This window comes from Dasypus novemcinctus, chromosome 17 (genome assembly GCF_030445035.2).
Source record: "Dasypus novemcinctus isolate mDasNov1 chromosome 17, mDasNov1.1.hap2, whole genome shotgun sequence".
Lineage (NCBI taxonomy): Eukaryota > Metazoa > Chordata > Mammalia > Cingulata > Dasypodidae > Dasypus > Dasypus novemcinctus.
In genome coordinates, this window is record NC_080689.1 from 57,898,669 (window position 1) to 57,957,318 (window position 58,650).

Here is a 58,650-nt window from a genome sequence, read left to right on the forward strand (position 1 = left end):
TGACGATTGCTTGGTGGAGACTCCTAGAGAGGCCCCAAACTCCCAGCCCTGGCGAATGTTCTGCTGTCTCTGAGAACACTCGGACACACAGGATTGGGCCCTGGGCCAGTCGCTGCCACAAGGTCTCATCTCTCTGAACTCGGCAGAGTGATCCAGGGTGGGCCTGGACTGAGCCAGGCCAATCCGGTGCTCTTTCCAGGGAATTTGTACTGGATAAAGGCAGAAACACGGAGCCAGAGCTGGGGCACCCTGAGCTGCAGCCCTCGAGAGCAGGCCCCCAAGCCTTCGCTGCTGAGCCTTTGGCCCGGCCCCTTGGCTGGTGAGCCCTTCCCACTTTGGCAAGAACTACACTAGGATCTTTTCTTTTTTTTTTTCCACTTATTTATTATTATTTGAGAAGTTGTGGGTTAACAGAACAATCATGTGTGCTACACAAGATTCCCATCCATCACGCCACCATCACCTTGCATTGCTGTTGCTCATTTGTTACAAATGATGAAGGGGCATCATCATAATATTGCCGCTCTCTGTAATCCCTAGCTTATATGTGGTGTGCTTTTCCCATGAGCCACCCTATTATTAACACCATGTATAGTACTGTTATAGTATTGTTATAGTTCATGAGAGAACATTCTCACTTTTCTAGCACAGTCCACAGCATTTGCTGTGACATATGATCCCCTGCCTTGTTCAGTCTATCCAAAGTGTATGCTCATTGGCTCTCAGGTTCATCACAGAGTTGTGCTGTCATCAGTTCAGCCCATTTCAGAACGTTTTCATTAATCCAAAAGGAAAAATTCATTCCCCCTTCACACCCCTATTATGGGCCCTTCGCATTGATATGGTACCTTCTTTGCCATTGCGGTAAAAATATTATCACTGTCAACTATAGGCTATTTGTCACATTAGCTGTGTTTTCCCATGGATCTCCATATTCTTAGCACCTTGTAATAGAGGAACATTCTTGAATTTGTAATATTAGCCACAATCATCTGCCACTGAAATCTCTGTTACATAGTCTGGGATCTTTTATTTCCCCTAAGCTAGCAAAAATTGATTTCTGTTGCATGGAGTCAACAATGACAGCAAAATTTAAAAAAACATTAATTATTACATGAAACATAAATTGTAATTAGGCTATGTTTTCAGTTAATTAAGAAAATTTTAGGCCCTAATTGTTACCATCTTCCTTTTCCTGATCTTTCTCCAACAGTCAGTTACTGAGGGGGTTTGATTGAGGCAGAAATTTTAAAGTTAAATTTTTTGTCTTTTAAACACTCTCATGTACCACTGTGACATGAAATTCTGCCATTTTGCCAAGTGGATCTCAGTTTATTTTTATTATATCGGTGCTATTTCAATGCCTCTCCAAAGTTCTTGCAGATCTTCAAACTCCAGTTTGAGAAATGCCCCATCAGCATGTATTTAGCTTATTACCTGAGATTTAAGCCTAGCTTTTAGAGACAGCAGTTAGAAATGAAGTCTTAGGTAAAACGCCCACTGTAGGAAAATAATGAATCTACTCAGAAGCAGAGTCTCTATCACCTGGCAGCCTGAGAAGCTCCTTGGCCTTCCCTAGGGTTGCTCTTGACAGTTTCTAAAGGCAGGATTGAGTCAGGCTGAGGCAGAGCAGCCCCAGACCCCGGAGGCAAGCCCTGCCTTGGGGACCGGAGGCAGGCGCTGCACCTGCCCATCACACTCCACACCGTCTGCATGCAGGTGAAATGGAGCTCAGGACAACATCAGGGGTCACCTTGTGGAACAGACGTCACCAACACAATCCCAGGGCAGGGGAAGGAAGCAGAGAGGGCCGGTTCAAACCCTGAGCTGGTGCGGGTCGGGGAGGGGGTCATGAACAGTAGACTTAGCCGCCTGGTGTTCTGGTACCTGCTGGGAGACCCAGGAGCAATCCCTTCTCATAAGCCATCTCCCAAATCTAACTGGCTCCCAGTGCTGGAAAGAAAGGCCAAAGCCCTGGCGTCTGGGAACTCTGGACCTCAGGGGACAACTCAGCCTGAGCTTACTGGATTTCCTGACTCATTTTCAGTACAGGAAGTGATCTGCGACCATCACATACCAGTGCAATAAAGTTGTGCTGGCCTGTGTCCCTACTGTTCATTCGGTCAGTCAGTCATGCGACAAATATTTATTGAGCTCCCACTAAGTGCCAGGCTCTGTCTGAGACACTGGTACAAATCCCAGCCTGCCTGGAGCGCCCCCTTCTAGGGTACGGATTTACTCCACAACATCCACGACTGTATTTGTTCTAAACCTGGTCCTAAACTCGTGCTTGTGTTTGCCGGCAGGGATGGGGAGGTGTGGAGGGAGAGAGGGAGCTGTCTTTCTGCTGTCTGGCAACTTCTGTTTTCAACCCTGCTGCACACGCGCAGGTATTCACTGGCCCCTTGGGCAAGGAGTCCAGACTCAGAATCTTGCCTGGCTTTCTTGCAGCATGCAGCAGCTCGAAGGGAAGGCAGAAATGAGGTTCCCAGGCAGCAGAAAAGAAAGACTAGAGAAAGCAAGGTCCATGGTCTCTGTGAGCAGGTGCCTGCCCTAATCATCTCCATCTTACTTCATCTGCCACCGCCTGATACCTGGGGCTGAACCTGAGTGTCGGCTGTGGGACCACATCAGGCAGAAAAGACAACATTACTTCCTGCTTCCTTGAAATGTGTTTCTTTTAAATAGCAAGCTGTAAGTAGCTAACGCTCATTTTCTGTCTCTTCTTTTCCTCTGTCCGCAACTTTAAAGTTCAGGGTAAGAGCTGGATTCCTATGCAACTCTATCACCCTCTTAGGAAGGGCAAATAGAGGACTGGAAACCAGATGAATTCAGGTAGTGCTGAGCTAGTGCCTGGAACTCCTCTAGCTAGATACAGCAAGTTCAAAACGTTACCCTCTGTTAGAAACAATGGTTTATGTAATTACTCTCATCCCCTTTAATTTCAAAATTCCAAAGCATTTCTATTCGTATGACAATGGCTACAGTAAGATTCAATGCAATTCACCATTAAATGCCAATGACAGTGGCATTCCATCACCTGCTGTGGTGCCCTGCTTCATGACCTTCAACGGGGGGTGCGAAACTTTGCAAGATATGCAAATAGGTAAAGATGTGCAAGACTTCCTCCTTTTCCTGTATGTAAACTCATTCTTCACAGGGCTTCTTTGGATTTACAGCCTTCCTTGTTCTAAGAAGGACCTGATGTAGCTTACAGAAATTCATTAAGATAGAAAACAAACAGATGAAAAGAGGAACATAATAACAAGATAGAAATCTGAAGCCAAGAATGAAGTTAATCCCTCCAAAATGTCCAAAACAAAGTATTTCACAGTTCTCTTCAGGCACCTCACCAATTCATCTCTAAGTCTTCCCAAACAAGAGAGAAACAAAATCAGTTGCAAAACTCACAGGGTCCGTAAGTCTGAAAACAACAACGTATCATATGCAGGATAAGCATAGTTTTACTTGGCACAGAGAAAATAAAATCATCCATAACCCCAATCTACAACATAACAGGGAGACAGAGAATGCCCTGGACTTCAATTTTCATGTAAGAGACTGTAACAGTTAGGTATTGTGTCAACTCTGCCAGGTAATTGTGCCCAGTTGTTTGGTCAAGCAAGCACTGGGCTAACTGTAATATAAGGACATTTATGGACTTTAGTCACCATTGACTTTACTGCAGTGGTAAATCATAGATAGCTGATTACAATTACATCAGTCAGGGAGATCGCCATCAGCAAAGAGTGATGCTTTATCCAATCAGTTGAATGCCTTCAAAGGGGAAGTGATTCCAGCATTAAGTGAGAATTTCCCAGCTTGTTTTTGGACAGTCATCGTCTCCCGGAAACTCACCAAGAACCTTCACTGGACTTTCATTGGAGCCCCTGTTTGCAGCCTGCCTGCGGAACTTGGATTTGTGCATCCCCATGGTCATGTGACAGACTCATAAAATCGCATACTACTGACAGATATCTCCTGTTGATTCTGTTTCCCTAGAGATCCCTGACTAATACAGAGACAAAGTGAAAATATGAGACCAGCAGGCTGAGTTTCTGAGCTCACATCAGATAGGATAATGTGGAAAAAAGGAGGGCAACCAGGTCCCAGAGAGGGTAGATCACAACTTCGACTAGAGTTCACCCACAGCAGGAGTGGGCTCCACCCTGGGGGAGGTGGGAAAATGCCCACCCCAAGCTGTCCATGCCCTAATCCCATGTTACCTTCCATGGCAAAAGGAATTTGGTGGATGTGATTAAGTTAAGGAATTTGAGATGGTGAGATTATCATGGATTATTGGGGTGGGCCAGCATAACCACAGACATTCTTATTCATTAAAGAGGGAGGAAGAGTGAGTGTCAGAATGATGTGATGAGAGGAAGACTCCGCTGGCCACTGCCAGCTTTGAAGATGGAGGAAGGGGCCATGAGCAAAGGAATGCAGAAGCCTCTAAAAGCCTGAAGAGGCCAGCACACAGATTCTCCCCTGGAACCTCCATAAGGAACCTGCTAACACCTTGATTTTAGCCCAGGAGACCCGTTTCAAACTTCTGACCTTCAGAACTATAAGGTAATAAATTTGTGTGGTTTGAGTCACTGAGTTAGTGGTAATTTGTTACATACAGCAACAAAAGGTAACTAATACACACCTGGAGTGGGGATATTTGAGAACATGTCTGAGTCCTGTTGGATCAGAGCACTAGCAGCTTGGAGAGGCTGTGGGTCAGAGGTGGAAATACCGGGAAGGCAGATTTGGGAAGAGGGAGATATCTTGGAAGAGAGTCCTTTCCCTTGAAGCTTTGTAGGTGAAGAGATGGAAGGAAGGGAGGAAGGGAGGAAGGGAGGAAGGGAGGAAGAGAGGAAGAGAGGAAGGGAGGAAGGAAGGGAGGGAGGGAGGGAGGGAAAGGAAAGGAGGAAGGGCTGAAAAATCTGATCCTGCTGCCACCCCGAAAAGCTCTATTTATTGGAGAAACTGCTCTTCTCTGTAGAAACAGAAGAGGGACTTTTGAACAAGAGGCTGAGTCTGGAACTCAAACCTTTGGATGTTAAGCTGTTGTTTCCCACGGAGCTTAGATCACCAGGCTGGAACAGAAGCAATGTGATCTGAGGAGAACGTTGACTATAATTTGGGACGATGATGAACTGCTACCCCTGCTATGAGCCTATGTGTAAAGCACCATCAAAAACCCAGAAGCAACAACCAGCAAGACGGTGGCAAAGTGAGGAGCTCCTAGAGTCAGCTCCTGCTACAGGGAAGTTAGAATACCCAGAGCTATCTGGAGCTAGCTGAAGCACCTGTTTAGGGGCTCCAGAACCAGAAGAGCATCCTGCCACATCCTTGAAGGAATGCAAGGAGGAGACTGCCCATCTGCAGAGAAGATTCATAAGTAGAGCACTCCATGCCATGGAGGCTGGTGTCTATCTTCCTCCACTGGAGGCACAAGCCACCTTGCGAGCTGTTCCATGGCTGGAATTGAAAGCTCCACTTCCCAAAAACAGGGCAGGAAAAGACAGTGGGGCCCCAACTTCAGCTACTGATGAGTAAATTCAGCGGGCTAAAGTATAATCCTAAGAACAGCTAAAGTTTGAGCCTGTCCAACTCAGAAAGAGGCTGGCAGCTACCATCTTAACTCCACACTTGGCACAAGGGGAAATAGGGTGGATTTAAAATCCCAGTGCTGGTGAGGACTAGCTTCTTTCCATCCAGGTCAGATTACAGCTCTAGCCTACACCCCAATGCCACCTCCAGCAGGAGGAACCTGAGGGGACTTGCGCCAGCCTCTCTGCGAAATTACCAACCAAGTCGCAGAGGCCAGTGATTATTCTACTACAGTGGCACGAGCTGCCCCAGGAGCTATTCTATGGCTGGAATTGGAAGTTCCATTCCCTAAAAACAGGGGAGGAAGAGACAGTTGGCTGCCGATTTGGGCTACTGATTGGTAAACTCGGCTGGCTAAGCTATAATCCTGGGAACAGGTAGGGTGTGAATCTCCCCAAGTTGGAAAGAGGCAAGTGGCCACAATTTTGACTCCACCCCCAGCCTGAGGGGCAGCCGGGCTGACCAAAAATCACAGTGACAGTAGGAACCGGTTTCTTTCACCCAGAGCAGCCTGGAGCCAAGACTAGGCTTCAGTCCCACCCCTGGCAGGAAGGAGGCTGGCGGGCCCTGTACCAGCCTATTCAGGTAACTGCAGGTACATTTGGCTGGCACTGACTGAAAATAGGAAGTCTACCAGGGCAACTGCAGTCATCTTAGATCCTTACTGCATAGATTGTTGCCCATACCTGTAGCTCCATCCCTAACCTGGGCAGGGGAGAAAGGGCATGAAGCTTCATCCATCTCTCTACTGATGAAACTACAGTGTAGGCCTGCATGACTTGGATTATTTCACACAGCTGTGACTCTGTCTCTACCCCTGGCAAAGGAGAAGGTTGGGAGAAGCTTCATTGGTCCCTGGCAAAATGAGGGCAGTTTGAAACTCCACAGCTTATAGCACCAATTACAACCTTGGCTCCTACTGCACAACCAACAAGGGAGAAAGGGCAGGAAGCCCTAAACTAAAGAGAAAACTGCACCCAGAATAAATACTCTAGTAATCCAGATGCCAAGACACCAGCAAAAAATTGCAATCCACACCAAGAAACAGGAAGCTATGGCCCAGTTAAAGGAACAGGATAAGGCTCCAGATGACATAAAGGAGTTGAGACAACTAATCATAGATGTTCAAACAAATCTCCTTAATAATGTCAATGAGATGGCTAAAGAGATTAAGGATATTAAGGAGACATTGAATGAGCACAAAGAATAATTTGACAGCATATACAGAAAAATAGCAGATCTTATGGGAATGAAAGGTGCAATAAATGAAATTTTTAAAAAATATTGGAATCATATAATAGCAGATTTGAGGAGGCAGGAGAAAGGATTGGTGAGCTTGAAGAAATGGCCTCTGAAAGTGAACATACAAAAGAACAGATGAAGAAAAGAGGAAAAAATTGAACAAGGTCTCAGGGAACTAAATGACAGCAAAAGGCATGCAAATATACATGTCCTGGTTGTCCCAGAAGGAGAAGAGAAGGGAAAAGGGGAAGAAGGCATATATTAAGAAATAATGTTAGAAAATTTCCCAAACCTATTGAAGAACATAGATATCCATGTCCAAGAAGCACGATGTACTCCCATCTGAAAAAATCTGAATAGACCAACTCCGAGACACATACTCATCAGAATGTCAAATCCCAAAGATAAAGGGAAAATTCTGAGAACAGCAAGAGAAAAGCAATGCATAACATATAAGGGATACCCAATAAGATTAAGTGCTGATTTCTCACCAGAAACCATGGCGGTCAGAAGACAGTGGTCTGATGTATTTAAGATTCTACAAGAGAAAAACTTCCAGCCAAGAACCTTATATCCATCAAGACTGTCTTTCAAAAATGGGGGTGAGATTAGAATAATCACAGATAAACAGAAACTGAGAGAATTTCTAAGCAAGAGACCAGATTTTCAGGAAATACTAAAGGGTGTGCTAGTGTTGTAGAATTTGAGAGAAGTTCAATTACTTGAGTATAGAGAGGCCAGGACTCAGGAATGATTTTGAGAAGGAAAAATAGTTTATTGACGGCCGGCCAGACTCAGGAACTTTCTGTTTGAATCCCGAGCCCCGAACAAGATTTTTTAGTCCCTTTTATACAGAGAGGAAAGGCCAAATGGTCCTTTTGTTTCAGTTCTCAATAGGCTTGAATTAGCATATATTTCCACATCTTAGTAAGCTTTTAGCATGGACCTCAGGCATTCGATAAGCTTTTAGCATATTTGCTTTACACTTCCTCTGAATACTTAAAGTTTATAGACCTTGCATTGTTAAACTGTCTCCTGCTCACCAAGGGCAGGACTGCAACCTTTCATCATCCCACACCCACAAGTCAGATAGTTTAGGTTATCTCTGAAGAGACAAAGAGCCTGCCACCCATAGCCCACATCACTAGAGCCTGAAAAGAAAAGACAGGAGAGAGAGTCCTGGAAGAGAGTCTAGAAATGAAGATTATATCAATAAAAGTAACTAAAAATGTCAAAGGAGTGGTGAAAATAAAATATGACAGATAAAACTCAAATAGGAATAAACTTAACCAACAATGTAAAGCACTTGTATCCAGCAAACTGTAACTCAATCTTAAAAGAAATTTAAAAAGATCTAAATAACTGGAAGACATTCCATGCTCATGGATTAGAACACTGCATATCATTAAGATGTCAATTCTACTCAAATTGATATACAGATTCAATGCAATCCCAATAAAAATTCCACCAGTATTAAAAAAATATTGAGAACACAATCATCAAATTTATTTGGAAAGGTAAGGGGTCCTGAATAGCCAGAAACGTCATAAAAAGGAAAAGCGAACCCTCATCCCCAGACTTTAAATCATGTTACCTAGCTATTGTGGTAAAAACAGCATGATACTGACATAAAGAGAGACACATAGGCTAATGGAACCATATTGATAGTTCAGAGACAGACCCTCACATGTATGGTCAAGTGATTTTTGACTAGCCTGTCAAACACACACTGCTTAGGCAGAACAGTTCATTCAACAAATTGTACTAAAGAATTGGATATCCATAGCTGAAAGAAGGAAAGAGGACCCCTATCTCACACCTTATCCAAAAATTAACTCAAAATGGATTAAAAAAACTAAAAATAAAAGCAAGAATCATAAAACTTCTAAAAGAAATTGTAAGGAAATATCCTCAAGACCTTATGGTAGGTGGTGGATTCTTAAAGGAGATAAGAGGAGGACTGAGATGGACTTTGGATGTTTAATATATGTACAAGTTTTAATTAGCTTTACTGTAAAAGTATGGAAATGTATAGAGTGGCTGGTAACACATAGTGAATGACAGCTAGTTTATAAATGGGGATGTGACTAAAAATGGTAGTCTAGATATGTAAATGCCAGTTGACAGAATGGTAGAGAATAATTTAGGAACTGAATAGCACAGTAAACCAAGAGGTGGATGAAAATTGTGGTTGAGGTACAGATGCAAGAGTGTCCTTTGTGAGCTAGAGCAAATGTATGTCACTACTGCAGGGTATTGGGAATGTGGAGAAGCATGGGAAAAAAATATAGCTGGAGTGACCTATGGACTGTGGTTAGCAGTAATAGCATAACATTCTTGCATCTATGCACAGGATGTACTGTGTTGATAATGAGGCAGTATGGAAAATGCGACCCACACATACACTATGGACATGGTAACAACCAGATGATATTATTTTATCTGTAGCAAATGACACACCATATTGTGGTGTGTTGATGGAGGGGTGTTGTTTGGGAATTCTGCACATGTGTATGATTGTTTTATAAGTTTACACCTTCTGTCATAAAAAATATATTTAAAAAATAATAATAGGGTGGGTTGGGGGGAAAACACACCACATATAAGATAAGGACTGTGATTAGTAGTAAGTTTTTGACAATATTCTTTCATAATTTGTAATAAACATCTCATGATAATGCAAGGTGTTGGTGGAGCGTTGATGTATGGGACCCCTGTATGATGTTACTAATGTTTGCTTTGTAAGATTCACAACTTTTACTATACACTTAATTGTTTATGTATGTTCATACATAAATCATATAAAGATAATAATAGGGTTGGTTGGGGGAAAATACTTTGGTTAGTAGTAATATTTTGACAATGCTCTTAATCATTGGTTAAAAAGGTTTAGACAGTGCAAGTTATTGGTGGTAGGGTGGGTATGAGAGTCCTATATGATGTTATATATATTTGTTTTGTAAGTTCACAATTATTATTATACACTTATTGTTTATGTATGTTTATGTATGAGTGATATACTTCAACAAATTACTTTAAAAAAACTCAGAAGCACATTCAGCAAAAGGTAAGTTCTAACAGACTCAAGGAGCATTTTGATATTTCAAGTTAGAGAATTTTAAATTTTTATAATATGCTTAAAATTTTATTTCACAAAAATCAAAGAAAGAGACCAGCTGAAAGATCAACATAAAAATCACCCGTAATTACCACCGTCTCCAGAAGGTCGCTAGTAACTCCCTGTCTGAGCATCCTATTCCCATTTTGCCACTGGGAAATTAAAAATTAGAGAGATGAAATGAAATCTTCCAAGCGAAAGAGAAAAAATTAGTAGCTATAGTGGCCCAAAGTGGGGCTGGCAGTTGATTTAGGCCTTTTTCTCTTTCCTCTCTCTCAGCAGTGTGAGTATTCCCTTCCAGCCTTGATTAATTCACACGCACGCCAGTCCCCTGTGTGGTCTGAAGCTGCCCCTAGTCAGTAGTGGATCAGGCATAGAACTGGTTCTCCTAAGGCCTGGACCGCCCTCCCACACAACTAAACTTGTAAACAAAATGAAATACTACGAGGTCAGATTTTTATCCCAGGCTTTGGGTTTGCTTCAGGGGTCTACTTAAGAATGTGGACAACTCATGGCAGTCAATACAATCATTGGCCTTACCAAAATCCATCACTGAAGTGAACTGAGATCTTATTTGGCTGAGTTGCCATTTTAAAAAATGAGATTAAATCAGTAAGGAAATAAAATAAATGTCAACTTGGCATCATAAGCCAAGTACTTCTGAAAAAAGAGTTCCTGATTAAAGACGCAAGAACTCTGTCATGCTAATTTCAACTGATTTCCTGCCTCAAAATTTCTTCCTGTCTCTGTCACTGCTAGTGAGTGACAGCTGGCTAAATAATTAAATTCAAGCCATGTTTGTTTTTCTTGACCTTTACTGAGAAATGAATTTTTGAGCTCTGGGCATAAATAGAGTCTTTTAATTTGGGGTGTTTGCATCATCCCCAGCCTGCCTGTGGATCTCTTTACCTGTGTTATTTCTACATTCCACTTCAAAGCAGATTTCTAGAGGACAGCTGGTGGTTGGAGCCACTCTGTAATTAACCCTCAGCTTTGGTCCTCTGCAGTCATTACCGAAAAGAGGGCATGTTTGTATCTGCTTGAATTAATGAGGGCTTTAGCAGACCATGGCTTTCAAGTGAGTCTAAAATCTATTTATTTTGAAACCCCGCACTTCTCAATTCCGTTAAGGTCTTTGTTCATTTTGACTCACAAGAACAATTTTCTCAAATTGTAGCTTTCATTTTCTGTCCTTTCTTCACTTTCTGTTTTCTTCACTTTTCTTGTGTCCTTATATATTCTCTACCACCTCCTAGCGGGGAGACAGTGTAATGCAGCAGCAAAGAGCCCTGACATGTGAGTGAGCCTCGGAATTTCATTGGTAAAATGGGGATAACAGTTCCCATGTTGGATACATGTAACTGCTACTGTGGTTTTCTTATGTACCCAAAGTCTCTCTATGATCTTTTGTCCCCCAGCTTTGTGAGCTGCAGAGTGGCCTCTTCTTTTAAATCCCAGAATACTGTTCTCATATCCCCAAAAGAAAGTCTGTTTCTTGAGAGAAAATTTCCTCTCCTTACCAGGATCTGTTTGGCTATTCCCCTGCATCCTTGAGTTCTTTCTTCTCTGCTTGCTACATATCTTGGGATTTCCCCAGTCCTTGTGTGTCAATGGATGATGCCACCTCCAAGAATTCAGCTGGTTGGAAGGAGGCAGCCTCTTCTGTAAGTGAAGGGTTGGATTTCAAGGCTCTTCCATACCTCATACTCAAAGAGTCTAAGGTAAAAGGAAAAGCCCAGAAATCTCAATGGTCTGTGCACAAGGGTGCAGGAAGTTCAGACATGCTATGTATAGTCAGGGTGACCATATAATTTACGGCTACAATGGGACACTTTTGAAAGTGAAAGTGCACACTAACTTTTTAAAAAGAATTATATGGTTTTGAAAAATATCTATTTGTTAACCAACACTTTGTTTTATTGTATTGGCAGACCTGTAAAATAGCTTTATTCAAAATTATTTTAAATCTTAAAAAATGTGTATATGCAAATCAAAACTTAAAGTTCCATTTTAGATTTTTTTGAATATTAAAAAGTAACCTAAGCAAGATATTTATTCTTGACATGCATTCTTTTTTTTCCTCCCCCTCCTCCTGGCCCTGCTGTTTTTGCTGTCTGTGTCCATTCACTGTGCGATCTCCTGTGTCTGCTTCTTTCTGTCTTATCGATTTCTCCTTTAGGCTTAATGGGGATTTGAGGACTTCTGATGCGGGAGAGAGGTTCCTTGTCACTTGCGCCACCTCAGTTCCTGGTTTCTCTTGTATCTTGCCTTGACTCTTCCCTGCATCTCTCTTTTGTTGCATCATCATCTTGCTGCATCACTTGCAGTGGGCCTGACTCGCCACCCAGGCACACCTTTACCAGGAGGCCCAGGGATGGAACCCGGATCCTCCCATATGGTCCGCAGAAACCCAATAACTTGAGCCACACCCACTTCCCTTGATGTGTATTCTTTTTTTTTTAAAGATTTATTTTTTTCTTTATTTCTCTCCCCTCCCCCGCACCCAAACTAGTTGTCTGCTCTCTCTGTTCATTTGCTGTATATTCTTCTGTGTCCACTTGTATTCTCGGTGGCACCAGGAATCTGTGTCTCTTTTTGGTTGTGTCATCTTGCCACATCAGTTCTCCACGTGTGTGGCGCCGCTCCTGGGCAGGCTGCATTTTTCTCCCTGGGAGCAGCTCAATGTGGGGTGCACTCCTTGTGTGTGGGGCTCCCCTACACGGGGCACATCCCTGCATGGAGGACACCCCTGCATGGCACGGCACTCCTTGCACGTGGCAGAACTTCACGTGGGCCAGCTCACCAGATGAGCCAGGAGGCCCTGGGTTCGAACCCTGGACCTCTTATATGGTAGGCGGACGCTCTTATCAGTTGAGCCACATCCACTTCCCACCAATAGGTTTTATTGTAAAATACAAAAGCACTACCAAACATTAAAATAAATATATCCATCTAGATTTATACCATAGCAAAAAACAAAGAAACCATGTGGCATGAATGTTCAGACTACTCCATACCCTCTATGGCAGGACAGCTCAGCCTCTGTTTCCCACAGTGCTTTCCTGCAATTTCCCTTGTTCTTCAGGGATCCTTTCAGCCAATAGTGGGGAAGGTTGGGGCATCTTGCAGGCCACAGTGTGGCTCATGGCACAACTAGCTGGTTTGCCAAGGAGGCAGCCTAAAGAGCAGCACTGAAGACTCCTGCCTGAGGGGAGGCTATCTAGGCGAGCTGCGGTGGGCTAAGGAAACTGGTAGAACGGATGGGCTTCCTGCTCTCCACAGGGGCATGGGCGAGTCCCACCCGCCCTGTCTGGCGAACGGGCCGCCCGCTCTTCGCCGAGGTACAGGCGAGCCACGCCCTCCCGACCGTTCCCACCTAACCGCCAAGCCCGACCTACTGCCTCCCCCTCTTCCCCCTCGCCGGGGCCACGTCATCCAACGACCACTAGCCAATCCCCACCAGCCAACTCCCACATTGCCTAACTCCCACCAGCCCCGACCAACGCCCCACACGCCGCCTCCTGCCTGCCCCATCCCCTCACCCCACAATATATATTGTCCAGCACTTCCTCAATAAAGCAGACTGCATGTTACCACCACTTGCCGTCTCCGCAGCATTCTTCGCGCCCGCTGTGTGTCCATCTAACACCTCACCCTCAAGCAGCTTGGGCCAAGCCAGAGAAACCCCCAAAAACATCACCTGCCAACCCCACTGGCAACCCTGAAGAAGTTAGATGACCCTCAACTCCAGTTTCATCTGCCTCTCACAACTGCACTTACTTACATTGCCTTCCAGGAGACATCTGAGTTTGTAACCCCAGGTGGTATTAGCCAGCTTTTGCTCCCAAAATGGTGTGTTACTAATAACCCCTAAATTCAATAGCTTCAAACAATAAACGTTTATTTTTCACTCACGGGGTCTGAGGCTGTGGCTTTGCTTGACTCTGCTGGGCTGTGCAAGATTTGGTGCCAACATGTGGGAAAGATCCAGGTCTACTCCCTGTGTCTTCTCATTCGGGGACCGAAATTGAAGGAGAAACCCCTTCTGAAGCAGGTTGTTCTCAGGTGAAAGGCAGGAGCTCCAAAGGCCATGCCAAACTATGCCAGTGGCCTCATAGAGAATGTTCACTCACATTCCATTAGCCAAAGCAAGTCACATGGCCAGGCCCAGAGTTCACTCTGTGTGTATGTGTGTGTGTGTATGTGTGTGGCACAGTTAGGAAAATTTACTTTTACCTGTAGAAAAGAATGAGCAAAGAATTGTGAACAAATAACAATCCACTGTGCAGGCTCTAAAGTGTAAAAACAAGCTTATGTTTTAAAAGATATGAATATGCTGAATAAATAATTGATCGTGTTTGCAACCATCAAAATCTAGCAGGGGTTTTCTGTAAAATCACTTTGCTTTCGGGTACTGTTGGATCAACTACTCCCTTTGCCAGGAAAGCCCTTCCCCGCCTCTCCCTCCCCTCTCCTCCTTTTAAGACCGGCATGGCCAGGCCAGGGGCTTTGCAGAGATCAAGCAGTCAATAAAGGGCAGTTAAGTTTATTCTGGAATTTAACCTTTTCCTCTTGGTGTGGCTTTTTAAAAATGCAGCCTTTCAAATAGCAGGCATTCAAAGAAATGACTAAATTGAAGTGAGGACAGGAAAAAGGACAGCTCTTTGAATATAGCCCTTGATGGAGCCAAGATAATCTTGTCTGATTCATGGGATTACAAGCAGGAGAACAAAATGCCCTCCGACTGATGTGTCCTAATATCTTTACGAAATCTTTACGAATGAGGAACTTAGCCATCAATTAATTAAGGCCTATCTTTTTTATTCAATACATTTCCTTTGAGCTTAATTCATTTTCTCGGCTTTTCGAGGAGTAAGAAAATCCAAGCACACTTTATTTTTTTTAAAACCAGAACTTCCGGAGTAGGGTTGGATCCCAGGCATGTATAGACTGACCAATGTTTCTGGAGTGATTCTGGTGCAAGACCCTTAGAAAAACCATGCTAATGGAGGTAACAAAATAAACCTCAGAAAGGCTCTTAATATGACTAACCAAACCTGAGCTGGGAGGCTCCATTCTTTTAGTTCACCTGCTCCAAATCAGCACTTCCTTTACCACAGGAGCAGAGGCTAGAAACACAAATTTGAATTTAGGCTCTGCCATTTACTAGCTGTGTGGCTGTGGGAAGTTACTCTTTTTCTCTATGCACAATGAAGCTAATTATAGCAACTACCTCATAAGATGGTTGTGAGGATTAAATGAATTATGTGTATAAGTGTTGGCACATAGTTGTTGCTCAGTGAACATTTGCTCCCTCCCACAGCAGGGCATGGCATCCGGACCCAGAGTGACTGGGTTTAGAGGAACTACACAATGCAGATGAATCTGGATTCTCTCCCTGGGACACAGCCCCCTTCCTGCCCAGAACTAACCTGTGCTTCCCAGGCAAACCCTAGGTCTGAGGGTAACAAAGTTTGCACTGAGCAAGCCTCCATGACCCATGAAAACGCCATGCCCTGTCTCCAGGAGCCCCCACTCCCAGCCTCTGGAGAGGACTTGACATGTATGAGAGAACCTCACAAACTAATTTCTTTAGTTTACGCAGCATAGGGAATAACAAACGGTCGAACTGTTGTAGAATTTGAGAGTTGTAGAATTTGAGAGAGGTTCAATTATTTGTGTATAGAAAGGCCAGGACTCGGGAATGATTTTGAGACAAACCCGAGCCCCAAACAAGATTTTTGAGTCCCTTTTATACAGAGAGGAAAGGCCAAATGGTCCTTTTGTTTCAGTTCTCAATAGGCTTGAATTAGCATATATCTTCCACACCCTAGGTAAGCTTTTAGCACGGACTTCATATATTGTAGATAAGCTTTTAGCACATTTGGTTTGCGTTTTCCCTGGATATTTAAAGTTCATAGACTTTGCATTGTTAAACTGTTTCCTGGGACTGGAGTCGTTGCCATGGTTACAAAGGGCAGGACTGCAGCCTCTTCCCGTTCCACACCCACAAGTCAGGACAGAAAGTTTAGGTTAAGGTTATCTCTGAAGAGTCAAAGAGCCTCCCACCCATTGCCCACATCAGAACAGGGTTAGTTTCTTCCTTAACTGGAAAAAGAGGTGCTTCAGACACTTGAACTGAATTGAACGGAATTTGGTGCAACCATTTTCTGTCTCTTTGGAGGCGGTGGTTAGCTCCCGGATCTTCCAATATAGTTGAAGATGGAAGCTCTTCCTTTTTATGAACAGAGCTGTGAAGACCCAGGAAGATGGTGGCGCTAGAGCGGGGGAGGTTTGGTTTCTAAACACAGCAGCTGCAGCATGATCAGCAGTCAGAATCTGAGCACATTCGAAGAAATCCCCAGACTTCAGTCTCCTCATTTCTAAGCTCAGCGTTAATGTTAAACAACCTAATTTTTCAAATTACATGAGCTTCTGTGAAGCTACTATGCCTTCTCTTCACTCATTTTTTGGAAACTTTTTTATTGAGTCATAATTCACGTAAGATGCACCAGTTTAAAGTGTAAAATGCAGCGGTTTTTAGTATATTCACAGTGCTGTGCGACCATTGCCACTATCTAATCCCAGGACATTTCCATCTACCCCAAAAGGAAACCCCTTACCTATTGGCAATCATGCCCAAATCCCCTCTCCCTCACCACTGAACACAGTAACCCACTTTCTGTCTCTATGGACCGAGTACAGTTGCATCTTAATTTATAATGATCTATTTAAGAAAAATACTTTCAATAGTCTACAAAACTTATATATCTCGATTTCCCCCTCCACTTTATGCTGTTGTCACAAATTGCACATTTATATGTTGTGTGACTGTCTTAGCTTGCCAGGGCTGCTACGACAAAGACCACACAACGGGTTGGCTTCAACAGGAATTTATTTTCTCACTGTTTGGGAGGCTAGACGTCCAAAAGCAAGGTCTCGACAGGCCATGCTTCCTCCCGGAGTCTGCAGCCCTCTGAGGATGGCTTGCCGGCGTCCTGGGGGCTCCTGGGCTGCACCTCTGCCTCCGACACGTGGCTTCTCTGCTGGCTTCTCCTCCTGCTCAGTCTTCAGTGTCTCTGTCTAGATTCCCTCGCCTTATAAAGACTGCAGGTCTGTGAAGTAAAGCCCTCCCTGACTCCATTTGGCCTCATCTAAATAGTAACTTTAAAGATCCATTTCAAAATCGGTCCCCACCGTAACTAATAACATCTTCAGTGGTGCCATTTACCAAAGGGGACGCGCCAGCTGGAATGGAGGTTCACACCTGAACAGCCTTTTGTGAGGGACGTGATTCAATCCCCAACAGTGCCCATCAACACAGATTTACATTCATTGCCAAACGGAGTTGTCTTTTAAATCACAGAAGGGGAAAAAAGAGTCACAAACAAAAAAGACATTTTCCCCATCTTTTACATTGACCTCTATCTACCTTACCTGGTGTTCTTTATTTCCTCCTGTTGATTGAGTCACCCTCTGGTGTCCTTTCATTTCAGCCCGAAGGGCTCTCTTTAGCATTTCTTATAGGGCCTCAAACAATGAACGCTCTCAGGCTTTATTTCCTGGGAATGCCTTTGTGGAGTGAGTCCTGTCATGAGAACACAAGCTCAGTGCACAACAGACACGTCCCGCAAATGACCGCCTTGTTATTTACACAGCACAAAGGGTCCAAAAGAGCAGGGGAAGAGGTCCCCTTGCGGCCAGCCCCAGGAGGCTCAGGTCAGGGTCAGTAGGTGACAGCTCTGCATGCCCCACCTTGTGTCAGCTAAGAGACCAAATCCACACCGTCAGAGGGTGGTATTTAGCCATCCCTGAGGAGCACCAGGAATGCTTGCTCCCAGTTTCCGGGATTAAATCTAGACGGGCATTTTCATTAGATTTACCATCTCCCCCAGGCTGCAACATAGTTGCACAGTAGAGGAGGGGGCAGGGGGTCGGTAAGGGCTGGGCCGTGGCCGCTGAGCGTGTGTCCGTGACTTTCCCGGCAGTCCACCCCTCCGTCTCTCGACTGGCCTGGCCTACTCCTCCGCGTTAGCGCCCACAACATGAGCCCGCATCCCACCTCGGACAGGGGGTGGACAGGTCAGTCCTGTCACCAATGTTGGTGGTAAAGGTCTGGGAACACCCAGTGGCCACAGCATATTAGGAGGCCTCTCCTGTGTGTGCCGTGACTCCGTGCAGGGGGACAAGCCTGTTGGAAGCAGCCGGTGCATCCATCCTCCCAGGCCTGCCGGGTGACAGCTGAAGAGGTCCCACAGAGCGCACTTTTCAGCCAGCGGGCTTGCTGCTGGATTTCAGTCGCCGCCCGTTCCACCTCCCCCGGTATGGCAGGAGCCATTAGCAATTGCACAGATGTCTCCTTGTTAGGCTAGCGGGAAGTCTAAGGCAATGTACACTGAGTATATGGACAGGCATGGAATGATGCACACTGATGTCAGTAAAGCAACTGCAGAGCGGACCTTAATATATGTTTTTGTTTAGTATCTGTCGAATCTGTCCACTTCATCAGACTGGAGTACCAACTGTGGCCACACTGCTTTTACTATTCATAGCAAATGCTACAAAGCCTACGTGTCAGTCCTTTATGAGAATTTTCTTCTCGTCTTTACAATGCCGCCCAGGAATTAATTCAGGAATCCTCAAGAAATTTGTATCCAAAGCCCAGTTCGCTTTGCTCTTGCCTTGCCAATGGAGTCATAACTCAGATGCACTGCGCCCCCCCCCACCCCCCCTCCCGCCAAAGGCTGCAGGACTCCACAGCTGCTACCTACCCGGTTCTTCTAGGACATGGGGCTGACCCTGTTGCTATCACTGCTGAAGCCATGAAAGCTGCGGCTGCCTCCAGTGCAAATGCGTTGCTCCCCTGAATTTAGGGCAAAGAGCCCAGCTCTTTGCTTCCCTGGCTTGAGCTGGAACGGAGGCCTGCTCTGTGAAACCTGATACTCCAACACACTCGTCAGGAAGGCTACGTAAGGGTCAGGCCGCCTTGCTTCTACTGCCAGGGTAGGTCGCTTCTACCACCAGAATTTCCACACAGCCTCTCGGAGCCCTCCTGCCAGGCAGTCCAAGAACTGCCTTCGTCTGCAGGCCCAAGGCTCCCCCACCTCCTGCCTGTGATGACTTGGGCATCTGGTCCAAGGGGGCCCCAGCAACCTCCCCAGAGAAAACAGTCTGAGCTTGGACTCCTCCCAAAGTGAGGATTGTTCAGCCTTAGCCTGGTCTTTTGTTACATATACATAGAGAATATTCTAATAACCTATGAGCACCATTCAAAGGTTAAGCCCATGACTGGCAAGGAGGTGGCTTTTTTCAACATTTGTGACTTTACAGTCTATTCTCTTTATTTGTTAAAATGTACATTAACCTATACTAATATCACATTAATGAATTCTGTATAAGGTTTTTTTTTAAGATACTTGTATTTAGAAAAATGTCTGGAAGCATATATACCAAATAGGTAATAGTGTACTTAGGGATAAAGGTAAATGTGAGGACTTTTGTTTTCTATACTTCATGTGTGTGTGGTTTTTTTTTACAATAACACACATTACTTTTGCAATCATAGCCAAAACTTAAAGACAAAGAAAATATACTTCATGTCTTTGACTTATGAAACATTATTTAATAAGAGCATGTGAGAGAGAGCAGGTGCAAGCGAACATGAGTGCTGGATCCACCTGCACGTGGTAAGGCAACAACATGGACAGGGAGGGGGCTGGTGTCAGGGGCCGAGGAGCCGGAGGGAAGGTGCTCCTGGACAGAGGGCACTCCTGGCTTCGGAACTTCTCAAAGCCCTTTTTATAAGATGTATTTTATTTATTTATTTCTCCCCATTCACTCTTTATTTACACTTGCTGTGACTGTTCATCTTCCTTGCTTCCTTTGGAGGCACCAGGAACCAAACCCGGAACCTATGATATGGGAAGGAGGTGCTAAATCTCTTGAGCCACCTCCACTCCCTGCTTTGTTGTGTCTCTCATTATGTTTTCCTCCTGTCTCTTGTTGTGTCAACTTGTTCCATCAGCTCACTGCACCTGCCTGTCGTGCTAGCTTGCTGTCTTTCTTTAGGAGGTACTGGGAACCGAACCAGGGATCTCCCATGTTGTAGGCGTGAGCCCAATTGCTTGTGCCACATTCCCTTCCCTCAAATCCTTCTTAACAAAGCAGTGGTTTCCATTTCTACTTTACCTACTTCAAAGAAAGTCTTAGTTCTTTTGCCTTAATATTACCACTCCTCTCATATCCCCTATGCTCTTCAATTACTGGCTAATTAGCATTGAAAGGGGGTTTCATAGGTCAACTTGCATCCTTATACTCTGGCCTTTGGCCAGTGATAAAAGTGTTTCTCACGGGGCTTGGCCATGTCTCTTTTGCAACATCCCCCAGCCTCAACTTGAAAAGGGTCTGAATATAAGACAGTTTTGTAACTTATTCAGTAGACCACACAAAAGATTAATTATACATTTTTAACTAAAATCTCCCTAGGGATAATTAGAATGCAACCTTCTCCCGTGCATTCTCTATAAGTGCGGGGAGCAGTGGGTCAGCACAGAGCTCTGTCACTTGGCATCACTTGGAGTGATGTCATCTTTTTGGCCCTGGGCCCTTGGCTGTTCTGGGAGCTGTAGCTCAAGCAAATGTCAGGCAGACATAAAATCAGAAAAAGGGGAAATGGTTGTGTGGAGTCAACTGAATCAACCTGTATTTATTGCAAAACAACTCCGACAACACAGGCTAAAGAATCTGAGAAAGTTCCAGGTACTTCCAAAGTTAGAGTGTCAATTTGAATTCTTAAATTATGGTACTAATCACATTTCAATTTTTACAGTTTATGATCTTGGCAGTTTCTATAGGCAAAATAGGCTCATCATGTTTAGATGACATTTCTTTGACCACAGGTGAGGATAAACACTATATATTTTTACTGTGATTTCTATTTCTTTCTTTTGTGAATTGTCTAGTCATATATTTTGCCCATTATTTTCTTGAGGTACCATTATTTTCCTTGTTAAAATGTAGCATTACTTCATGCATTAAGGATCTTAATTTCTTGTTTGTTGTATTTGTCATAAATAATTTCCCAGTTTGACAATTATCTATTAGTTTTATGATGTTTTGGACTTTCAAATGTTTTAAATTTTAATGTAGAAAAATCTATCAGCCTTTTCCTTTGGGATATCATTTATGGCTTTTTTTTTTTTTTTTTTTTTGCTTAGCAAAGCCTTCACCATTTTGAAATCAGATAAATTTTTATTGATGTTTTCTTTCAGTTTTGAACTTTTAAAATTTATTTAATCCCTCCCTGTTACACTCTGGAATATATTATGAGATAAAGATCCAAAATAATGGTTATCTCTAATAGTTGATTTTCCTATTTATTGTTATTGATTAATTCACCCTTTTCTCATTTATGAGAAATTTAAAACATTATAAAGTAATGCAGGTGCATTAAAAAAATCTGAAAATAAAAATAATTGAAATAAAGGGAAAACCACTTATTTAGTGGTTTTCTTCCACTCTGAGTAAGTGTTAACATTTTGCTTTGTCCTTCTAGACATTCTCTTCTATGGATGTTGGCATGCATATATTTCCCTTCCGAATGGAATCATATTGCAATATCATTTTGTAACCCAATGTTTTTCCATTCTGTAATACATCATGACTATCTTTCCATGTCAATCAATATTCTTTCACAGCACTATGTCCTAATCTACTTTTTATTGAAATATACCATCCATACAGAAAAATGGACATTTCATAAGTGCACTGGTGGATGAATTTTTACCAACTTAACACACCCATGCAACCAGCTCCCAGATCAAGAAACAGAATATTGCCAGCACCTCAGAATGCCCCTCTTAGTTCTTTCCAATCACTCCTTCCCCTGACTTCTAACAACACAGATTCATTTAGCAACCCCATTTTTGATGGTTGCCTAGGATTCTACCACAAATATACACATATATATATATCATAATATATTTCACCCAGTTTTGATGGATTTGGGGATTGCTTCTAACTTTGCATTATTCTCTAAAGTGTTAAGAATATTTATTTAATTTTTCCTTAGAGGTATCAGAGTAGATTACCTGGATCAAAGAATATTAGTAAGACAATGGATAATAATCACTAAATTGCTATCTTTAAAAGTTGTCCTCTATATAAGCTACTTTCTTTGTATTGCATTCTCGTGTACTCCAGTTTCACCAGGATTCACTAGCCTGTGATTTCAATGGACCCACCAAAAGCTCTAACTCATATTTTACCAACTCCTGCCCCCCATCTGCTAGAGTCAGATCTCTGGCAGTCTTGGGGGCGGTGGGGGGTGGTTATCATTTGGGCTCTTCATTAATCTTCTCACTGCATTCTCCTGCTGCCCAACACCTCAGCACATCCTCCCATAGACTTTTTTTTTTAAGATTTATTTAATTTATTTCTCTCCCCTTCCTCCCACCCCATTGCCTGATCTCTGTGTTCATTCTCTGTGTGTTCTTCTGCATCTGCTTGCATTATCAGGCAGCACTGGGAAACTGCGTCCCTTTTTCTTTGTTGCATTATCTTGCTGCATCAGCTCTCTGTGTGTGCGGTGCCACTCCTGGGCGGGCTGCACTTTTTTCACATGGGGAGGCTCTCCTTGTGGGGCGCACTCCTTGTATATGGGACACCCCTACGTGGGGGCACCCCTGTGTGTCACAGCACTCTTTATGGGCAGCAGCACTGTACGTGGGCCAGCTCACCACATGGGTCAGGAGGCCCTGGGTATTGAACCCTGGACCCTCCTTACGGTGGACATTCTATCAGTTGAGCCACATCCACCTCCCCTCCCATAGACTTTTGAGGGCTTGCTGCACTACTTGCCTTGAAAGCACATATGTCAGAAAGCACATATGTCAGCACATATGTCACATATGGATAAGGGACCCATCTCAAGGGTTCAGAAGCTAGGCATGCAAGCTGCCAAGGCACCACCTGCATTTTATGACTCTCATTGCATTAACACTATGACATGCTTCTCAACAGGGAGAGAAGGTCCTTCTTCTCCACTCTGTAGCAGGAGCCCCAAAGGAGAGCTACCTGTATTCTCCTTTTTCCCATGGTCCCGGTTGCCTATAGCTCTCTTACCCTGGGGTTTAGTCAGGAAGATGCTTCCATCCCATCCCTGCCCTTCTACTCCCCATCCCCCCATGAAAAATATCCCAGATTGGTGATTCCACTGAGCTAGACTTCATGCCCAGGCATATCCAGGTCTTAACATTTGACACAACTTATGCTCAAACTCATTACCTATGATCTCACATCTTTTGCTCAAACTCATTATCTACTATCTTTTGAAACTTTATATTTTGATATTAATAAGGCAAATTTTCAAAAAAGTTTTATCAAAAATGTTTTGTATGCTATTGCCTGCTATTTCTTCAGAATAGTTTCGTCAGCTTCTAAAACAATCCCATTAAGAATGGGGCAGCATTAAACCTAGGAAATGAATGAAAGTATGAGCATTTCTGAAGTCTTTGGGCTTCCATCAGGAGTGAGGTCTTGTCTCTGTGACTACCTGAATCCTCCTTCACATCTCCTCTGCTGGGACTTGGGGAGGGGAGAGGAGTGGTAGAGAGCAGTCCAAATACTGCTGAGTGGGCTTTGGGAAGCCGTTTAAGCATCACTGGCTTGCATGCCGGAGAGGGAATTGGAAAAGGAGGCAGGATGAATTCTGAGCCAGCTCTGGGCCTCTTTCAGGAATCCTTGTTTTTTTTTTTCATGGTGCTGGATGAGTGTATGTGCCGAGAGAACAAATCTGATGAAAGCAGAAAATAATCTGATTTGGTAAACTTGCCAGATAGGAGAAATTCTGGCTGGGTCCTGGAGCCAATGATCTTGGGGAAAGGGGCAAGTTCAGAACAGTTAGATATGTGCTGCACAGGTGACAGGCCAGAGAAATGGACAGGAGGTCTGGGCTAAAATGCAGGAGACTTGGATTCAAAGCTGGGCTCTGAAACCAGCCTGCTTTGTGACCTTGGGCACGAATACCTTGCCCTCTTGGGCATCTGCCTGCTCGTTTCTCAACCTGCGAGTGCTCTCTGAATGACCTCTATGGACCTTCTCGAGCTAGATTTCTAGGGAGTATTAACTAGAATATGACAAGAGTTACATCCCTGCTCTAACTTTCAAAGAGGCTGGCTATTAAAATTCTGATTGGATGTGCTACTTGTTTAGTCTCCATATAAATGTCTGCTTCTCAGATGGGGTGAAAGGGGGATATTTGCAGGAAACTGACATGCAGATACCCAAGCCCTTCAAAGGGGCCCCTAACAGGACCTACAGTGCATAGCGAATGCCAGACTTTGTCTACATTCTGTGTACACTATTCTATTTCCTCCAAGGGTATCCTTGGCCCTGCTGACTCCATCTCCAGAAGTTTTTCACCACCTCTCTATTCTAAAGGTCAAGAAGTTCTTGACTAGGGGAAGAAACCCCCACCCCCCCAAAACAAACAAAACCCAAATACCATTGATTGTACACTTTGGATGAATTGTATGCTTTATTAATATGTAAGAATAAAATTGATTTTTTAAAATTTAAAAAAAAAAGAAGTTCTTGACTATGGCCAGCCTCATTGGTAGCCTCAACTACCATTTATTGCCAGTTCTTTGAAGGAGAAAAAGGAAAATTCTAAGTTCTACATGGAGGCTAGCCTCCAGGACGGCAACATCTGTCACCCCACTGATTGCCAGGGTAGATTCGGCTGATCTCCCTGGCTAGGCAGGTGTCCCCTTCCTCCCTCATTGTTCCATGTGTGTCCCTCCAGAAGCTGCGTGCTCAGTCATAGAGGATGACCTTCCCTGCTAGAGGAGAACTGTTCTTTGGTCAAGGATATACAGGTGGCTGCGCTGTCCTGCTAGAACCTCCAAACAAGCTTTCAAGACCGTCTCCAGGATGGTCCCCAATGAGTCCCACTTCTTGGTGTTCACACACTTGTCCGGCCCCTCCCACCTTGTACCAGGGTTTATCTATGTGACCAAGAACATAGGGCAGAGGTGATGGTATGCTGTTGCAGAGATCGTGCTATGAAAGACTGAAGCTTCTGTCTTGGCACTTTCTTGTTCTCTCTTATTATTTGCTCTGGAGGAAGTCAGATGCCATATAGTGAAGTGACTCAGGCATGCTACAGATAGACCCACATAACAAGGAACTGAAGCCTCATCATATGGCCTGACAACAACTGCATGAGTGAGTTAGAAGTAAATCCTTCCCTAGTTGAACCTTGAGGTGAGGCTGCAGCCCTGGCTGACAGCTTGACTGAAACCTCATGACAGAACTTGAGCAGGAACCACCCAGCTAAGTCCCTTCTAGATTCCTGACCTTCAGAAATTCTGTGAGATAATGAAAATTTGTTTTAAGCTGTTAAGTTTTGGGGTAATTTGTTATGCAGCAAGAGATAACTAACACACTCTGTCTTTTGTTTTTGATTTTGGGTAGAGATAAATAGAGTCAGGAAGACATGCTAGATGGAATGATGAAGGTTGATTCTATTAACGTTTGTCTACCTTGTGCCACTCTGTTTTAGGTCCCTAGATTCCCAAATTCACTTGATAATAAGATCACCTGGAATGCTGGTTAAACATACAGACTTCTTGGTTCCTTCCTTGGGTTAGGGTCCAGGGATCAGTATATTTAACTAGCACCCTAAATAATTCTTTTTGGTAGGCAAATTTGAGAGACACTGAAGAATAGGATACAAAAATGAATGATACATAGCCCTTCCCCCAGGGACCGGTCAATATAAAAAGCAAATTGCTACACAAAAGAGCATTTAAACAGAGGCACCCAGTTGCCAAGAAGCCATGAAAATCTTTGGGGGTATCAAAGAATGCTCCTGCATGAGAAGACATTTGAAGGAGGCCTCAGAGTTTGGTTAGACTCTTAGGGGCACAATACTAAAATAATCACAGAGTGACAGTGATAGCTGGCATTCATCAGGTGTCTGCTCAGTGCCAGGCATTGCGCTAAACCCTTTACCTCCTTTAGCTTATTCGATCCTCCAGACAACCTTATGAAGTAGGAGCTGTTTTTTTAAATCAGTGATTTCCAAATGGGTTAAGGTAGGCTCTGGTTACCATGCTCCAACAAGGAGCACAGAACCAGGTAGGAAGGAGGCAGTTGACTCCATAGTCCATTTGGAAACCACTATCCCGTTCTCTCTCCCAGGGGATAGGAGACTAGCTGTGAAGGTGCTGTGACAGCTTTGCCAATGACACGAGTTTTGCACCTGAGGCTAGAAGGTGTCCAGGGGTGGATACTGGCAGTAACTTCCTAGTGCAAATTCAACTCACTCATTTTGTAAGTGAGAAAGAGAGTCCCAGCCAGGGTGCGCGACTTCTCTAAAGCCACACAGCTTGGTAGTGGCAAAGCAGACAGAAGAATGGATGGCCCGGCAGTCCACTTTAGACTATGGGCAATTGGAGGCCAGATTGAGATTGGCGTTGGATACTTTGCCAAGGAGTTCAAGAGCTATTTTATAGGCTTTGGAGTGAAGTCTGTGCTCCACCAGTTAGCTCTGATCGTCTCAGCCTTATCCTTCTGAACAGATATCCCTCCTTGGGGGACTCCTCCCACTCCCCAGCGTCCGTGCTGTCTGCCCCTTCCCCGCCCCCGTCACCCTGTGGGAGAGCAGTTCTTTGAGTCCTTTACACAGAGGCGGGGCTGACTACGAGGTGTCTACGTGGGCTCGCCCTGGGGGGGCTAGGCCTGGGTCGCCCCGGCGTGCCCAGTGACAGCTGAGTAGTGGGCGGTGGGGGGGACGCTTCTCCAGGTTCTTTGAAATCTCACCACCTAAGCCAGGCCATAACCGCCCACTCTGGCAGCGGCCCTGGGGCTGACAAGGTGACCCGGACGGCACGTCCCTTGCCTCTGGGTGGGCACAGCCGTGCCCGAAGGGGACCGCCAGGGCGAGGACCGCAGAGAGCCCTGCTCAGAGCGCGGGCGCCCTTGTTCCCGCCCGAGGCGACCGTTCCGGAGCCTGAGCCCGGGGAACGCGCGCCGCCCGGCTGGCCCGGCTTCCTCAGGGGTGTCCTCGCCTCCGGCTGTCGCCTCGGCGCCCCCCGACATCCGGTCCAGGGGCGACTCCCGGGTCCCCAGCCGCGCGCGTGCCCCGGAGGCCCCCGACGTGCCCCCGCTTGGAGCCCCGACCCCGCCCTCCCGTGAGCGCGGCGGACCCCGCCAGGGCACCTTCCTCCGAGCCACCCGCGCGAGCCCCGGGCGCCCGCGGCCACCGGGGGCGGGGACGGCGCGTGCGGGGCGGTCCCGGGCGGGGGGAGGCCGCGCCGCGGAGCCGCCGCTCCGGGATCTGCAGCGGCCGCGCGGGCGCAACTCCAGCCGCAGCAGCCAAGCCCGCCCGAGCCGAGAAAGAGCCCCAGAGCCGGAGGCAGAAAGAGGGGGCCTGCCTTTTCCCGCCGGCCTCTGCGAGAAGCGTCTCTTGCCCCCGGACCCGGAATAAAGAAACCGGGACCTCTGGGTGCCGGAATACCCCGCAGGTACCGAGCGCCCCCCGGGGGAGGGCACGTGCCGGGAGGACCCACGCAGACCGGCGGCGAAGGGGTGCGGGGGGCTTTGGAGAGTGGCGGGGGCTTTCCAGGAGACTCTCACTGCTGTTCGTTTCTTCAGGGGAGCCGGGCTGCGCCCCTTTTCTGACTGAGGAGAAAGTTGGCAGCTGGCGGGGGCTTATCAGCAGGGGTTTCAGAGAGGCTTCCAGCTCTGGGAAGGGTCAGGCCTGGGGCAAGTGGCAGCGGGCAGACGCCCCAGACGGTGCGGGCCGGGGTGGGGTCGAGAATAAAGGAGAAGAGGTCCCATGAACGGTCTTTCCCCAGACCCTAAATCTCCCAACACCCCTTGTCCTAAAGAGCTTATAGCTCAGTCTTTGGAGTCGCCTGCACCCCTCCAGAGGTGGCGCGCCTCCGCGCTTTGGGAGTAAACAGAAACCTCCGAGACAAAGTGCTTGCGGGAGGGAGGAGGGCTCTCCCGCTGGGATGGCAGCTGTACCTGCCTGGGCGCCAAGGCGCCGAGCGGGCTCCCTCTGACCCGTGGGCTGTAGGTCCTGCTTCTCAGGCCTGACGGGGGCAGATGTTAGGGACCCAGCAGCAGGACTGATAGCTCAGGGGAAGGGCAAGGTCTGAGAAGAACTGGGATGAGGAATGGAGGGAGGGATGCAGGAAAGGGCCATATTGGGGTGCCCGGGGACCTTAATCCTGATCCCCCAAAGACAAGCTTCAGGTGTCTTGCCTTGAGGCGTGTAGACAGCGGGCTTTCCTGCGATCCTGGGCCTCTTTCCTGGGACTCCTTTCTCAGGAAACTGAGGTTTGCCACCTTTCCCTCCCCTCTGCCTGCTCCTGACGTTTGGAGTCTGCAGACCCCAGCCCTCCTCTTAAGTCCCAGCTCGGGCCTGAGGTTTTCAGGCTGTGGGAGGGACTTCAGGGAGTGAGCAGGGAATAGGGGACACTGGCTTCCTCTCTGTGCCCAGCAGTATTGCCAACAGCCCCCCACCCCACCCCATTGTGTGGTGTGTTGGAGTCCTCTGTGCCAGGAGTTCCCTGCTCTGCCTTGCAGCTGACTGGGGAGGATGGTGTTTCTCAATAGTAATTCCTCATAGTTCTGGGGTGTAGACCCTTCCTCTCCAGGGAGCTCTGCGGGCTGCAGAAAGTATCAATCTTCTCCTGCCTGGAGGAGGTGGAAATCCTGAGTGTTTAAGCTATTTACCTCAGGATGCACAAGCAGCGTCCTGATTTTGCTCTAGAGTCCCTTTTTAACCCACTCGGCTGGTGACTGGACTGTGAATTCTGGAGGAGAGACTCGGTACATGCTGTAACTGACTTCTGGGATCATAGCAGACTGATGGAGAGAAGAGGGGAAGGAGGCTGCTAGATAGATTGGGGATTTTTAGAGCTGCGTTTTTCCAGAAGGAAGACCAACTCATGGAAAGCAAACTGGGTTGTATGGAGGCGCCCCCTCTTCAGTGGGATCTGGAGTAATTTCTTTAACCCCCTGGGAAGGTGATTTTGCTCCCCCAGAATGGGGCAATCCCACAAAGGACAAAGTTCAGGCTGTCAGGACAGTGAGTAGAATTTGGAAAACGAGCTGGAAGCAGGTTGCTTCTCTTCTCTGGAGCAACCCCACCCTCCCAACTCTGGTCCCTGAATTTCTGTCTTCAGTGGAACTGAAATAAACTGAGTTGGTGCCTGGTTGTCTGTAGCAATCTAACCTTCCCTGAATGAGTGGGTATGCAGTTCATTTGTTTTCTGTCATCTTCTTCTTTGTTTCCACTCCATCACCCTATGTTCACTCTGAGCAGGTGGCTAATGGGTCTACTTAGGTTTCAGGATGGCTCAGAAAGCTGCCAATTCACTCACACATGTAGCCAACTCTTTGTGTATCTCTCAAAGGCACAGGATGGAGCCCAGATGCTGAAGAATGCTGGTGGGGAGTGCCTGACCCACAAAGGGAGACCCGAGTGTCAGCTGAGTGGGGAGACATCCAGGCTCCCAGTCATTGCCCCCAGGGGAATTCCCAGCAGCACCTTGCTGGATGGAGATCACCATGGAGGCCAAGGATGAGAATGCCACCAACACCTCCACCAACTTCCTTTCTCTGCTTGACCCCCACGGATTCCCAGTGGCTTCCTTCCCATTCAACTTCAGCTATGGCGACTACGATATGCCCTTGGATGAGGATGAGGATGTGACCAATTCCCGGACTTTCTTTGCTGCCAAGATCATCATTGGCATGGCTTTGGTGGGCATCATGCTGGTCTGTGGCATTGGCAACTTGATCTTCATCGCCGCCCTGGCCCGCTACAAGAAGCTGCGTAACCTCACCAACCTGCTCATTGCCAACCTGGCCATCTCCGACTTCCTGGTAGCCATTGTCTGCTGTCCCTTTGAGATGGACTACTATGTGGTGCGCCAGCTCTCCTGGGAGCACGGCCACGTGCTATGTGCTGCCATCAATTACCTGCGCACTGTCTCGCTCTACGTCTCCACCAACGCCCTGCTGGCCATCGCCCTCGACAGGTGAGTGGGGGGCAGTGAGGCCAACAGAAGTGGTCAGGGAGGAAGAGAGGTTGGAATTACCCCTTCCTCCCCTGCAACCATGAGTTGATGGGAGGAATCTATGTTCCCCCACAGATGTGCTATTTGGGGGCCTCAAAGTTTCCCCATTGATTGGACAGTAAGAAGAGTTCTTATTTTCCAGCTGTGGTCAGGGAGGAGGTAGCAGAGCCTACGAGCGTTGGGAAGGTTTTTGATTTCCCAGCTGTGGACATGTTCTTAGATGCTGTACCTATTCCAGGTCCAGAGAGGTAGGTAAGAGGAGGTGTTGAGAGGCCAATTAAAAATCCAGGCATCTACCTCTTGAGTCAATTTGGAAATCTCGAAAGATGTTTCCAGCTCATCAAGGCTTCCTTTGTTAAGACATAGCTTCTCTAGTGCCAGGTGGTTTTAAAATAAGGGATTTGTTTTTAGTTTTTAGTTTTGTTTCTATTAAAAGGAAACATACCCTTTCTTACTTTTTTTTCCCCATTAATCAATTTGTTCCTTTTCATACATTTGCATGCAACAGTATACAAGTCCTGGTTCTAGCGATGTTAAATAAAATCAGTAAGGGTAGCCTTTTGGTACATACTTATTTATTTCATTAGTTTAATCCCTTTGGCTAGAGTGCCAGGGTGATCTTTGTTTTCTGGGGGACAATCTTTGTAAGCTCCTTGTCTAAAGCTGGACTCTCATAACAAAGCACTTTGCTACAGTTTAGAGATAGAACCCTGAGGGTCAAATCGGGCCTTGCTGTACCTGGCTCTGAACAACCTGTTAACCTCTCTTTTAACTTGGAGAGCCTGAAGCACAGATGAATTTCCTGCTCCTCAGTTCCAGAACTCTGGTGGGTTTCGACCTGCTGCTCACTGTCAGGGCATTTGAGGACAGTCTTCCAGGAAGGGGCCTAGCTAGTAGAGTGCATTTTCTGAAGCCTCCAACTGGGCTAAAAGATAGGGTGACCTGGGAAAGGACCACTCCCAAGGAGAGGGTGTTAGTAAGGAGCCTGCCTTCGCCCCCTGCAGGGTGCAGCATCTGCCTTCTTTCTCCAGGGGAGGCTGCTTGAACTCACCTGGAAGGGCCTTGGTGGTGGCATCCCTGCAGAAGGCTGCTTCTCCATGGCCAGCGTCTCCCACATGAGCCATGGAGCCCCTCAGGGTTCTTTTCAGCCCCTGAGTGAACTTACAGAAGGAGCAGGAAGGCAAATAATCAAGTAGAGTATCTGTCTCTAATTCCCCTTCAGAGATGCCATACGAGACTCCAGGGACCTTTTCTTTGACCTTTCCTGAAAGCAGGAACTGCCATCGTCTTTCAGCATATGAAATTGTTTCCCGAAGTTTCATGCTACCAAGCCATCTTTTTCCAGGGGGCCCTTTCAGCTACTATAGGTGGGGAAAGCCAGATGTCCGCTGTGGAGTGGGACCCTGCTCCCTGGTGAGATCCATTTTATTATGTTTGGGACCATTTGTCCAAAGGAGAAACAAATGCAGGAGGGAGTGGTGTCAAAGGGGGACTGAAATCAGGATAAACTATGGAACTTTGGATTAGTTTTTTAACATGTAAGAGGTAGTATCTATGTTGATCAATCAACCTTGACCTACAGGACTTCTTCAAGCTCATGTCCTACTTTCATATCAAACTGAGTTTGTCTAAAATACTATAAGCATCTCTCTTGTGGCATGAGTTTGTATAATGCAAATTAGACACAATAAAAAGGACTAGAAACATGCTATGTATCATGGGGAGAGTATTGCTTAGATTGTGAGGGAAACTTCCACACAGACATCGGAGGAAAGCATTGTGTGTCCAGTGGCCTTGACTGGCTCATTGACTATTCCAATGTGTTCCTTTATTGATGTCTTATTTTTGCTTCAAAATTTTTTTTTAGGAGGTACTTGGGATTGAATCTATAACTTCATACATAGGAAGAGGTGCTCAACCACTGAGCTACATCTATTCCCTTTTCAATTTATTTTGATTTTTATACATTTTTACCATCTAATTTAAATTTTGTGGTGTAGGCATTCATTGATTTTTGTCTGGTCTTATATGCTGTTCAGGATTTGATCCATGATCTTCATGTTTGACTTGGGCAACTAATTTTTATATTGAAATAACAAATACGCTTACAGTTACAAAAACACCTTTATTTTTGTTTAACGAAATTTCTGTAGGCAGTTTAGCAGTTAATCTTCCTGGGTTTAAACTCTTGCTGTATCACCTACTAGCTATATGGCCTTATGTAAGTTATTTAAGCTCTCTCTGCCTCAGTTTTCTCATCTGTAGAAAGGGGATAACAAGAGACCTTAACTTTTTGGATTGCTTTGAGGATTCAATGAAATAATACATGTAATGGCCTTGAATAATGCTTGAGCCTGAGTAACCATTCAATGAACAGTGGATATTATAATTTTTAAATTAACCCTTAGAGGAAAAGAGAAACAGAAAATGAAAATGAACTAATGAATGTTTCACATCAGCTAATCTCTTTAATTTCATTGAAACAATTTTATGATGTTTTTATGATATTACCAGGTTTCTAAGAAACACAGCTATCAAGATATAGCAACACAGATCTATTTATCCTCTACCTGCCTGGATTTTGCTTTCTGTCATTGGACCTATTTTTCCCCCAGACACCGAACCTGGAAATCCTCCTTTGTCCCGTCCTCGTGCTCCTTTTCTCCAGCATTCTCCCAATTTCCATGTCCTGTACTTATTCCAGCCTCCTGCCTTGTTCACTCTAGCTAGCTGTCATAGTCTCTTTGTTGGTCTTCCTGCATTCATTTATTTTTATTTTTTTAAAGATTTATTTATTTATTTCTCTCCCCTACCCCCCCACCCTGGTTGTCTGTTCTCTGTGTCTATTTGCTGTGTCTTCTTTGTCTGCTTCTGTTGTTGTCAGCGACACGGGAATCTGTGTTTCTTTTTGTTTCTCTCCGTGTGTGCGGCACCATTCCTGGGCAGGCTACACTTTCTTTCACGCTGGGCGGTTCTCCTCACGGGCGCACTCCTTGCGTGTGGGGCTCCCCTACGCAGGGGACACCCCTGCGTGGCAGGGCACTCCTTGCGCGCATCAGCACTGCGCGTGGGCCAGCTCCACACGGATCAAGGAGGCCCGGGGTTTGAACCGCGGACCTCCCATGTGGTAGACGGATGCCCTAACCACTGGGCCAAGTCTGCTGCCTGCATTCATTTATTAATTCATTCAAAGAAGGCATTTTTATAAAGTGATTGCTAGATGACGGATCTACTCCAAGCACTGGAGTTACTGAGGTGGAAAGCTCCTTGTCTTCATGGACCCTTAGCCTGGCGGATGGAGACAGATAACAGTGAGGTAAACACACAAATCAGGAAGATAATTTCAGAGAAATGCTGTAGGGGACAAAGTGGGAACTACTCTAGCTGGGTAGTCAGGAAAAATGTCACTTCAAGGTACCTCTGAATTATGAAAACAAAGACTGGCCAAATGAAGATTGGCAAAAGCACTCCAGACAAAGGGAACTGTAAGTGCAAAGGTCCTGAGGCAGGAACTAGCCTGATGGGAACAGAGAGACTGCTCTGTAGCCTGAGGGATACTCATAACTAGAGAAAAGAAGCTGCAATTGCCTGACTCCTTAGAATGTCAATAGGGAGAAACCAACTGTGATGGGGAGAAAACAGGAGAGAAGCTGCTAGAATACCATGAGGGAAGGAAGAAGGGGAATTGCATGTTCTGGCTGGAAGGGGAGGAGGAACATGTCATATTGGAGAGGCCAAGATATGGGTCTCAGCCATCGTTGTGTCAATTTCCAGATGTGTAGCTTTTGGCAAGTTATTTAGCCTTGCCAAGCCTCAGTATGCTCATCTGTAAAATGGGCATATTTGCCCTCTTACTTATTCAGTAGGGTTGGGGTGATCAAATGGAAAAGAAATGGTTTTGAAAATGCTTTGTATATTGTAAATTTCTATACAAACAAAAGCAATTAATACTAACACTAGAGTCCTAGAGTGCTGATCCTCAGAGTCATGACTTGAAACCCTGTTCTGTACTTTCCTATTGATTTATGTATCAGGAAGGCCCCTTGCACATATCCTGGATTTCTCTGGGATGGAGTTTGTTGGGGCGGTGGGGGAAGTGACAGAAAGAGCCAGAATGAAGTAACTATTTGATGGGTGATCACAGATTACCATGAAGATTAGTTTTGATGTGGAGAGTTGGTCCAATACAATAGAACATAATAGAAAGTTTGTAAGTGTATTTACCAATAACAGTAAAAGAGAATACCTATGAATACAGACAACTCTGGAAAATACATTTTAGGCTACTAACAGTTTCTTGTGTACTAATAGCTTTTGTTTATGTGCAGCATCACATCTGAGTCTCACAGTATCTCTGTGAGAATGGCAAGGCGAGTGATATTCCAATTCATGTAGTAAGTTAATGGCAAAGCTGGGATTAGATTCATAATCTCCTGATTCCTAAATTGGTGTATTTTCTTCTACTTATTCATTGAAGAAATGACTCAGTTTGAACAATCATACAGACTTATGAAGTTGCTATCAGGTAAAGGAGGAACAGATTATTGTAACTGAAAATACATAGAGTGAACAAGGATGAATATAGAAGTCTTTGTGACTCAGACCTGTGTCCTGTAGGTTCTAGCAGGGCTGGGCACAGGAACGAATGCCTCTCAACCCCTGGGCTCTTTCTACCTGATGAAGAGGCAGAAGGCCTGGCTGGGGTTTCTGTTCTTTTCCAGACCAAATTGGGCCTGACTGGCTTTCCAAGATTCTGAAAACAGAAGCACTAGGAAATTAAATGGTTTGCCTTGGTTGGCCTAACCATGAGGGAGTGCTTGGGAACTCCAAGGAGCCCAAAAGAGCCTCTGCCCTCAGCCTGGTAACCTGGTTTCAAGGCTGGACAGGGACTTTGCAGGCCGCAAGATGCTGGCTTTTGTCCCTGCCAACCCATTCTGTCCCATCCCACATAAAATAGCCTCCACACTTGCCCCTTCCTTGGAATCTCAGGGACCAAAGACCTAAGTCCTCTCTTCTACCTCACCCCACCTGAATCTACCATCACACTGGCTTAAACAAGGTTTAGATCCTGCCTCCACTACCTAAGCGAGGAACTCGCTTTCTCTGGAGCCCAGGGTCTCTGTAAGTATATGACTCTGCTTTCTAATAGTTAAGTCAGCACTGCCCAAGGGCTGAACTGTCCTCTGTATAAAACCCTCACTCCTGCAAGCTCCAGGCCATTCTCTAGTTGACACCTTGAGCAAGAAAAAGGAGCCTGACCCTGACCCTATGACACCAGCCCCACCAATTGTTAATGCAAGTTTTTATTTGGCTGTATATACAATTTAAGCTATTAAAATTTGTACAATATTTACAAATTAAAAAAAAAAAAGAAGTCTTTGATGGAATATTCAGCAGAACACGGTGAGGTAGACAGAGCAAGGGAGCCAGTGAGAGAGCAAAAGCTCTAACCTCTTAGTTTTTGTTGAGTTTCAGCAGGAGCACTGAGATCTTTACCAAGAGCCCCAAACACCTGTGTTGATGAAAGCATTGTCAGCACCCATTCCGCTCCTCAATCCTCAGGGACATTGGAGTTAGAGCCAGGCATGGTTGCTAGTGGCCAGGCGTAGTAAGGCAGCCAGCTGTGGACTCAGTGTGCAGTAGTTGACTCAGCCCATCCAGCTTCATCCAGCAGCTCTGGTCTTACTTCCATGACCTCTGCAAATGACACTCAGTGGGTTTGGCTTCCTGTGTTGGGGGAAGGGACAGGAGTAGCAGCAATGTGGACAGGGAAAAAAAATAAGGCTGAACCTCATCTTCAAATTAGCATCCTAAGAAAGATGACGCAAAGGGAATGGTTTCCAAGGAAAGAGAATTGGTTTGGCTTTCCTTCAGTGCCCTGTCACATTTGCTCTTGGTTTTATCTGCGATAAGCTCCAGCACGTGAGAATCTGTTTCTTTCCAGTGTTGATTAGTCATTCCCTCCCACTTCACTTTCTCCTTCTCCTACTTCTACTGCCTGCCAGACACAGAAAGTCTTCCAGGAAACCAGAAGTCTCTGCGTAAGTCTGGGCAGTTTCTCTGAAGGAGTTTTCATACTGCACAAATAAATGACTCACATTCCCCAGAAGGTACTCTCTTGTCGTTTGTGGACCACTGTGGTAACAGCACTGCAGTTCTTTGGAAAGAACAAGAACAATATCTTCTACTGTCCGGAGCTTTGTGGTTTACAAAAAAATATGTCCACATGAATTTTCAATTGATTTTCACATCAACTCTGTGAGGCAGGGTTAAATGTTTTATCAAGGGTCTTGCTGCCTGTGACCTTGAGAAAGTCCCTAATCTCTCACTGGTTTCTATTTTTTCACCTGGAAAATGAGATAGATGGTTACACGCTTATCTTCCAACTTTGCATGCCGAGCAGTATTTTCATAACTGTGGAATGAAGACAAAGCATCACTCACTGCCTCCATCAGAAAGGGCAAATTCTCCCATCTCTTTGAAATGATCAGCTCCTTTTTGCTCTAGTAGTGGAGTCATTAGGATGAATGTCCCTGAAAACAGAAAGACATGGGAAGGGTGCCAGGCTAGAAACCAAGGGGGCATTATAGCTACTTTTGATAATATCTATCATTTATTGAGTATGTACCATGTTTCAGACTATGCCAGGAATGTTGCCTACATTCTTACACTTAACCCTTAGAAAATGAATAAACTACAACAACAAAAAACATTTGTGGATAAGGAAACTGAGGTTCAGAGAGGCTAAACAACACTTGCCTGAAGTTGCTAGTAACTTCAGTAACAGCTAGTAACAGCTAGTAAGATGAAGCTGGGGTGGTTTGCATTCACGTCTGCCTTCCTCTGTCGCCTCCATATCATTGGGCTTTTCCTTCACACATATCATTCAGCTGCTCCTCCTAATGTTGCATAAATAATGTTATTATCCAGCACTTCCTCCTCATGGTGTCTGATCTTACTTGAATCTTGCCTTTACCCCAGATATCTGGCCATTGTCCACCCGCTGAGACCGCGGATGAAATATCAAACAGCCACCGGCCTGATTGTCTTGGTCTGGATGGTGTCCATCCTCATCGCCATCCCTTCAGCCTACTTCACCACCGAAACCGTTCTCCTCATTGTCAAGAGCCAGGAGAAGATCTTCTGTGGTCAGATCTGGCCTGTGGACCAGCAGATCTATTACAAGTCCTACTTCCTCTTCATCTTCGGCATCGAGTTCGTGGGTCCCGTGGTGACCATGACCCTGTGCTATGCCCGGATCTCCAAGGAACTCTGGTTCAAGGCTGTGCCGGGTTTCCAGACAGAACAGATCCGGAAGCGACTGCGCTGCCGCCGGAAGACGGTCCTGGTGCTCATGTGCATCCTCACGGCCTACGTCCTGTGCTGGGCGCCGTTCTATGGCTTCACTATTGTGCGCGACTTCTTTCCCGCGGTGTTCGTGAAGGAGAAGCACTATCTCACAGCCTTCTACATCGTGGAGTGCATCGCCATGAGCAACAGCATGATCAACACCTTGTGCTTTGTGACCGTCAAGAACAACACCATCAAGTACTTCAAGAAGATCATATCGCTCCACTGGAAGTCTTCATTCAATGGGAGTAAGTCCAGCGGGGACCTTGATCTCAAAACCACTGGCGTGCCTGCCACAGAAGAGGTGGACTGCATCAGGCTAAAATAACCTGATGGGCCTTTCAGAGTTTCAATGCAAAACAGCATCTCTGGATACACACCCACCAGCACTCTTGGTTTGCTGCAGAGGGCAGAGTAAAACACACAACTATGTGGACATCATAACTCTGCTCAAGGAGCTTGGAATTTCTAAAATCAGTGTGACTAGACATTATCACCAGTGACCAAGATTTATCAAACATCTAATTTGTGCAAAGAGTAGGCACCGGTGAAACTTACAATGTTGGCATATATGTAGGAATTGAACCAAGGAAAATGGGGTGTAAACAGTCAGGAATAAGGAGGTTTCCAGAAGGGAACTCGAATGAGACTTGAGGACTGCTGTACATATGGCCATAGTGCAAGGGTCTCCCTGGACTATATCAGGTACTTATCAGACTCTGATGAAGCCCATCTCTGAGATTGTTCTTATGCTTGAGCTCACTCCTAACATGAAGATCTAGGACAAATGCTAAAGAGGCTACTAGCTCTTCCTATAACCTTCTCTTCCCATCCCTAGTTTTGACCCTCAATGTGAGGGGCCTTACGTGCATGCACATGGACAACCCAGGACACATGACCAAGTTCTGTCCAAAGGTCCTTCTCCCAGCACTACCCCAGGCCACCCCTCAGGACTAGGGCTATGTACTGAAGTGGTGACATTCACCATCAGGAGGTTGGACCCAGGGAAGAAGGCATGCAGGCTCTAGAAGCTATTTGGACAAGAAAATGGGGAGTTCTGGGTACTATGAGCAAGTCCGGAGGGGGAAGCCTAGGCTCAGGGTGGGCATGATCTTTTGGCTCCTTGGACTCCCTGTGCCATAGGAAGGGGTGCAAATGAAGGAGGGTGTTTTAGTTTCCTTGGCTGCTCAAGCAAATGCTTAAACAATGGGAATTTATTTGCTCATGGTTTTGAGAGTAGGAGAAGGTCTAAATCAAAGCCTCGTCAAAGTGATGCTTTCTTCCTGAAGACTGGTGTTCTGGGACTGGCTGTTGGTGACCATTGCTTCTGGACTCCTCTGTCACATGGCAATGCATGTGATGGTCTCTCCTGGCCTCTCCCTTCTCGTCTGGGTTCCACTGACCTTCAGCTTCTTGCTTCCTATGACTTTCTATCTGAATTTCATTCTGCTTATAAAATACTCCAGTAATAGGATTAAGATCCATCCTGTTTGAGAACCTCATTCTAAATGAAGGAACCTTGTCAAAAAGGTTCTATTTACAATGGGTTCCCACTCACAGGAATGAGTTAAGTTTAAAGTCATGTTTTTGTGGGGTAGTGCTACTCCAAACCACTACAGAGGTTCAAGAGCGTGTGGGGCTTAGGGCAGGGGCTGTCTAAAAGTTATGCAACTTCTATCTCTCAGTTATTCTGTCTTGGGCCAGTTAGACTCCCCCCTCAAATCCTTCTCTTCCTTCTTCTGCCTCCAATGCATGTGAAATGTGAAGTCTTCAAAGGTAGACACAGCCCTTCATGGCTATTCCCACCAGTTCTCAAATATGAGCTAGTAAGAGCTCTCTCTTAAGCTGCCCACCTAACCTCATTGGGATGATTTGAGGGCAAGTTGTCTCTCTGTCACTGTTGTCTGAATGCCATCCTAGTCATTATTTCCTTTGGAATAAGACTTGCTTCTCTTTTATAATGGAAGCTCTCTTGGGAGGGTTAGCCCATTTCATTTCTGCTCTTCATTATGAACAAAGTCAACTGATCCAGTGGCAGGAGACACAGGGGAGTGGTAGAGCCATAGGCACCCAGGAAAGAAGGGGACGTGAAAATGAATGGTGGTTACAATGAACTTCAGTGACCCCAAAAGCTTATTAAAAGCTCTTCACACTTACTAACCCACCCTCCTTTGTATGGTGTTTGGAATTTGGAAATTTGGAATCTTGGAACCGGAAGACATGAGGTCCAACCTTGACCCTGTCACCTGTGTGGTCCTGGGCAAAGCCCCTCTGATGGGAGAAAAGTAGTACCTATGAAACCTACCAGAGAGCTGGTTGTGAAGAGCCAAAAAGACAATATGTGGGAAAACTTTCTCAACCACGCAAGTAATAAAAAGAATAGACTGGACAAGAAAAAAACTGCCACTTTGGCTTATGTATCTGAAAACCTCACCACCTCCCCCTTTCATGATTCTTTGTGCAAATTATCCCTTTTCCACTTTCAGCAGTGTGATGTGCATAGCATTTCGAATAACACATGGGTATAAACAAGGCTGTGAGATCCAGAAGCAGAAGCATAAAAGGGAATGGTTTATCAGTCTCCAGCAGATGAGCTTAGGTTTTTTACCTGCAGAATCAGAGCATCTCTACGATCCTCAGAGCATTGAATATCTTCCTATGCCTTTTCCCAGCCAATATGAAGCTGGGACAACATAACAGTTATTTCTCAATCTGTTATTATCTAGTGTGCACAGCTATCAAGTGGACTTTTTTCTTATTTAGTTCTAGAGCAGCACATTTATAAGGCTGCTATAAAGTGACACCTGTGTGGCGTTTTCCCCTCCAACTCTTTATTTTTGGCAGCATAGCTTTTTAATTACTATTTTACCCTGAAAGACACATTTTAAAAACCCATGTATTTCTTCCCATTTATCATCCAACAGACTCATCCAACATTTTAATCGGAATGCCCTCAGAATAAACAAACTCATTAAAATATTAGCCTAAGAATTGGAAGGCAATTCTTATTTTTTAAAATAAAACCATATATTGCATTATAAAATCAGGAAGGTTAGCTTTGGGATTATTTTTGATTAAAAAGTAATAAAATTATGTAATTTATCATCATTATGTCCCCCTCTTCACATGACAACATGAGTTGATTATTAAATAGGAGCTTTCTGTATGTAACAATCAAACCCCTTTCTGCTTTTCAGTCTAAAGCTATCAAGTTTTCAGTCGTCAAACTGTCTGTAATATTTCTAGGTATTGGTGTCTGCTTGTGATTTTACTGTGAATGAAAGTGTTGTGTTGTGCAATTTAAAAATATGAATATATATATATATACAGTCTTTGAACATGGTGTTCCTGTGATTTCTGCCCTCCCCCATCCTTTCCTAGTTGTAGTATAATGATCCTTGGAGTGAGCATGGAGTAGATGCTGATTCCATGGTTTTATGGATTGGGAGAACAGTGCTAACTCATGCTATTACTGCCTGCAAGCTTCCCCTCTCCATCCTAAACAGATTTAACTGATTTATATTCTCTTCCTATAAGTCTGCTCTGGCAAAACCATTAATACTTTTGAACATCTGAGTGCCAAGACTTGAAATCTGAGGACCGATTTATGCCTGTTACATAAGCTAAGGCTAAACTTTTGAGCATGTTTAATGTCAGTATATGCAAAGTGTACCAGGAGATGAAGTTATGAGCCATGCCATGTTCACATAAGTGGCTGACTCGCTGAACTGATAGCTTCTCCAAAAACTGGTAGTCAGCCCAAACGGTTAACAGTTGTGCTTATGTGTATATTTTCTGATTTCTAAATACTTTAAATATGCAAAGACATGCACATTGTTTTATATATAGAAGGATAAAGATGTGACTTTTGTAAAATCCAACCATTTCTTCAACTAAAGTAAAAGAAAACAGCTTTACAGTAAAGCTTTTGGAGATTTTACCTACTGTGTGCACATTTAAAAATAATTTCTTAAAGACACTAGAACATGGCAATGTGGCAGACACAGCAGCAAGCCCTCAAGTGTAAAACAAGTTCCATGCTCATTGTGGAAGAGAATGCTGAAGTACTTATGAGATGACCGAAAATTAAAAATATGAGTCCTACTTCTTGAGAAAATAAGATAAAATTTGTAATGTATCCATAAAGAATTATTCCGGTTCTCCTTCCCTCTGTGACAGCATCAAATTCAAATAATTCATTTTACAGTGGAGGAAACTGAAGCACAGAAGGTGGTCACAAAGTCGATCACCCTGAGAGCCAGAGTACAACCTCAAGGCTCCAAAGGCTTAATCGAGGGTTCTTCTACCCAGCACTTCTGGATGCAAGGAGCATCAAACTCTTGGAAAGGGGAAGTCTCCCCAACAATCCTTGAGGTAACTGCTCAACTCCAGTCTGGCCATCTCTGGGTCCCTTAAGGAGTTTTGCAGAGACATTCCCGGTTGCTTTGCAAGCCAAGTTTAGCTCATTCTACTCTGGGAACTAGACATGGCAACTAGGAGGTTTTAGGGAAGAACTGCTAAAAATCTCTATAGCTGCTCTTTCTCTTCTTTGCCTAGCTGTGGGTCCTTAGGAATATAAAAGGAAAGACCCCAGCCCTGGGCCATGAGAACAGCTGCTTTGACCTAGGTAAGTAGAAGAAAGAGAGAAGCTGGTCTGGTAGGCAGGGCTTTGTGTTCACTGTTCAGTGGCACCAGAGGGCTACTTCCTGCACCAACCAGAGGGAACAGAGCGGTAGGGAGGCTTTTGGTCAGAGGTGGGACTGGAACTGGTCCTCAAAGAACAAGTGGGGTATAGAGAAGCAAGAAAGCGAACATTCCACATGGGAAGAAAAACGTTTTGTTGTTCTTCTTCTTTTATCTGCTCCTGGAAACAAATTCCATTTTACTGGGGGCAAAGACTTCTCTCACAATGATGGGATTTTCTCTAGAAGAAGTACATGAAGAGCTGAAAAAACAGACATAAAAGTGACACCAGAGCCTTATCTGAGAACAGGTTTTGATAGAAAGGGAGGAAGGGAGGAAAGGAGAGAGAGAAACTGGCCTTAGAAAGGAGGTCTAAATGATGCAGTGAGGCAGGCATCTCATATTCAAGAAAAAAAATAAGAGGAAGAAGATGCAGAGAAGTTGATGAAAACAAACTCAGCTTGCTTCAATGCTAACAGCTAGGAATGCCTGCCACGTATTGGGTGCTGAGCTGAGCAGGTTTCAGAGTCATCTCACTCAGTCCTCCCAATAACCCTGCAAGTTAGTCAGTATTGCCCTCCTCTACAGGTGAGAAGGTGGCGTGTCTGAGACCCAGCAGTTGGACTCCAGAGCTCATGCTTTTGATCAGTCTGTGCTGCAGCCATTAAGTGATTTTTCTAGACATTCTAGGAACCCAAATAAATGTCTCTTTCCGTAAGTGTATTCATTAAGTGATAAATCATCTCCTATATAAGCCAGATTTTCTGCAAAACTGAGAATAGGGCTTCAGGCTAGATGGGTTCTGCTTTGCTGGCGAGACGAGCGAGAGGATTGTTTGGAGGATGATTGGTGGCCGGAGTCTTTTTCTGTTATTAAAAGTCATGTCTTGGAAGTTAAGTATAGATTTGCCCTGTGACTTAGCCATACCACTACCAGGTATATACCCAGAAGAACTGAGAGCAGTGATATAACCAGACATCTGCATACCGATATTCATAGCAGCAGTGTTCACAATTGCCAAAGGATAGAGACAGCTCAGGTGTCCATAAGTAAAGAATGGATAAACAATTTGTGGTATATACAGGCAATGGGATATTATTCAGCATTAAGAAGAAATGAAGTTGTGAAGCATATGACAGCATGGATGATCCTGAAGGACATTATGTTGAGTGAAGCAAGCCAGACATGAAAGGATAAATAAATGATTTCACTATTATAAACTAAATATAATGAGTAAACCCATGGAGTTAATAACTAGAATATAGGCCATCAAAAAAATAGAATGAGGTTAGATAAATGGAAAGCTGAGGTTTAATCTGGGCAGAATTGGTACAAAGGTTGTTCATAAACTTTTGGAAATGAATAGAAATGCTGAAAGCACATCATAGTGTTTTTAATTAGTAGTGCTAATATACAGTTATAATAATGGTTGAAAGGGAAAGTCTAACCCTTTCAGCATAGTGAACCCTCATGTGAAAAATGAGGATGGTTAATAATGCATATATTATATAAGAATGTGTTTCTCTGAAACAGAACAAATGTATGTTAATGTTACAAGATATTAATACTAGGGTGATATTTGGGCAAAAGTACAACAAAAGCAAACTATGGACAGTAGTGTATAGTAATATATTAATAATTTTCCATCAATGGTAAAAAAAAGGAAATATGCTAAGTGAAAGAAACAATTACTATCAGTAGACAAAGTGTTCTACATATTGTTTGACTCCATCTACAAAATATAAATACAAATAAATCAGAGAGATGGAAATAGATTAGCAGTTATGTATGGCAGGGGAAGGATAGAGAGATTGAGAGGTAACTACTTAGGGGTAGAGTTTTGTTGCTTGTTTATTACTATTATTATTGGAGTAATGAAAATGCTCACATATTGATCAAAGTGATGAATGATAATTCTGTGATTATACCAAATGCCATTGATTGTATACTTTGGATGAATTGTATGTCTTATGAATTCATTTTAATAAAATTGATTTTAAAAAGTCCTATCCTGGGGAAATGGACTTTGGCGCAGTGGTTAGGGCGTCCATCTACCACATGGGAGGTCCGCGGTTCAAGCCCCGGGCCTCCTTGACCCGTGTGGAGCTGGCCCATGCGCAGTGCTGATGCGCGCAAGGAGTGCCGCGCCCAGCAGGGTTGTCCGCCGCGTAGGGGAGCCCCACGCGCAAGGAGTGCATCCATAAGGAGAGCCGCCCAGCGCGCCGCCCACACTTCCTGTGCCGCTGACGACAACAGAAGAGGACAAAGAAACAAGACGCAGCAAAAAGACACAGAAAACAGACAACCAGGGGAGGGGAGGGGAATTAAATAAAAATAAATCTTTAAAAAAAATAAAAAAATAAAAAGTCCTATCCTGGGATTCACTCTTCCTAGACAGGTGCATATCCTGTCTTTGAGTTTTGAATTGTTCCTTCAATTCAGAAAGAGCAACTGAGTCTCCACTTCCATCAATGATAACCTGTTCTAGATGGTTATTTCCTAGTATCATCTGATTTCCCCCCCTATCTTCCTCTCTACCTACCCTCCCAGTCCATAGTGGGAAAATAAAGGAAACTTGTAGGGTTTTGCATAGGCTATTTTCCGTTTGCCTCTTTAGATCCTTTTTCTATAAGCCTGGAGACTGACCTTTATGGACTGTATCATTAGAAGAAGTTTCCCTCTACCATCTTGTTGGACTAGGTCAATGAGAAACACCAATAGAAGGATTAAAGCAGAGTGAGGTTAGGGATTTATTCACTTGACTCCCAGCTTTCCAATCACAGGAGCTGATTGTACCCCACTACTGTTGGGAAGCCATCTCCTATAGCTACAGGTCTCTCTGGATTCAGGTGACTGATCTCCCCTTTATCCTTGAGGCCTTGGGTAGTTATGTCTCCCTTAGTTGCTAGCCTTAGGGTGTGTGACAGTTAACTGCATGTGCTGACGTGGCTAGCTTATGGTGTACAGTTATTTGGTCAAGCAAAGGGCCTCTCCTAACCCAATCAGTTGGAGGTCTTAAAGCCATAGCTGAGAATTTCAGAAATCATAAAGAAGAATTCCTGCCTCTACTTCAACCTGCCAGTTTCTCCTGGGGAATTCAACCACACTTCCATTGGACTTTCCAACTTACAGCCTGCCCTACAGAATTAGACTTGCCACTCCCCACAATCACATGAGCTGATTCCTACGATACTTACCTTGTTGGTCCTGTTTCTCTGGCCAACCCTGACACAGGGTGCTTCACTATCCCTTGTTGATTCCCCTTAGCCCTGACTATACCATTGCAAACCCCTCTTTTTTTAAACTCTCCTTAAGGCCACCTGTTTCCTGAGTTTGCTGGCTTCTATAGCCTTGCTCACAGTCCTGTAGAAGAGGGGAATCTGGAATCTCCATGCCTATGTCTTATGAGGCACTTTTGAAAAGGCAAAAGTAAGTTATTTTCTAATGTTTAGTTTTCTCCTTTCATTTTGCTGTCACTCTTCATTATTGAAGATTATTAACTCTGGGAGGTCATTCTTCAAACTCTCTCTTGCCTTCTTTCCAGTCAGTGAAAATCAAAATAGCAAATCCTGGCAATTTTTCCCGTTAACTGATAAATCGTTACCCATGGTGATGGAAAGAAGCTTTTAGCCCATTGGGGGATTTTTAATATGTTCCTCTAATATGTCTGCCCTCCCATGCCCAGTATGTGCTTCCCTCAAAGTAGGGTATATTTGTACAAAATTTCAGAAATTTAACCACTCTTATTCTTCATGGTACTGTTTCTAAAGGGTGGAATAGGAACCATTTTCTCACAATAATTGAGATTTCCTTAGTTTGAAAGCAGCTTGCATATATTTTATTGCTTTTAATTATTTATTTCATTTGGTTGTGTGATCCTATGTCTTCTTCAGTGTGTTACCTCAGAAGTCCACTGTGTGTGTGTAGAAGAGTGCTGTAGGGAGATTAATATGTCGGAAGGATTGGTGACCAGAAGGACTAGAACCAGAGAGACCAATTAGAAGGGGATGAGAGTAAAAATACAAAGGAGGGGATGGATGGAGGGAAGGTTAGGGAGTGTTATGGGAGATGAAGAAGGGAGAGTTCTTTTGTGATAAAGGAGCTCAAAACAGAAGCTGATATTTTGAACCCAGGGTGGCAGGAGCAGGAAATGATTTAGGGGACCAATAATAAGTTTATTATTAGAAAAGTTGATTGTGAGGTGCTAATGAAATATTTAGATATATATTCAGCATGCAGTTAGCGATTTAGAAGAGAATTAGAAGTTAGAGGGATTTGGTTACTATTGATACTACTGAACTATCATAAATGATCAGATTGTTCAGTTAGACTCATGAAGGCCAGAGACAATACCCAGAATCAAACTTCACTAGTAATTTCAAGAATCAAGAAATCAAGGAGCACAGGGGAAGCAGGATTGTCTGAAACAATCCAGTGGCTCCCCAGGTCCTAAATGAGGCTTACAGATCACTTCACAGGGAGAGGGGCACTTACTTGTTCAAACATCTCCACTATTTTTACTCAGATCTTTACAGAGCCTTTGTGACATTTGTAGATATCGTGTCTCATAAATCTACAGATTCTATGTTTATTTACTGTAAGTAATCCTGAACTAGGGATATCTAGCTAGCAGCATTCCACAGATAAAGACTCTTCTATCGTTTTCAATCAGTTTGTTCCAGGAGATCCAGTTATCAGCAGGACCACAAGGAGACTGGACCAGGCCACTTGCCTTTCCTCAGGAGCTGCCCCCTCGTAATCGGAGGAGAAATGGAGCACAGGCAAGCTGCCCTAACACCTTCCTCCCCCAGCATAGACTCAGTTATTGAAGTCTTTGGAGTGGATGATTCATTGAAAGGACAGAATTTATAGAGAAATTCGGAGAAGCCATTTGGGAAATAGAAGGTGAAAGCAGAACCAGGGAAAGAAATGAGGAAGAGAGAATATTCAGAGAAGAAGAATGAATATAGTGTGGCTGAGGTTAGCTTCCTTTCAATATCTAGTATTTCCTTTCTCTTTAGTAAGAGAACTCAATTTTTATACCTGTATACTATCATCTAGAGTAAAGATTATGTTTTCTAGACTCTCTTGTGTCTAAGGATGATCATGTGACCAAGTACTTGCCAGTAAAACCTGGGAGGAATTGTATGGAACTTACTCCCTAAACAAGGGAAAGTTTCTCTTTCCCTTCCGAAATCTTACCATTTAGAATGCCATCTTGAAATGAAAATGAGGCTTATGCCCTACGCATCGTCGACCAGAGAGCTGGAGGGAAAATAAGCTCCTGATAAATTGGTGGTGCCGGTATCAATACTGGACGATCTCCAGGCTTTTCCTAAGTAAGATAAAAATGAGTTTCATCTGGTTTAAGACACTATTTAAGAGGCTTTGTTCCTAGGAGCTAAATCAGATCCTAGCCTAGCACCCAAAGTGGCTCGGTATCAGTTAGCACTATTTACATTCTGTCTTCTGCATAATCCCAATCTTTTAAGCAAAGGTTCATTGTCAGGTCACCTGAATGGGATATTCAATCCTCCCTAGCACATGAGTGCCTTAATAAAATCTAGTCTGAACAATAATGGCTTAATCTCTATTCCACTTATGAGAACTTTTTTTTTTTATTTGACCTCAAAGAGCATCCTCTTTATCATGGGCAAGTTTTTCTTCTTAAGGGTAAGAATTGCTTAAGTAATCTCTTTGGTTATGGGAATATGGCATAGAGTGATAACAATATGTACTGCACTACTAATTCTAGCTAATCAAGTCTCTGTGTACTTTGTAAGCATGATTTTATTTAGTTTTCATAACCCTATGAGATGGGCCATAATATTGTTCTAGAAGGTCTAGTAAATGATCACTCAAGGGTTCAAAACCAGACTGGGGGAAGTGGATGTGGGTCAAGTGATTGAGCTCCTGCCTACCACATGGGACGTCCTGGATTTGGTTCCTGGTGTCTTCTAAAGAAGTCTCCTAAGACAGTGAACTGATGCAATGGGCTGGTGTGGCAAGCTGACACAACAAGATACTGCAACAAGAGACACAAGAAGGAAAACATAATGAGAGACACAACAAAGCAGGGAACAGAGGTGGCTCAAGTGATTAGGTGTCTTCCTCCCACCTGAGAGGTCCTGGGTTTGGTTCCTGGTGCCTCCTAAAAAGAAGACAAGCACACAATGAACAGACACAGCAAATACAAACAATGAGGGGGTGGGGAGAAATAAATAAATAAATAAAATAAATCTTTAAAAAAACCAAACAGGCTGATCTGGTTTCAGATCATGAGACCACAAGACAACACTGTTCTCTAAGCTTCTGGGGTCTCTTTAAACTTTGTCTTTAAAGAGCCAAGGCTAAGAATTGGAAGACTTACCTCTTGAGACATCTGGTTGGAACCACCTTATCTTGTCTTTCCTTTATTCACTCTAGATCTGCTAATGTATGTATAGAGGAACATATGAGGGACAAGAACTTAAGATAGCTTTAAGACAAACTTTAAGATAAGCTACATTATAATAAAAATTCACCCTAAGCAGGCAAAGTTTCCAAGTATTTGGCCTTGTCCCTGAAGCTAAGAATTACCAGGTAAAGCAAATGGATCCAGTAGAGCTATCAGCTTCCACACAATGTTAGATATTTCAAACTGGCCACCAAGATGGAAATTCTTAGGCTGTGGATTGTAGCGAAGTGGCCACCAGTGACTATTTCAAATACATTAGGGTTTCTGAAGTATTTATACCAGAAAGCTAAAATAAATAGATGAATTATTGGGAGCAGGTTGTAGAAACCAAGGGTCAGAACAGTTCTCAGCATGAGGCAGTAAGTGCATCCTGACAGCTCTCTGACCTTTTTATTTAGGAAGTGGGCTGACCAACATCTTCCATGAATTTCAAAGAAGAACAGCTTGAGCATTAGTAAATAGTAAACAACCTAATGAGTACATTTTGTTTTTTTTTAACAGTACTGATGAGATAGGGGACAAAGAGGCTCATCTTCATCTGGACATAGCACTCTTAAAGAATCCTTGAATTAGAACAGGGATTTGAATTTTAGAATAATTATGTTTGGAATCCACCAAGGAAAAATCTCTAAAGGCTCTCAAAATGGCACTTTGCCAAATAAACCTCCTTCCAGGTGTACGTCAGATAGTTAACAAAACTTTTTGACCACTAGGGGGAGGTCAGGTCTTCAGATAAAACAGCTTCCAGAGGCAATTCGGTGTGTCCATGGCTACACATCACCAAACCCAGTAAGTCCATTTCCCTCTTCCCAAGAGAGTGCAGTGATATTACATTTGCTTAAGCCCCGTGTGGATACCAAGAAGTCCCGACAGATGATCCCTCTTCCAAGTAAAACTGAGGCTCCCTGAGGAAGGTCTTTGTTTTACAAATACCGGTTGTTTTTGCCTATCACTACGCCCAGCTGTCTCCTGTCTGCAGGCTTCATCAACTGCGGCTCAAGTCCTAGGCTGTAACCCTCCACAAGGGAGCTCCTGCCGTTCTGCTCTCTCCTGTGTTCCCAGGCACCCTGCATGTGGTGGGGTCTCGTCCACTTCTCCATCTGCCCCCCAGCATGGGAGAAAGGGAAAATCCTCTCTCCTTTCATTGAAGGACAGCAACCATAGACATTTCCTTTGGCAAAATTCCCTCATCTCTCTCTCACTTGTAACAGTTGACTTACGTTTCGCCAAATTTGAGTTTTTCAGCCTTTAGTGGGTGGGACACTGAAGCAGGCTAGTAAAATAGGGAATCAATAGATGGATCTGGAACCTGGCGAAAAATCCATGTGGACATCAATAACCCCAAGATGGCTGCTGGAAGACCCTCCCCAAGATTCTGACACTCAGAAGAAGACTTCCTCTGGAGGCCAGGAGAAGCCCCAGATATTCCCCAAGGACTTTATCATTGGGCCCTCATGGGAGATTGATGGGAGAAATAAGTAATCAAATGGTAAACAGCTGGAACTCCTCCCCTGCCATTAGCAAAGGGGTGGGGTAACCAACAGTTCAAAAAGTGGGTGCCAGGCCTGAGCTCTCTCTCATGCACTCTCTCGCCTGTGGACCTCTGTCCTGCCCTCTGCGCACTGCTCTCGCCGTTTTTCCTCTGCCATGTGGCCACACAAGTAAAACTTGGGCATTTATAATCTATGGTGGGGAATTGTAGTCTGTAAATCAGCCTGCTTAACCACTTCTCAGCCTTTCCTCTTCACCTGGGACCCATGATCTATATTATTTTCTCCCATTTCTTGTCCCTCCCTACCTGAATAATTTCTGGCCTAATTTACCTGATGTGCTCTTGAAATTCATTTCTACAGCATAGTCAAGAACCTAAATAAAATCTGGTAACAACGCCAGTAGCTCAGCTCAAGTAAACCTGTACCAAGGAAGCCTGAAGCAGTTTGACATAGTCATGAATTCCAAAAATAGATATTGGATTATGTTTGTAATCTGGTCTGTACATGGGCATGATTAAGTTATGATTAGGGCTTTTGGTTGGTCTACATCATTAGGGCATGGGGACTCACAGATAAAAGGCATGGCAAAGGACAGAGTTGAGGGTTTTTGATGTTGGGGTTTTGATGTTGGAGTTCGATGCTGAAGTCTTAAGCTGGAGCCCCAAAGAGAGAGCCGTTCGCCTAATAGTCTACAGCTGACCTTGTGGAGAGAGGCAAAGCCTAGAGAGCCTCATAGTCTACAGCTGACCTTGTGGAGAAAACACCTCTGAGCCCAGAGGAACCCTGGAAGCCTGAACCCTGGCAGACATCGGCAGTCATCTTGCTCCAACATGTGAAAATAGATGTTGGTGAGGAAAGTAGCTTATGCTTTATGGCTTGGCAACTGTAAGCGCCTACCCCAAATAAATACTCTTTATAAAAGCCAACAGATTTCTGGTATTTTGCATCAGCACCCCTTTGGCTAATACAAAGCCCAGTTCCTCTCTTAGCTCCAGCATAAGATCTGAAACAGTTGGCCCTAATGTGTGGTCTTGATAATGTGATTCTAGGTGAGTAGGTACTTTAACAGGAGTATACACATGTCTACTAAAAATAAGCACTTGTCTTCAGGGATTATTCACAATCCACAGAGTGGGTCTACAGTGCGGGATGGGGATCCCATCTCCCTGCATGGGCACTGTCTCACCAAGCATATGCCCATTTACATTCTGAATTATATTATGAAAAGCAAATTCATTTCTATCTGAAGCATCAGCTCTCAAGTAATGTGATGTGGTGATGTCCTTATAGTTTATTCCATGAATTAGTAGGTATTATATATATATACATGCTGCAGTAAGTGGAAAAATGGCTTCCAAAGATACCAAAGATATCCAGGTCCTAATCCCTGGGACCTGTGAATGTTACTTTATATGGCAAAGGGAGTGCAGATGTGATTAAGTAAAGGATCTTTAGATGGGGAGATAGGAGATTTTGGATCACCTCAATGGGCCCTCAGAGTAAACACAAGTGACCTTATTGGAGGGAGGAAATATATGATTTGGCCACAGAGAGAAGATGTGACAATGGAAGGAGAGGTTGGAACGATGTGCTCTGAAGATTGTGCAAGCCGCCAGCCTAGAAGCTGAAAAAGGCAAGGAGATGGTGTAGCAATTTGATATGGTTATGAATTCCAAAAATAGATATTGGATTATGCTTGTAATCTGGTTAGTACCCGGTGTCATTAAGTTGTGATTAGGGCTTTGATTGGGCCACATCATTAGGGTGTTGAGTCCTTGCCCCTTGGTGGGTGGGACTCACAGATAAAGGCATGGCAAAGGACAGAGTTGAGGGTTTTTGGTGTTGGATTTTGATGCTGAAGCCTTAAGCTGGAGCTACAGAGAGTAAGCAAGCCCCAGGAAGAGAGGAATCCTGAACCCAGAGAGAAGCAAGACCCTGGAAGGGAGGAACCCAGGAAGCCTGAACCCTTGCAAACTCTGGCAGCCATCTTGCTCCAACATGTGAAAATAGACTTTGGTGAAGGAAGTAACTTTTGCTTTATGGCCTAGTATCTGTAAGCTTCTACCCCAAATAAATAGCCCTTATAAAAACCATAGGGAATTGTGTCTTTCGAGAGAATTGGTGGCTCCCAATGGGGTAGGACAGTCTAGTGTGTCAAGCCCTCAGCATTGTTGCAAGTATCTGTGAATCTGGTCCTTCAAGCAATGAAGCTTGGTTGTCATTGTGGGCCCTGAGGGGGTGGTGAGGAGGAAGAAATAGAATAGATGGAAGCAGGGTAACTGGGGGGCAATGGAAGGTGTTCCACAAGATCATGCAATAATGAATATAGGACATGTTAATTTTCACCAAAAATGTATAAAAGTCAATAGGCTAAAATGTAAACCATAATGTAACTATAAATTTAGAAAGTTGTACAGTGTAAAATATAAACCATAATGTAAACCAAAATGGAACCATGTTTGGTAGCTATGTTACAATATCTGTACATCAGCTACAGCAAATATAACATGAACATGTAAAAATATCATTGCTGGGGAAGGAGGAAAAGGATTTGATGTTGGATATATGGGAGTTTCCTATATTGTAGTTGTGACTTCACTGTGATCTAAAACTTTTTTGAAGTCAAAATTTAAAATTAAAAAAAAAAAGGACATAGACACTGAGGAAGGAATGAAAGAAATTGCCTTGCCACTGTACATACAGGGCTTACACATGCCTCAGCAGGATCCCAGAGACAGCCAAAGTAGCTACAACCCCAGGTGCTGGTGTTCCTGAGGGCTATGGAGACACACAGGTTCCATGGTTATGGCAGATGGCTCTAGAGTTCAATGCCTTGTCAGTGGGCCCTACTTTGGAATTTGTGCTCCTGAGTGTGATGGAGTTGGACTCAGATGTGACCTTTCTACACATGCCCGTCATGCACACATGCCTGGAAGAAACTATAGCACTGATCTGGAGAAAGTGGCCACGATAGTTGCTGAGGGCAGGGAGAGAGAAGAAGAGATGAGATGTGGGGACTTTTTGGGACTTGGAGTTGTCCTAAATGATATTGCAGGGACAGATGCTGGACATTATATATCCTGCCATAATGCACTGAATGTCCTTGGGGAGAGTGTAAACTATAATCCATGCAGTGCAGTAGTGCTCCAAAATGTATTTACCAAATGCAATGAATGTGCCACAATGATAAAAGAGGTTGTTGATGTGGGAGGAGTGGGGGTGGGATGGGGTGTGGGGTATATGAGAACCTCATATTTTTTAATGTAACTTTTTTTGTGATCTATGCAATTTAAAAAAATACAAAAAATAAAAAAATAAAATAAAAAACCAACCAATTTCTGGCATTTTGTTATCAGCACTCCTTTGGCTGACTAATACAGAAGGATTCACCCGAGAGTGAACTGCCAGCATCCTGGCTGTAGCCCAGTGAAACTAATTTGGACTTTTGACCTCCAGAACATTAAAAGAATAAACTTGAACTGTTTTAAGCTACTAAATTTCTTCCAGCAGCAATAGGAAACTGATAGGTATAGATTTACTTTATATATATTTCCTTTATTTTTCTTCAGTATCAAATTGGTAACTGATTGATTCTTTTGTTTAGCTCAGTCAATTATTGAGAGAGATGTATTAGAGTCAAATGTGACTATGGAATTTTCTTTTTTTTTTTTTTTTTCTTCTATCGGTTTTTGCTTCAGATATTTTGAAACTTTTATCAGATGTATATACATTTGTAAGTGTTACATCTGTCTGTATATATGTTCTTACCTTTTGCTATTGATCCTTTTATCATTCTGAAATGTCATTCTTTTTCTCTAGTAATACAACTTGTCTTCTGATATTTCAGTTTTCTTATATTTACTTTTTGCATCATACATTTTTAAAAACCCTTTAACCTATTTGTGTCTTTGTATTTAAAATGCATATCTTATAGCCTTGATATAGTTAGTTCTTACTTTTTTATTCAGTGTTAGAATCTCTGCCTTTGAATCCGAGTATTTAGCACATTCATGTGTTTTTTAAAAAAAAATTTATTAGAGAAATTGTAGGTTTACAGAAAAACGATGCAGAAAACAGAGTTCCCATATACCACCCCCTCACACAGTTTTCCCCATTACTAACACTTTGCCTTAGTGTGGTATCTTTGTTACAATTGATGAAAGAATATTATTATAAGAAAACTATTAACTATAGTCCATAGTTTATGTTAGAGTTGACTCTGTGATGTACAGACCTATGGTATTTTTTATTTAAAAAATTTGTACTAGTTATACATAAACAACCTAAAATCTCCCCTTTTAACCATGTTCAAATCTACAATTCAGTGGTGTTAATTACATTCACAATGTTGTGCTGCTACCATTACCATCCATTACCAAAACTTTTCCATCATGCCACACAGAAATTCTGTACCAATTAAGCATTAACTACACATTCCCTATCCTTGGCTTGGCCCTGGTACCTGTATTATAGTTTCTGACTCTATGAATTTGCAGATTCTAATTATTTCATACAATATTTATGTTTTGTGTCTGGCTTATTTCACTTGACATGATGTCTTCAGATTTCATCCATGTTGTTGCATGTATTAGAACTTCACTCCTTTTTACAGCTGAATAATATTCTGTAGGTATATAGACAACAGTTTGTTTATCCATTCATTTGTTGATAGACATTTGGGTTGCTTCCACTTTTTGGCAATTGTAAATAATTGTGCATTTATATTTGATGTGATTATTACAGTATGGTTTTGTTTTGGTCTTCCATTTTCCTATTTACTTTTATTTGTCAGAACTATTTTTGTTCCTATGTACCTTCTTTCATGTTGTATTTTGTGTTTTTAAAATATTTTTAGTGTTCTATTTTAATTCTTCTATTAGCTTTTAAGCTGTAACTCTTTTGCCTTGCTTTTTAGTGGTCGTCTCAGGGATTACAATATGCATCTTCAACTCACCCCAACTACATAGATACTTCAATTTATCCAAATCTACTTAAATTACAACAGGTAAAATATAGAAAACATACAACAGTATATTTCCATTTAACCACTAACTACTCCTACTTAATGCTGTTTTCATGCATGTTATATCTATAAATGTTATAAACCTAATACTACAGTGTTATAATTTTTGTTAAACATTCATATTTACTTGAAAGAAATTAAGAGAAAAGGTGTATGTCTATGTATGTGTATATGTGTATATTCTCAGATATATTTACTATTTTTAGTGTTCTTCATTCCTTACTTTTTCCCCCAAATTATCATCTGGTACAAATAAATTTCTTGGTTGACACTTTTTTCTTACAGCATTTTGCATATGTTCTTACAACATCTTCTGATTTACCTTGTTTTTGACAAGAAGTAGGGTGACCAATTCTTCTGATTTTCTCAGGGCTGGGGATTTCAATGGGACATACATTCTGTGCAAAACTGGGAAAGTCCTAGGTGAAGTGGGATATTTGTCACCCTAAATTGAGAAGTCATGGTTATTTGAATTATTATTCTGATGTATGTAATATGTAGGTTTTCTCTGGCTTTTTCAAGATGTTCTTTTTCTATTTGACATCTAGTAGATTGACTTTGATGTGTAAGAGTGGCTTTATTTGTGTTTATAGTACTTGGTGTTTATTGAGGTTTTTAAAATTTGAAGTTAATGCTTTCTACCAGAGTTAATATGTTTTCAGTCATTACTTTTTGTTCCCCTTTCCCAGTATCCTTTCCTCTGGGATTCTAATTACACATATATCCTCTAGGTCTCTGAGGCTCTGTTGAGTTTTATTCATTCTTGCTTTCCTCTGTTTTTCAAATTAGATGATATAAAATGAACTCTGACCAATCTTAATGATTCTTTATTTTCCCCTATCCAATCACTGATTTGCCAATATCCAATCATTGAGCCCATCTAATGAATTTTTCATTTAAGTTATTATTTTGTGTTTTTCAGTTCTGGGATACCTATTTGTATTTTTTAAATGGTTTCCATTTCTCTGATGAGATTCCTATCTCTGTTTTCATCAATATGAGGCTTTTTTTCCTACTTCTTTGAATATGTTTTCTTTAAATTTTGAGCAAATTTAGAATGGTTGCCTTGAAGTCTTTGCTATATCCAACATGTGGGTCCAGGTCTGGTTATATCAACTGCCTGAGTATGGACAAAACTTTCTTGTTTATTGACTGTCTAGTGATTTGGGGTTGAAAGCTAGAATGCTCTTGGTAATATGTGATAGCAACCCTAGATTATGGTATATTCTTCTGAAGATTTTGTTATTGCTCTTTCTGTTGTTCTTCTTTTGGACATTAACTTGCCTGGACTCAAATTGCAAATGTTATCTCCTTTGTGGTATGCAGCTGTTAAAAGCTTCTCAGTTCTTATGATTGTGTTAGCCTGGTCACCTGGGTGTCTTTCCTACACCTGTATAATTTGGCAGTCAGCCAAGGATTTGGGCAGATATTATGCTGATTTTGCAGCTCTTCTTCTCTGTGGTTCCCTTGCTTCTGGATATTTCCCCCTAATATTTAGCTGCTCTGCAACCTCGGCTTTGTCCTCTGAAACCTTAGGGCAATAAAGCTTCAATTTTCTCTTGCCCAGATTGTACACATTCGGGAAATGCATTCAGTTAAAAACAAACAAACAAATAAACAAACAAACAGCAAATTTATAAAAGCACCCATGTAGTGCCATCTTTCAAGAGTAGATTCCTCTCGGTTCTCTACCTACTTCTTCACCAAACTTTGGGATCTCACAAGGGTAGTTTAGCAGGCAGCAGGGAATTTGGGCCATGTTTAGATTTTGATTCTCACTCTTTCTGTGGTCTTGCTCTAAGGACTTCATCCTAAAATTCCAGGTGCTTTCCCATCCTTGAACTCTGTTCACTGGATTCTCAAACCAGTAAGATTATGACTTTCCATTGACACCTCTTGCCACTATGCCTGTGGAGGCTGAGGCGTGTCTTCAGGTAAGAAAGTCACAAACCAGAGATTCTTACTCCTCCAGTAAATTTTCTCTTGGATTGTCTGCTTTTGGGACGCTTTCCCAAAAAAGGACTTTTTGTTATTGTGTCCAGATTTTATAATTCTTATCTGTGGGAAGGTTTACATAGTAAATTTAATCTGTTACTGTTAACAGAAATTCACTCACTACATGCCATTTTGACTGTGCCTGTTTGAGGGATGGAGATATTGATACAAGTTTGGAGGGAGGGACTAACTGCTCATACCCAGGGACATATGTGACTCATACTGTCAATTCAGAAAGGGCCATCGAAGGGCCAGTCTCTCATTCTCTGAGAATATGCTTGTGTCCTGCATGGGCCACACTTCAGAGTCTCTGACTTTCTCTCAAAGTTACAATAGTGATTCTTTACTTTTAATTTATAAATAAATTTTCCTGCATTAAAAAAAGGTATTTGGGGTTTTTTTTTTCCTTCATTTGATTACTTAGAGGAAAAATAGCATTGCTTTTGTGGGTCTCCTGATTATCCTATTTTTATTTGGTTGGCAATGTAATGGTATGCTATTTCATAGGAAATACACTTCTCCTGTGATGAAAAGATATTGAAAAATTGTTTATGAATTCCAAAAACAGTTATTGGATTATGTTTGTAAACTGGTCTGTCAGAGGCATTACTTTAAAATTATGACTAGGTTTTGATTGGGCCACCTCAGTAGGGCCTGAACCCTTGCAGATGTCAGCAGCCATCTTGCTCCAACACATGCCAGCAGACTTCGGTGAGGGAAATAACTTATGTTTTATGGCTTTGTGACTGTAAGCTTCTACCCCAAATAAATACTCTTTATAAAAGTCAACAGGTTTCTGATATTTTGTATCAGTACTCCTTTGGCTGACTAATACACAAGTATTCTTCCAAACCTATTGGAAGTGGAAAAGTCAAGAAATGACTATTTTCTGATTTTTTGGTGTGATCTCCCTTCCCAAAAGAGGATGAGCTGAAGGTCTAATTTGTTGGAAGGTTGTGGGACAGATACTAGGATAAAATGAGGTGACGAAGACAAGCAAAGCACTGCTGTTACTACGTTAAGATGTTGCACAGGGGAAGTCCCTTTTTCTATTTCAATGCTGTGCTGGGTTGAATAGTGTACCCCATAATTCATGTCCACCCAGAACCTCAGAATATGATCTTATTTGGAAACAGAGGCTCTGCAGATGTAATTAGTTAAGTTGAGATGAGTTTATATTGGATTAGAGTGGGCCTTAAATCCAAAGAAGGCCACGTAGAGACACAGAGAAAAACAAGTGAAGACGGATGGAGTCCTGGGTCTATGTGCCAAGGAGCACCAAGGACTTCCAGCTCCCTCCAGAAATGAGGAGAACGGCCTGGAACCCACTCCCCACCAGCCTGCAGAGGGAACTGGCTTTGCCAACACCTTGATTTTGGACTTCTGGCCTCCAGAACGATGAGAGATCCATTTCTGTAGTTTTACCTGATGACCAAGACTGTTTTTCTTTGTCCTGACCAACCTGCCAGCCTTACTCCTCACGTGCCCCAACCTGCTCCTTCTTGTCCTGACTACCTTGAAACTAAAATTGCAGCTGTGAGAATGCAGAGGAAAACAGCTTGGACTACAGGAAGCAAACAGTTTAAAAGCCA

The 58,650-nt window shown here is 43.6% G+C and overlaps 2 protein-coding genes across 2 annotated transcripts; both read left to right on the plus strand.

Moving 5' to 3' along the window:
• Positions 1 to 13,247: 13,247 nt before the first annotated feature.
• Positions 13,248 to 27,452, plus strand: LOC139436713 (basic salivary proline-rich protein 1-like). Its single transcript, XM_071208670.1, has 2 exons — positions 13,248 to 13,302; positions 26,881 to 27,452. The coding sequence occupies exons 1-2, from the start codon at positions 13,248 to 13,250 to the stop codon at positions 27,450 to 27,452; spliced, it is 627 nt and encodes a 208-aa protein (XP_071064771.1).
• On the plus strand, positions 27,293 to 44,099 carry PROKR1 (prokineticin receptor 1). Its single transcript, XM_004449195.4, has 3 exons — positions 27,293 to 27,489; positions 29,392 to 30,018; positions 37,039 to 44,099. Exons 2-3 carry the CDS (start codon positions 29,534 to 29,536, stop codon positions 37,733 to 37,735), a joined length of 1,182 nt encoding a protein of 393 aa, XP_004449252.1. The 5' UTR covers positions 27,293 to 27,489; positions 29,392 to 29,533; the 3' UTR covers positions 37,736 to 44,099.
• Positions 44,100 to 58,650: the final 14,551 nt, after the last annotated feature.

Bases quoted from the DNA above. Each gene is read 5' to 3' on its own strand.
- LOC139436713 (XM_071208670.1), top strand. From the start codon at position 13,248: ATGGGCGAGTCCCACCCGCCCTGTCTGGCGAACGGGCCGCCCGCTCTT. The intron at 13,303-26,880 runs GTACAGGCGAGC...GGGTGGGCACAG, and splicing joins GCCGCCCGCTCTTCGCCGAG to CCGTGCCCGAAGGGGACCGC.
- PROKR1 (XM_004449195.4), top strand. From the start codon at position 29,534: ATGGAGATCACCATGGAGGCCAAGGATGAGAATGCCACCAACACCTCC. The intron at 30,019-37,038 runs GTGAGTGGGGGG...CCTTTACCCCAG, and splicing joins CTGGCCATCGCCCTCGACAG to ATATCTGGCCATTGTCCACC.